The sequence below is a fragment of the Haematobia irritans genome, chromosome 1 (genome assembly GCF_050003625.1).
Source record: "Haematobia irritans isolate KBUSLIRL chromosome 1, ASM5000362v1, whole genome shotgun sequence".
Classification (NCBI taxonomy): Eukaryota; Metazoa; Arthropoda; class Insecta; order Diptera; family Muscidae; genus Haematobia; species Haematobia irritans.
The window spans coordinates 41,384,248-41,444,243 of NC_134397.1; the positions used below are offsets into that span (position 1 = coordinate 41,384,248).

The window sequence follows — 59,996 nt, forward strand, 5'->3', positions numbered from 1 at the left end:
AAATAATACAAAATTTATAACCCCCTCTCACTGTATATTATGTTTCATTTCGTTACCATAAATCCGAACTTAAATGGACTTTGGAAAAACAAAAACAAAAAAAGCATTGGTTGATATAAATATTTCCTCTGATATCCCCTCAATTTTTCCCCATTTTTCAGATAATTTTAACTTTGTATAAAAGACAATGGATTTAATTACGATTTTCGAAGGAAACAAATCGATTTAACATTACAAATATCAAATTTGTGTTTTCTTTATTTCTGCGTGAATCGGATTGTAGGTTCATTTTGAAACAATCTGTACAAAATATGTACTTTTTACTGTTCACTAACTGCTCTCGTTAATCAGATGATTCTTTGTGTTATAATTGGAAAGTTAAAAAAATAAGAATTCTATGTGTATTTCTATTAATTAGAAATTGAATGCTTTAAGCAACAATTTTCCTTTTTTTGTTGTTATATGCTTTATATGCAGCAGTTCGTTGGTGTGTGGCGTTTGTCGGTTTATGTGTAGTAAGGACGACTTTTCGTCCATTGATCAACTTGAGGGCAAATTGATTAACTTGTCAATAACGCAATATTTATTTCCTTAACCATTTTTACACGGTGCAACATTTTTTGCAAAGATTCTTGACTTAAAGGTTGTGTTGAATACCAAACCGGTGAATCGGGCACACAAGAACGTTCGGGTTGCAAATAGAAGACATCATTACGTGTTTTAACACTTTCAGGACTGGAGATGAGAAGAAATAGATTAATTTCAAACTTTAGTTTATTTGTAACTTATTGAATTTACCATTTAGAAAGATAGAACTCGTACAAACGAACTGGGCAACGTAGAGGATTTTCTTCGTTTTCTTGTTGTTCGTATACCTTTTTCTTGCGGGGATTGGCTTCTAAAAATAGAACACAATAAATTTTATTAGTTACTTTGTCGGCATCTCCATTATTGTATAAACCTATGGGTTTATACTTAATATATTTGAACTCAATTTGTAACGTTTTTTTTTTTTTTAATTAGGTTAACGTCAATTCTACAGTTTGAAAATTATTATTATTATCGTTAAGTTTGACAACGAATGTCATCAAAATGAATTTTTATGTACTAAAAGATAAAATATAAATCATTAGTTTTCTTGGTAGGTAGTGACCTACACTTTATCACTTTTGTATCAACCTTACACGAAACTGCATTTTATACTGGTGAGGAACATCAACCCTAATAAATCTGCTACCTTGAACTGACTTCACTTGGTTTTATTTTATCTCTTCTCTATCTCCTCCACTCGGGTAAACATACTTGTGTGGATTGAACTCCCTGAGAGATTCTATCCCACAAGTAACTCTTCTCATCTCCTCTTGCCCAGGAACTCCTTGCTCGGGTGAGATTAGCCGATCTCTGTAACAGTCCACAACAACAACAGGCAATCGGTCATATCGCTCCACTCGCCCAACTCCACCAGTGCGTTAGAGTGCCCCTTTTACCTGCAGGAGCCCCCTTGCCTACAGCAAACCCCCAAAAATATTCAATTATAATAGCCTTCTCAACTCGTCTAAGAAGAATACCAAAATATAATATTTTCTATGAAAAGTCTCCGGTCTATAAAACAATCGACTAAAATTACTTCTCAGCGATTATTCTTTTGATATGAGAGTGTTCTTAGAAATATGTGTTGAATAAAATTGGAAAAAAGGATAAATAGCAACAACCTCCAACATGTGTCACGCTTTCGAAAATTAGGTCAATATTGTTCACAGTTAAGAACTACTCCAGTATCGCTATGTAGTATTGTTGTTGTTGTATCAGTGTAGTAGTTTTCGTCCATTTAAATGTTGCGCTAGTGGTTCGTGACGCGTGTCATGTGGCCCTTGTTTATAAACGGGAAACACGTCAGCTACGCTGCTTTCACTACCGAAATATATCTAATGCCAAAAACTTTTATTTTTCTTCTGTTTTTACTTGTACTAACAGCATGTAGGGCCAACCTCAATTACTTCAAGAGCTATATGATCGAAGTGTGAGAGAAAATACAAAAAAAGGTCCATTTACTAAAGACATATAGTAGAAAAAATGTCCCAAAATTTCGTATTTTTCGTTTATTGCTAAAGAAGTTTATAAAAATGCATTTTAGTGCTCACCAATATCGAAAATATTTATAGCTTATTTAAAATAAGCTATTAGTATATTATTTTACTTTAAAATAATATCGGGAAATAACTCGAAACTAAGTGGGGAAATAGAGTTTGTGTCGTTTTCGAATGTCCTCCTAAGTGGACATCGGTAGCCAAAGGGTTAAGATAGATAGATCAGATAACGTTTGTAGCTTCTCACCGCTTCAGCCACATTATGCTCACGAAACCTCTTCAGATATGTCAGGTAAGCTGCGTAATCTGGTTAAAGATCGACCCAGACATGTCTGGGAGGTGGTTGCCTATTGGAGCTCGACCGAAGCAATATTCGTCCGAAAAAAATCAGGTTTTTGAAATGTCTAAGTTTCGGAGCATCCCTTTAGTTTTAATGTATTTTATTGGACCAAAACTTGCTTTGTTGTGGTTGATTTAGTAAATAATCTTTTCTTATTTTGTCTTCTTTTAATTATATTGGGAACCTAAAATGTTTTGTCATATTTCATATTATTAATTTATTTTTATACTATTTTATATACATATTTATATTTATTAATTAATTTATTTTTATACTATTTTATACATATTTATTATATGTTCTCACATTGTCATAACTTGATTTGTACTTTATTCATAGTTAGTAGTCCGTTGTAATTTATATAAATTGGCCGCTATGTGGCTTCAAATTACATGATGAAAATAAATAAAAAAAAATAAATAAATAAAACGAAAAAAAAAAATGAAATTAATACTTTATACTGCAATTGCGGGATTTGAAGATATTCTACATTCAAAATCCCATACAACATCATAATGGGAGCTATATTTATAGTATAGCTCCCATAAAGAAAAAATCTTAATTATTCATTTCTACCAATAAAATCGAAAGAAAGCGATGACAGAAGAATTTTACCTATGGTGATGCATCAAAGTTTTTACCTATTGCGATACCCCTTTTTGGCATAAATAGTTCTCTCTTGCACTCTATTTGTTAAATGTCTGAAATTCATATTTCATTTTTAGGGTGTCAGCCCGAAAATTATATTGTCTGCGTACTTCTGCTTTCCATGTAGTGAATAGCGTGGGTGGCGCTATTCCTCAAAGATTACCATTAGGGATATCGCAGCTATGTAATAGTTGCTGTTGGTGGTCCTTAATTTTCAAGGTGATAGTGAAAGTTATTCCATGCGAAAGCACCTGAACAATATGCTACTTTTTTAAAGCTATACTTTATCAAAACTAATTTCGATTTTTATCGATTTTTATCAATTTTTATCAATTTTTATCATTTTTTTTTTCACAATATCAAAATTTGCTTCATTCGAAATATTAATGACATTTTGAGACTAGTCATGCGTCTTTTGGATGTTAGGGTCAAGTGACCATCATATGAAGTTAGTTATATTATGCGTGGAATTTTTCTCTGGGACTTTTTAATTGAAACATGATCCATATAAAGACTATTGGTAAATATTTCTTATAAAATCAGTAATGGATACTTACCAAGACCAGCTTGCGGAGGATAGAACCGTAATAATACATTACGTGAACCTGGTGTTTTGGCTGTTTGACCTGTACGTTTCCAATGTTTCATTATATGGGAAAATGATAGTTGCATGTGTTCCTCGACGGTCTATTTATGAAGAAATATATTTCCAATAAAATGTGTAAATAAAATTATTATATTTTTATGTAACTAACCGTTAAATTGAAATGTTTCGTGTTGAAAAACATTAAAGTACTCAATAGTACATGCGGCGAATGTGCTCCTAATTGTTTACATTCCCACAGGTGTTCCTCCTCAACACGTGTTACAATATATTCTGAAATTTTACAAGTCAAAATGCAATAGTAGATCGGAACAATTTAGAATGTAATATAAAACTTACGCGAATCATTATAAAGAACTGAAAATTTGCGAGCCACTTCATCCAAGCAGTCAGTGAAACGTTCATAATAAGTATCTGTGAATATGTTGTCAATGCGTCCATTTTCATACAAGTATTGTTGTATGCCTATTTGAAAATATATCAAAGAAAATCAATCATAGACTTTTTTTCTATCACGAAATATAATTTATACGTACCTAGTACTAAATAATATATGGTATCTGGAGCATACTCCGTTCCATTAGGCTTTCGCACTTCCTTCACAAATAAACATAAGGAATAGTTCAATTCATCTGCTGTCATCTGTAGAAGTTCTGTTTTGAATGGACGCCGTCTCATCGAACTTTTCTCGATGTCGGCATTCTTTGTCATAACCCACTGTTTCCAAGCATTAACACCAAAAGTGAATTTTAGACACATATTTGCGTCGGGCTTTTCGACAGGTTGCATTGGTTGAGGGGGTGGTTGTGGTGATTCCATTTCTTCAATTCTTTGACGTTTCACAGGCGAACGACTATTTCGCGGCGATGCTAGTGATGCAACAGCTCCTCGTTTGCGACCACGGCCTCCCCTGCAATATAGAAAAAAATTGTAAATCGAATTTCTAATGGAAAATAGCAATTACTAATCACCTCTGTGAGTCCATCATATGATGTGGTTGCTGCATATGGTGTCCACTCATATGACTCATTGAATCATCATGTTGCACCATTCCGGGAGGAGGATTAGTTATCGTATTGGCTGTTACGGCCGATTCCAAATCAATTGTACTTGTGGGTTGATCGTATTCCCCAGTTGCCATTTTAAGAGCCATCTGCAGAACATCTTCCCCGTATGAATTATTGGCCACATCAACTTGCTGTACACTGTTATTGTATTGCAGTGATACAACAGCAGGATCTGGTTTAACTTCATCTTCAGAATCGGAGTCAGATTCACGTTTCTCCTCCGCTACCATTTCTGCCATCATCAAAAGTTCCGCTTCAAATGGATCAGCTGGCATTTTGTCTTGGATCTTTTTAATCTCCTTCATAATGCCCTGAGCTGAGTTACGAGTAGTTGGTATGAATATTGGTACAGGAATGGGAAGGGGAATAGGAACTGGAACAGGAAATGGAGCAGAGTACATGTACATCGGCTGAGGCAGATATACCGGGACAGGTACTGGAATCAATACCTTGTTGGAATAATCTTTGTCGGTTTGTGTGCCCACGGTATTTGTTTTTGGTTCACATTGAAACCCAACGGTAACCGTTTGTGGCTTGCAACTAGTTTGAACATTGCGAACTGCTGGAGGCAATGGAGGAACAGCCACGATTTTTGTTTCTGTTTGAACTGAGACTTTTTCTACAACTTTGTCAGCGAGATTATTAGAGACCGCTGCCACAGAACTTGCTGCACTAACTCCGCGCTTGCCAACCGCTGATAGTCTAGGAGGTGACGGTGTTAATGATCTATCAATAACCGGCGCTTTACGTTGTCTTCGTCCAAGCGATGCGGAAGGCCCATTGTTAACAGATGGAGCAGGTGGAGGTGTTGGAGTTTGAATGCGCGGAGGTGGTGGTGAGTCTGCTTTACGTCCTCTTATGCGCGTACGTCTCACAGTTACATTACCGATCATGGTTTCAGTTTCACCACTGGCTAATGATGAAACTGTAGATATTACCGGCATTGTGGGTTGTTTTTGTTTTGCCGCTGAATTTTTATTGGGCAATTTTATCTGTTTTACAAATGGCATAGCGGAAAATAAACAAATGCTATTTTTTAATTCAAAAATCAAAGCAATCTGAAAATTATTTGAATTTTCTTTTTCGTTTGCATTTCGGTTGTGAGAGGGAGATGGCATGAACTAACATTTAATCTGTTACATTTTTAGAGTAGGGTAGCCATCACATTTTTTTTATATATTATTTTATCAACGTTTTTATCAAAGCAACATTTCGTGGTATGAAAGAGAATGGCAGCACTCATGTATATATGAATGTGAATGCTTTAAAACAAAGAACATATAAAATACTATGTATGATGTGTGTGGCGACCCAAAAAAACTCTTCCCAAAAGAAAAATTGGGATGCAATTAGGTAAATATGTAAGGCATATGAATCGAAAAAAAGAAAATCTGAAACAGATTTTCTGAGCATTTTGGGAATATCTGGATAGCATTTTTTTTCATGATGTTATATATACGATATGGGCTAAAAATGTTGGTTGGCTTGACTCAAAATTTGCCCAGTGTGACCGCACCATTACTCCGTTAAATTATGTTGATAAAAGTTATTTTAGGGTCTTTGGTCACGACTTAAGATGGGTAGTACGTTCGGTTGAGCACCGAGAAATTGATTACTTTCACGCTTACTTTTTTAAATCAATTAATATCAAGACATAGTTTTAAATGCGTTGAACCTTTTCCAATCAAATATTTTATAAAAACATGCATATTTTTGCACTTTTAGTTTAACGTTCTGCTGGAAAACCCCAAAATAGTACCAATCTTTACGAGTATATGCCAAACTTTAATAACATGGTATGTAACATCTCAGGGTTTCATTTATCATAATAGTAAAGGATTTATTTGGAACCACAATGACATTCCAATATTCTACCGTCTTTATAAAATTATTTACCGTTTAAGGCTTGATTGTAAGAGAAAGAAATGGAAATAAATAAATAATTTCAAAAAATGATATAGGGTTCGACATAAGAATATCACATGAGATGTATGTGCACCAAGAACAATCAATTTAAACTAATATTGACAGATTAAATTAAATAAATTTAAGATACGTTTATGGCTCACATGCGCGTGATAACTACGACTTCTACTCTTTTCAGTTTTTGGGTTGTTCATTTGACAACTTTTTAAACTTGAGAAGCTTGTATTTTTTCTTTTGTGTGGTGAAATTTGGTTCACCACTGTATTTGATGGAGTCAATAACGTTTTTGAATACGACTAGAAATACACAGGTGCTATTGGATCATTTTCACCATCTTGTCTTTGAGAGATCGTTTTCTGTACGTGTAGCCAGGTTATGGAACTCGCTACCTCACCACCTTAAAAATTTCTCTATTACTCCTTTTACATTTAAAAGGAATTTGTTAAATTATTTATCTACTCTATAATGCAAATATTTATCATCTCACTGACAATTTCAAACTCAATACGTTTTAATTTCTTGTTTGGTATGTATAAAGGGTTGTGCGTTAGGATTTTAATTTTAAGTTTTTTTTTTTAGTTTCGTTTTAATTCTAAGGTTAAGTTTTTATTTGGAATACTAGAGCTCTATTGATTGAATTTCTATCAACATGTTGTCCAGAAGGGCGTTGGTTGATTAAATAAATAAATAAATTATCTGAGAATTTATCCGAAATTCTCAATCACATAAAAAAATCTAAATTTTCAAATTTCGTGATAAAATATATGCATGTTACAAAAATTTACAATGAATATGAAAGATGTTATTCAAAAAGTTTCCAATGATAATCTCTATTAAATTTGCACATATATTGTTAAAATATAGTATTCTGTTAGAGCCCGTAATAAATATGATTATATGTAATAATACTATTCTATGTAAGGTTTCCCGTTACTACATCCAATTGGAAAATAGTTACCATAAAATAAAGTTGTTCGTATTATTATCGTAACCAGACATTACGTGCCTACTTGTGGCAATACCGACTTAATATATTGATTTGATGCCATTTTTATTTGTTATTTTGTACATGAGATTGTGGTTTTCACTAGTGAAACATGAACTTAGAACCACCCTTAAGACGTTTCCGCCTTCCGAATCCTAACTTATCCAGTTTTAAGTTGAGTTCAAATATTTACACTGTATTCTTAGAAAGTAAGAGATTTTTTTGTTAATTTGGCTTTAATATCCCTAATTTATGAAATCTTGAGCAGAACTTTAACACGAGGTCAATACCAATCAATTTATACGACGAGTCGTCGTACAAGACAAGCGATAAAATTTATATATACCCTACGAATAAAATGCCGAACGAAAAGAACATTGGGAGAATGTTTGTGAAATCTGGATTCAAACTGTGATAAAAAATAATTACATTTAACACTTACATGAACTCCAGTTTGTTTCTGCTGTTGATTTCCCTTCAATTTCACACGCTTCGGCAAACCAGTAGGGAATGGGGCGCCTTGCTTTCCTGATGATTTTGGATGTGAACTGCCGATACTATGACTTGTGGCCGTACTATTCGCATTAGAGGTAGCATTACTGTCACTTTCCAAAGTAAGTGGGGCACGAGCGAATTGGCTTTGAAATTGCATAACACACTGGTATGTGCAAAAGTTTCGCATCGAAGCATCTGACATTGTCAAATGGTACTGTGGGGTCGTCATTGTGGTACAATTGTCACATTTAGTTACGGTTCGTGAGAATGCACTAATCGAGACCCCATAGAGCGTAAGACAATTTAAAGAGCACATCTGAATTTCCTGGTTATCCTGTTGTTTAAGAATCATGTCAAAATTGTATTTCTTAACCTTGCACCACTGGCACGAAACAATACGTCGATTTACAACAATAAAAATGTTTAAACAAACACGTGTGCAAAATACTTTAGCCCGTTTCTCAGAGTATATGGTAAAGGATTCGGTAGCTTTGCGTTCAAAATACTTGCTGCACATGCCACATTGATCGGCTACAATATTGCTGACAAACTTAAATGCCGAAAAACAAGGATTTGAACAGAAATTATGTTCCTTGTCATCCAGGATAATTTCCACACGCACTGGTTTATCATTATTGCACACAGCACATATATCATTCCGAAGCTTCTTCTTAGGATTTGCTATATTGTCGTAGCGTCGCATGCAAGCCTGTGAACAGAAGTCTTTAAATTGTTCTTTGTCGCCTACAGGAGCCAAGAATCCTTCATTGCCAGATGATATGTCTTTTTGACAACAGGAACATGTCTTCAGCCCTTTCTTGAATTCATTCAGACAGGCTGCACAGCAAAACTGTCTTATGTCGAAACCAAAACGTACACAATATTTTCCCAATGCAGGATGGGGTACATCTCCATGGCAAGTTTGACAATTTGCGCCAATAGTACGCTGATATTTGCCCAAACATATTTCATTACAGAAATCCATAGTTTCCCATATGAGGTTTTTATCGCCCAATTGAATTTCCGAAAAACAATCGGCACATCTTCGCACAAAACTAGCTGCTCTTTCTAAACGTGCTGCTTCTGCCTCAGCCCCAGTACGAGCTATAACTCTTGATTCCGAATTTCCGGATTTCTTGGTACTATCATTAGATATAGTTGTTGCACCAATATTACGTACACGGATTGAATGACGTTTTAGTTTAAATTTGTCTGGTTCCTCGGCATTTAAGAGGTTAAAACAATCGTCACTGCATATATAGAAACTCTCTTCGTCCTGCTTAAAGAAATATTTACAGACTGTCTTATCTTGACACTGCAAACAAGGATGTTTGTCGGTGCTATTCGAAGACGTTCCCCCATTATTGTCACCTGTTGCGGGCACCTCTTCTACTAAAAACTTTTTGCGTCTTATAAAATATTTGCCTGTGTGGGCATCCATGAATGCAGTGCAACAATTTTGATCGCACAGAAATTCCAAATCACAAGTTTCGGGACTCTTAAAACGAAAACCACACAGTTTTTGTTCATTACATTGGCAACATATTTTTTTGTTTCGTACAATCCATGATATTATAGTTTTTGCTCCGCTACCAGTTTCTGTTGTACTATGTAATTCCTCGAGCAAGGGTTCCTCTGCTTCAGCAGCGTTGATTTCTGAAAATGGGATTCTACATTATTACAGTTATTTAAAATTAAATATTTTTTTACATTCTGGAATAGTCGGACTACTAAAACATTACATGATTTTCATCATAAAAATATTTGTAAATTGGAACTGGTATTCATTTTCAAACTTCATTGCAGTTTAAGTAAAAAATAAATTTCACTGTGTTTTATAGCTGTGCGAAAGAGTACCCAGTACTGATTTTGAACATTTACCTAAAAATTGTCCTGTTTATGAATACCCAAGCTGTTGTACCATTTATATTAATTATGACGTGCGTTCCGATTTCTTCGCTAAATATTTTTTCGATCCAAATTCTAAATTCTTATGAATTTTGTAGAACAATTTTAGTACCGAATTCATGATAGTTTCGTATGTACTCCACAAAAGTTTTCCGACAGTCTTTTTCGTTTGTAAAAAATTTTACAACTTAATTTTGTCTTTGATGTCCAAATTATTTATGTGTGAATCTTATTCAAATTTTGTTTATCTGATTTAAATTGTACAATCATGTTTATCTTAATATTTAATTTAAACATAATTTACCTTGTGTATCTTCATTAACCCCTTGATTTTCTTCATTAGCATTCACTTCAGCTCCAGCTTGTTTACTAGCTTGAGCTTTGGCAAAAGACAAAAGATATACAAAATTGAACAAATTAAATACATGCATGCTACAAACGCTACCTACTACAAATATATCAAGTTAATCGATTTTCTTATAGCTTACCATTATTTTCTGAAGCGACTGTATCAATTTCTTTACTAGAATCTTCCTTGTCACCACTATCAGTTTCCTCGACTTCTGTCGTATCTTTTTCAGCATTTTCCCGAGCTAATATTGCCTGTTCTTTTTCTGCATCAGTTACTGTTGATTCTGTATCGTCAGGAATAAGACAAACATCTGATTCTTCAGGCTCTTGAACGTTTTCAACTGCAGACACGTAAGTTTAGTGAGTTCACAACTGTATATACAAATAATAATATTAGTTCAATTCTTACCATCATCTTCATCATTCCCTTCAGCATTTGTATCCTTTCCCTTCGGTTTACTGCGTTTTTGTTCTTTTTTATCATTTTCGGTTTTCTCATCTTCATCACACTCCTGCTGCAGAGATTCCATGAAATCATCTTGATCATTATCATTGTCGGGTTTGTCATCATCATTTGCAGACTGATCAACATCCATCGGATTATCTTCCTCCCCATCCCCATCATTCCCCTCTTTTTGAGGTAGTGTATTGTCAGCTTCACCCAACATATCAGATTCGTCATGTGCAACATCGTCTGCAACATTTGGATCAAATTGCTCAAAATTTTGTGAGGCAGTATTTTCACCAGAACCTTCATTTTCATCGGGAGGCGGGCCCACAGATGTCGTCCTAGAATTTTCATCAACTTCAAAGGTTCCTTCAGATATTTGGTCAAAATCCTCATTTGTCGCACCACCACCCCCTCCTGAAGCGTCTTTCATGGATTTAGATTCCATTTCTTTGCCGGATTGTAGTGTCGTTTCTGACTCTGGTCTTATTGATGAATTCGCTTCGTCCGTTTGAAATGAATCTAAACTTGATATTTCTTCCATTGAACTAATATGTTATACGGCAAAATGATGTAGTATCGGGAATATATATACATGAACTGTAATGAAAAGAAACGAAAACAAAAATTTGTTAAAATTCATTACGGGACAAAATCTATCAAATGGAAATCAAGCTGAAAAACTGTGCAAATTCTATTCTAGGATAATGAATCAATTATTAAAGATAGGGCATCAAAGATTGGCGATTTTTCAAAAAAGGCATATATCTAGGATAATAAGACTATCATTAGAAAGAAGTCAACCAAGATTAGTGAATTTTCCAAAAATAGGATAACTCTATGAAATCACAGAAGTTTGTCCCGATATCATTATGTGAATATTGTATACGCCTTGAAACGAACGATGACCTTTATACTTCTTAATATTACAACTGGTCACACGTTTTCTAAATTCTAGTCAAAAAATTCTTCATCACACGAACTGCGAAGAATATGTATACATCCTTCTCTTTGTCTCGTAACAAAATGCATAAAACATAAATATCCCATATAATTGCATATGTACTACTTATATTATTCATACGAAGTCACCTCCCATCTCTTTATGTTTAACTGCTTTTTGCCCTTTTTATAATCCAGCCACCTTAAATCAACAAATTGCATATGGTCACCTTAAAAATATTTTTCCCGCCGTTGCGATGCGCAAAGAAGAAACACTATAGCTACAAAAACAACAACGTATACATATATACAACTGAGCCACAACGACTCGCATTCACGATAATGAGACAACCAACGTCGTTGCATGAAAAATACACAAAAAGTAGTGTACATATGGCCCACAAATTATCAAACACTCACATAACCCATGAAAAATAATACCGATAGTAGGGTGATAGAAAGCAAAATTAAAACAAAAAACAAAGTTGTAGAAAAAAGCGGCGAGCAATTGACAAAATTGAGAGATTTATATTTACCTTTCAATATGAAAAAATATTTCCAAATCAATTCAGGTGCAAGGAATGAATGAGTCCAGGAACAAACCTTTTCGATTGCGAATGATGTAGATGTAGTAAGAAGTACAGCACGCACACACAGTGGAACCCAGCAATTGGAGTGGCTAACAATTTATGCCCCCTCTGTATATACAATTCATGAGCCGACAATATTTAAGAGTTAAAAACTTTATCTTGTAGTCTTAATTTTGCAAAGTTTTATACTTTTATACATTAAATCCAATCGTCTGTGTTCTTCTTCTTTCGATGAGAGAACGAAATGCGAAAGGCAAAAAATGCTGCCTTCTGATAGTGTAGTTGGTGTAGGATTTCTGCTTTTCTATCTTTTTTCATCCACTTAAAACGTTTTAATTCACATTATTTATTGTTAATAGCACTTAAAAACCATAATGCATTCATTTGCGGAATAAATTATAAAATTTTAACCATAAAATGTGTAAAAAGACCCGGATTTCAAGAACAATCAATCTAATTCCGTGGCGTTCTTCTTCTATTGGCGGCGTTCTATTACCGAAGGAGGCGTTCTTTCCTTGCTGACGACGTTAAAATTTTTCTTGACGGCGTATTCTCTTTGGCAAAACACCTAAATGGAATAGTTGGGCGTAAAGCGTTTGTCAAATTATTTCCTTCCATAGCAATTCGTTGTAGCGTAAATAGAACGGCGTCAATTTTTATGATGCGGTCCTGATATATGTCCTGTGATCAATCTGTGATTGACATGCATTAATCCTACATTTCGAATTTAGGGTGACCTTGTTTGTAATAGAATAAAGACGATTTGGTGAAAAATGCCATTACGAAATATATGGTGGATAGCGTATGACAATAGACTCCAAAGGTCATCTAGCAAAAAATTGGATTGAATGATCAATAAGTTTCAATAAATCAATTGTGGTATTACCTTTTCACCCTTATCGTTAGAATATAACGTGACCATAATTCACAATAATGGGAAGTGACAAGATATAATATCATCAGCGTTGTCAGATAAGTATCTCGATATTTTTTCATGACAAACATAACTACCACTCTAAAGATTAGGTATCTGTTTCAAAGGCTTTTGATAATTTGATCAAGGAGTCTTAAACCAAATTTTACTTCCTAGCCAATTTTTAAAAGGATAATTTTTTTATGTTGCCAGGTTGATTAGGCTTGTGTATATGTGTATGTATCTATTTTGTGAACTTTAAATGTGAAGACCATTCACAATGATTGTTATTTTGTCGAAATTCAATACAATACAATTTTGAAAAGAAAAACAAGAGATTTCCCTAATTCATTTCTCCAATTGGCTATAATTACTCAGATCTAAATATAAATAAAGTTTAGAAAACCAGTCAGTAGTGCAAGTAATTCCAGCAACTAATAAAGCATGCTCATTCATTGCTCATGTATTCATTACTGACTAGCTCATGATACAAATGTAAGGGTATACAAAGAATTTACTTAACCCTCTAATGGCCCAATTTTTTTTGCCAGCTGATAAAATATTCAATGTTAACGATACAAGAGCAAGAAAACGAAACAAGAAAAATTTATGCGGTAAAATTCAGTATATGATGCAAAGCCTCTTGAACAGATTTTACTAAGTTTTCTTTTTATTTTACCCATTTTTGTTGTCTTAAGGTGTGTTTTACTAAAATCTTACTGATTTTACGAAGCCCGCCTAAAGGCGGGATTGGGCATTAGAGGGTTAATTCCATTTATAAGCTTATTAGTGCCGTACCTCGTAGGGGCCCCTAACTCGTTACAATACAATATCCCCATATTGCCTACTAAAGAATCATGAACTAACTATTTATTGAACAATTATCGTAGATTCGTATAAATAAAATATACAAATTTTGAGAATTCATACAGGTAAAACAAATATTTTGTATATACAACAAATCGATAGTCACAAAATACAATATAACAAGCTAATAAAAATACAAAACTTGTGTAAATGATTTCTTTATTTAGGTATAGGTATGTACATATATGTATCTTACTCACATATATTTACAACGAAATATAGTTATCCATAAAAGTCCTCTCTGCATTCCTTGAATCGTTTAAATTGTTACAGGCTTTCTGCTGTAGAAATATGAGTCTTAAAAATATAGAAATATTACTGCTATAGTTTAACAACTACTATTACAAGCGAGAAACTAAAAAATCAAATATGGGAAGATCTATGTAAAAATTCAACAAACCATTGATGGATAAGAAGAGAAATTATAAAATTATTAACAAAAAATAGTATGGCCGCGTTATGAACTGGACCCTCTCCTTGTACCAATTAATATGAATAATTAAAATAAAATTCACTCCTTATCATTCTTCTTGCTATTGTCCTTTGTTGTATTCGTAAAAGCTTTTCGATATGCTACATTGAACTTTGTTACTGCCAGCGTTCGTAATTGCAATATGCATGAATACAACTTAACAGCTGGTCCCAGTTTAATATTTAATTTTTCTGTAAGATCACATTGTTGTAAAAGCAAAAACGCTTCGCCATCAATATCTTCTTGCGCGAATTGGGCCGCCGTTTGAGAGCAGTTCAAATAAAGATCTACAAATACGCCAACTTCAGAAACTGACCATAACATTGGATTTCTTTTAATTTTTCCAGTATCCAAAGTGAAATTCTTTTGCCACAGCGTATAAGCCTGTTGCAAACGTGGTCCATAGTCACACAAAAAGTGTTTTGCAATTTCAATATTTACATCTAAGCCTTGTTCGTCAGAAATGCTCGATGTGGCCGGTGCGTTATATTTAGTTTCTTTAGATTCTTCTTTTTTTACTTTCGCCATGGAAATGCCTAATAAATCTTTGGAGTTGACTACATTACGAGTTTTTATATTATCCAGCAATTGTAGACGTTCCAAAATTTGTTGATTTTGGTTTTGTTGATTATTAAGTTTGTGTTGCCTCGGCAAAGATCGTACAATATCATCGTAGCTTACCCTAGGAGGTTTTTCAACGACAGTTCGCCAATTTTCTGGAACATAAGGGCAACAATCACGTGTGGCATGAAAAGTCATAAAACATTTCTTTGCATTTCCTATGCCACGACAACCAGGGGTTGGGCAAGGCATTTTCTGTGTCTCCAATTGAAATCCAGGCGGAGGTTCTAAATCATGACCTGTAGCATCGCACCATCCTATGGGGTGCAAGTCAGGACTATCATCTTCTAACCAAAAGCAGTAATCGTTAGGCCATCCATCCAAGTGTAATTTTACGCGATGTCCCTTGTGTGATACTACAGTGGCAGGTCTGATCAGAGAAGAATTTCGTGGATCAACTACTTCCAGTTTCATATTAGGTTTGAAGTGTATGGGTTCACGAGGTATAAATAATTCTTCACTAGCGACTATTCCTTTTCCCTGTTTGCGTATATAATTTTCCCAATTAAATGCCAAATTCTCACAATCTGGAGGTACAACCAGTTGATGACGACCCTCATGCCAACCACAAGGGTGTATGTAGGGTGAATTTATGTCAACAATAATGTCATAACAGTCATCCCAACCATCGAAGTGTATACGTATACGATCATCCAAAACATCAGCTACGGAAGCCACGCAAAGTTTTCCACTATCGTTGAGGTCTTCTGCTTCTAAATGCATACCAATCTGCAAGAATGTATGTAGAAAATATTAAGTTAGATTTGTTTACCCTCTTCCTGGTATTGAATTGTGTCTTAAATATATTAAATACAGACTGATATACCAAATGCAAATATTTTGCTATTTAAAGTATAAATATTTTATTATGTGTATTATTCTCAAACTTATTGAAATCATTTGCACCTTTTATAGTGATTTTAAGTAAACATATTAGGTCAATAACATTTTATATATTTAATAATAAATAATATTTCTCAAACGGTGTACATTACTTTTTAGGTTGGTAAGCTAATATCGAATGTATATATTTTTCCAAAAAATTAACTTCGAGATAGATTAGGTATAGAAAGAATTGAGTCAATTACCTGGAAGGGATTCCTTGGCGATAAAGATGAGGAGTTCAAATGAGTAAATAGATGTCGAGGAGCGGACGTTCCCTTTTCTCTATTTAAATATGCACCCCAATTGAACTTAGATGCACTGATTCCCTTTGGTGGTTGCAATATACGATTAGTTTTTGCGCACCATCCCGGTGGGAATATATCCATAGAGTCTGCATTTAACCAAAAATCATATGAACTGTCGTACCCATCGAAGCTCAGCTTCAATCGGTAACCATTGATATCTACTACAGTACACACACAAAACAAAGCACAATTTTCTGGATCTATGGCTTCAAGCTTCATACCAATTTTAAAGTTATTTGGACCCGTAGGGAATGGGTTCAAAAACAACGATATGGGGGCTGCCATTGAAGTATAGTTAGCTTTTAAGTAATTTGACCAACGAAACTTTGGTTGAGCTATGTATGTCAAAGGAGGTGGATTGTTGTTGTTGACGAGATAGCGATGTTTTTTGCGTATAATATTGGCTTGGTCTTCACGTTGTCGTTTGCGGCAATCACGCTTTAAACAATAGATGGAACAGAACTCTGTAAGTAGAAATTATAACATGCATATGATGACCATATGAATTATGATATTCAAATCTTACCGGGTGCTAGAAAATCTAGAGCTGGGGCTCGAACTTTGCATCTTCTGCACATGTATTGAATTTGCGGCTCCCCGGATTTGGACCTAATTTGCAGATCATCCCTTTCATATATGGGCTTTTCATACGCAGTGTATGACTTTTTACGCGCCGAAACCTTTTCGTGCAATTGGACCAAATTAAATTCATTTAATTGGAACTTCATGTTGGTACCTTTAATTGTACCCAAACGTTCTCTCCAATTCAACATATTGAAATTTGAAAGCATGTCTAGAACTGCGGCGTTTGATTTGCTAGAGGGTTCTTCTTTAACCAGTGGCGGCTGTTTGCGATCAATTAAAGAATTTTTAAGGCTAGGGGCATTGGCCATTCCTGCTTGAGGTGATTTTTTCAAAAGAGAATTCGAAATTGATTGATCAGCAGATTGATTTGATATCGAAGACGAAGAACTTATGAGTATTTGTTCATCACAAAGCAAAGAATCATTAAGTTTCTCTTTATCATTTGTTGATAGTCGGGCCGTATCCTTGGACTTTTTTTGTAATTCGTTTTCCTCTTCGTCGTCGTCATCTATTTCAATAGGTTCTACTAATGAGTCGTCAATGGGTAAAATAGTGACATCATCGTCTGAATCAGATTCAATTCCTTCCACCTTCCCTTCAGTTTGATCGCCACTGCTTTTTACTTGTTCGACATCTTGAACTGAACTTACATCTGCAATATGCAGTTGAAGTTTGTCTTCATTTCCTAAGACGAGATTTTCGTTTGCTGTGTTGGTAGACAGGTTATCCTTTGTGCTACTTTCGTTGGTAGATTCTTCAGGAAGTATTGTTTTTAAATCAGATAGTGTTTTATGGCAACTAGCATCGTACTTTCCCCCAGAATTTTCAAGCTGTTCCTCATTTCGATTTCTATGGGTGTCCGAATCTTTACTTAAGCCCGAAATAGGGGTCTCTGTTTTATTCGATTCGACTGACATTGTGCTCGCAGTTGGTTTTTCCAGTTTAGGGGGTTCTGAATGTCTGCGCTCATTTGCATTAGTGGGAGGAATTGGAGAATCATTTTGCGATTTTAAACCAGAGTTACACGATTTAGATCGTTGATTACGAGGACTAATAACCGTAGGGCTATTTACAGTATTATTACTTTTGGTTTTAAGTAACGATTCTTGCTTATCAATAACCGAAATTTCGGCGAGGGTGGTTTGTTGTTGAATTAAACCTGTTTTCATTTTATCCTTTTTTCTATTCACATCGATTATTGGCTTCAACAGAGAATTTGTTTCCACATTTACAATACTATTTGCAATTGCGTTTTCTGTAATCAAGTTCGCCTTTTTAATTAAAGAAACCTCAGCACTCAAATTTCCCACACGGATTTCATAAGGATTTTTAAGAACTTTAGACTTCTCATTAATTATATCTGGTGTGGTGGTGGTATTCCCAACGTTCGTATTAATTCCGGGAATAGGAAGCGGTGGTCCATTGCCAATAATGCCTGGCGTTTGTTTGCTTTTTGAATTTTGCAATAAGCTGACTTGTGGTAATTTCTTTACAGCTTGAGTTGCTGAAGTTTGTGGGATGTCCATGCCACTACTGTTCAGAGAGGTGGAAGCCATATTTGGCACAATTGATTTGTTTTGCAGGAGGGATGATTTGAGCAATGTTGTTCCAGTGTTAACATGCTTCAATGTTTCCGAATTTAACAGTTGTGTTGTGTTAAATGATTGATTATGAATTTGTTGTGGCTGTGGAAGCTGTTGTTTAACTTGTGTTGATGATGTATTACGTATGATGAATGGTGCTGCAACATGACCTATATTGTAACGTAAGAAAAAGGAGAATTGACAAAAGCATAAGTTTTACAGAATTAATAAAGTGTAACGTATTGCAAGTTTAGACAATCAAAAATTGCTTTTAATCTCAATCGTTTTTAAAGATTGATAAAAAATTTAAATTTCCTTAAATATGAAAAATTTTCTCTCCAAACAACAGCTGAGAATAAAAAATATATATAGGATATGTATTTTTTATAATTGTGGTAACACATGAAATTGTACGGATATAAGTTGAATGAAAGTATGCAAGACTTGTTCATGAGCACCATTAAGTACATTCTGCAAAAGCTTGATGTGTAAGTCATACAGCCATATCAAAAACTAATTAAACAAGTAAGGAAAGTCTAAAGTCGGGCGGCGCCGACTATATTATACCCTGCACCACTTTGTAGATCTAAATTTTCGATACCATATCACATCCGTCAAATGTGTTGGGGGGCTATATATAAAGGTTTGTCTCAAATACATACATTTAAATATCGCTCGATCTGGACAGAATTTGATAGACTTCTACAAAATCTATAGACTCAAAATTTAAGTCGGCTAATGCACTAGGGTGGAACACATTGTTAGTAAAAAAATATGGGAAACATTTAAATCTGAAGCAATTTTAAGGAAACTTCGGAAAAGTTTATTTATGATTTATCGCACGCATAGCTACAATGCTAATTCTACTCCCTGTGCAAAATTTCAACTAAATCGGAGTTAAAAATTGGCCTCTGTGGTCATATGAGTGTAAATCGGGCGAAAGCTATATATGGGAGCTATATCTAAATCTGAACCGATTTCAACCAAATTTGGCACGCATAGCTATAATGCTAATTCTACTCCCTGTGCAAAATTTCAACTAAATCGGAGTTAAAAATTGGCCTCTGTGGTCATATGAGTGTAAATCGGGCGAAAGCTATATATGGGAGATATATCTAAATCTGAACCGATTTCAATAAAATTTGGCACACTTGACTATAGTACTAGTTGTTCTTCTTGTGCAAAATGTTAAGCAATAGGGTAAAACTCTGGCTTCTGGGCCATATACGTCCATATCGGGCGAAATATATATATGGGATCTATATCTAAATCTGAACCGATTTCTTCCCAAATCAATAGGATTCTATTCTGAGCCAAAACACATACTTGTGCCAAATTTGAAGTCGATTGGACTAAAACTGCGACCTAGACTTTGATTACAAAAATGTGTTCACGGACAGACGGACATGGCTATATCAACTCAGGAGCCCATCCTGAGCATTTTTGCCAAAGACACAATGTGTCTATCTCGTCTCCTTCTGGGTGTTGCAAACATATGCACTAATAATACCCTGTTCCACAGTGTGGCGCAGGGTATAAAAATTATGCGAATTATATTATTGAAATTTAGTCATTATACACATGCCTTAGTTATCAATAAATTTATATTTACATATATACATATATATCTTAATTTCGTGAACGACATGATCAGAAAAATTGATTTGAAATATCTGTTTGTTCGTTTAAACCATTTCAGATTTTCCGACCTCTGGACACCCTTAAAACTTTACAATAAAAAAAATAATATAATAAAAATAAAAATATAACTCCCCACATTCGTATTTATCGGACCGACACCATAACCTGTAATGAAATACATACATTGTTTTTGTTTTTTTTTTTTGAATCGATGCTTCATGTATACATTGTATACGAACGTCATTATCATGATGGGAGGAGGCTAGAAATCTAGCATAAGATGTTAACAAATGGCATACTTCAAAAACATAATCAAGGATATATTCTTCGTATTTAGATTCTACGTTGACAAGTAAATAACAATATGTTTCTTTTGTTTTCATAAAAAAAGATAAATAAATAAAAAGTACAATGAAACATTGGAAATTACATAACTATAATTTGTTTAAACACTTATATACATAATTGGATTCCAATTTAATAGAATTGATAAAACTAACCAAGTCATGCTCAAATTCATTTGTCTTCCGTATATGGATGAAAATTAGCAGTGGGCTACTTACCAGATGCTGCTATGGCTGTCGATGTGGGTGTAGTCAATAAAACACTAACTGTTCCGTTTTGTCCTGACAGAACCGGCCCAAAATTTTGGGTTTGCGGAGAAGTCACCACATATGTAACATTGCTACCGGGATTGGACGATATCAATGGTATATTTGCTGTGGCTACAACAGATGAATTTGTCACATTTATTATTGCGGGTGGTATATTTTGGGCTGACGGCTGCTGTTGCTGCATAGGTTCAATTTTTGTTAATAAAGTTTGATTGGATAAAAACTGAACTGGAACATAACTGGTTGTCACATAGTTATTGGCATCCATAAAATGATTTGTTTGATTATTATTTAAGGAAGAATTAGTTGTCGCAGTTGTTGGCATAAGCGTCTGTGGTAATGTAGATGATGTTGTCGTTAAATGTTGATCAGATGAGGAAGCCACTGATGGCATTCCTGTGGCTATAAAGTATTGGGTTTGTGGTTGTTGCTGTGTATTCAAAGGATTCATTGTGTCCTTAAATTGTTGCGCCAATATACTCGAAATTTCTCGTTTCCAGGACACACTTGGATTCGGTTTTTACACTTTCTTCACTTTCAGACAACAATCAATACAAAGGCATCTTAAAACCTTGTAACCAATCAATGTTAGTCGAAGATAATAGTGATTATATGGCGTATTCTTCTTTTTTTTATAAGTGTGGCTGGAGAGATTGTTCGACTGTTTATTTCTGGTTGTTTTGCTAATTGTGAATGAAAATGAGAAAAGACGACTAGCAACGACTGACCTTACCGAACGTCAAACGATTATGTCGTGAATGAATAACGACGTTTCTGTAAATGTATGTAAGTTTAAAATTTACTGAATACAATAATTAACGATGTTAAAATATTATATATCTTATTTATTATTTTAACGCCAAAGCAATTTATTTCGAATTTTATGATAACTTATTACAAACAACTTTAATTCTGACTTCATTTTTTGCTATGGCAGTGTTGTATTTTTGGGCATTATGCTCATAACACAAACATATGTGTTACAATAATTTTGCATTTATTAATGAATATATTAAACTTCTACGGCAATCTTGGTGTATACTTATATAGTTCCGCTTCTATTTATTATAATTATTTACTATCTGCTTTATTTAATGGTCCAACACATCTATTCATACTATGTAGATACTGATGGTGATATGTATATAAAGGGTGATTCTTTTGAGGTTAGGATTTTCATGCATTAGTATTTGACAGATCACGTGGGATTTCAGACATGGTGTCAAAGAGAAAGATGCTCAGTATGCTTTGACATTTCATCATGAATAGACTTACGATCTGCCACAACGTCGAATTTTCAGTGAATGGGCCCTAGAAAAGTTGGCAGAAAATCCGCTTTTTTATCGACAAATTTTGTTCAGCGATGAGGCTCATTTCTGGTTGAATGGCTACGTAAATAAGCAAAATTGCCGCATTTGGAGTGAAGAGCAACCAGAAGCCGTTCAAGAACTGCCCATGCATCCCGAAAAATGCACTGTTTGGTGTGGTTTGTACGCTGGTGGAATCATTGGACCGTATTTTTTCAAAGATGCTGTTGGACGCAACGTTACGGTGAATGGCGATCGCTATCGTTCGATGCTAACAAACTTTTTGTTGCCAAAAATGGAAGAACTGAACTTGGTTGACATGTGGTTTCAACAAGATGGCGCTACATGCCACACAGCTCGCGATTCTATGGCCATTTTGAGGGAAAACTTCGGAGAACAATTCATCTCAAGAAATGGACCGGTAAGTTGGCCACCAAGATCATGCGATTTGACGCCTTTAGACTATTTTTTGTGGGGCTACGTCAAGTCTAAAGTCTACAGAAATAAGCCAGCAACTATTCCAGCTTTGGAAGACAACATTTCCGAAGAAATTCGGGCTATTCCGGCCGAAATGCTCGAAAAAGTTGCCCAAAATTGGACTTTCCGAATGGACCACCTAAGACGCAGCCGCGGTCAACATTTAAATGAAATTATCTTCAAAAAGTAAATGTCATGGACCAATCTAAAGTTTCAAATAAAGAACCGATGAGATTTTGCAAATTTTATGCGTTTTTTTTTTTAAAAAAGTTATCAAGCTCTTAACAAATCACCCTTTATTTCTTGTGTGAGTATGTTTGTATGTAGGAATTTCATTGGTAGTTTTTGTTGTTTGTGAATTTGAATAATATGATAGATAATAGCACAAAAATCAATCTTTTATTTTGGTCTATGAATTGAGTGGAATGACTGCGCTCTGCAAATAAACAAAACCATGGTGAATTCACTTGAGATGTCTATACATTCCTTGGTCTATGGATTTACATATTGGTTTGAATATTGCATTAATTTATTCTAAAAAAAATTAACTTCATTCAAAATGGTTATTGTGAATTTCAATTACTCATACATTGGGGTGGGCCGATTTCAATAAAAAGTGCTTCTGTTGTATATGCACCGAAACTAGTTTCCCTGCCAACATTTTTTGAATTTGGGGGCGCTTCTGAGAATCCCCAGTACGTCGAAAACAATCATATACGATATCAAAAACTCGTCGGAAAAGCGCCGTCACTATTGAGAAGTTGTACCACGCCAAGTTACTACAAAAAGGTTTCGCATGAGTGCAATTATTAGGTGCCTTTATAGATCAATTTAGAACGACGCCAATAAGAGACCCTCCAAACAATCAGAAAAAGTACATTTTAAGATAGTGGTAAAAGAATCATTGTGGTCGAGTAAAACACGTTTGTTTAGATATTTATTAATTTGATTAATCATTTACAAATTCTTAAAAATATAACATTTATACCACTATCACATCACATTTAACATAATTTTTTGCATTAATGATGATGTAGAGTTACAAGTAGCGAGTTACATGTTGCAGCGTCTATCAGCCAGTGTTTTTATTCGATGGAGGCAGCGTGTCTATAAAATATTTGAAAAACAATCACTTTATTCCATTTGGAAAATCAAAAATTGTTCACCAATATACCTTTCACAATTTTAAGCGTAAAAACTATGTTTTCAGAACTTTATTTTCGTTTTTATTTAAATAAAATGTAACAAACTGGTTGCGCTTGGCGTATCACAAAAAATAAAATGGCTTTTGTAAAAGTAGTGATGGCAAAATACATGTATGAAGTACATTTTGTACTTTATGATATGCTGCCCCCCATCACAGTAGGATGGTTGTAGTGACATTTACGAGTCTGTGGTAGCGATGAAGATGAAATGGAACTTTGAAATGCTGGCAGGGTTACTATACTTCGATTTCCCGATATTAAATCTCGACTATATAAATATAGTGCTCCTTAAATACGTCAATAAGTCACAATCGAATTAAAGCAAATTTTGTTGAGAGAATAGATTTTTTATTAATAGTATTGTTAATACCTTATAATATTCATTGTACTCATACATATATTCTTACTTGAATTTATTTTAACTTATTGATTTAAAATGCAATAATTGTTGATATAATTTGCTTGGATTAGTTATGTAAACTTCTCTAAAGTTTTGCCTATTTATTTGCATAAAAAGATGTTCGGTTTCCTCACCGAAAATCATATTTTTCACGGCTTCTTTTCTTGAATTAACTAATTTCATAAAACAAAATGTTACGGAATCAATGCTTTAAAGCATTTCTATTTGATAAAAATATCACCCTCTTCATGTATACATTTTTTTACTTATAATTTTGTGTTTTGGTGGAAAAATCGAACAAAGTACCCACCGCGTAATTCAGACTATAAGTTTATCTGGACGTAATGTCTTGGTTTGTAAAGGATCTTACCGTGTGGCCAAACGCTACTAATTGTTGAAAAAATACAAATATAATACATAACAAAAAATAATATAACAAAAATATAAATAAATGTATGTTCCTCCAATTTCGTCGGGATAAACTTGTAGCATGAAAGACGATGTATAAAAATCTAAAAGTAATATTTTTATGAAATATTTATACATTTGAAAAGTCCTTATTGACGCACAATAAATGTTTTCTAAGAACTATTAAATTCAGTAAACTGAGAGTGCTACAACTTCTCACGTTTGCGGTTGGTATTTAAATATTGTCTAGGAGTGTTTTCAACTTATGATGAGACCTTTAAACGTCCCCAAATCTAAAAATCTCAGTATCTATTTTCGAACTTCGAGATGTTGCCATGGTAGAGAATTTACTGCCTGTTCATGAAACACAAAATTGGGGAGCCACCGTGGTGCAATGGTTAGCATGCCCTCGTTGCATACACAAGGTCATGGGTTCGATTCCTGCTTCGACCGAACACCAAAAAGTTTTTCAGCGGTGGATTATCCCACCTCAGTAAAGCTGGTGACATTTCTGAGGGTTTCAAAGCTTCTCTAAGCGGTTTCACTGCAATGTGGAACGCCGTTTGGACTCGGCTATAAAAAGGAGGTCCCTTATCGTTGAGCTTAACATGGAATCGGGCAGCACTCAGTGATAAGAGAGAAGTTCACCAATGTGGTATCACAATGGACTGAATAGTCTAAGTGAGCCCGATACATCGGGCTGCCACCTAACCTAACCTAACACAAAATGGATTCGAGACGAATCGTTCGTCTAGATTGAAACTAAAATAACTTTTAATATATTTTCTAGAAAATCCTGAATTTTGCCATGAACTCATTATTTATGATTCATTATCGAAAACCGACACAATTGGGATTTCACCTACTCTGTGATTTTTGACAAATCGTTCGTCTCGAGGTGAACGAAAATTCCACGAACAGGCAGTTAATTATTTTTTCTCGGTATTTTTTCTGCTACGCGAACAAAGCTATTGTACTCGTACGTATTGTTGTTAACGTAGTTATTGTGAATTGCCACATTGTGTAGCTGTAGCTGTCAAAGTGAAAAAAAAAAAACAATTGTGATATTACCAAGAGCTGCTGGATTAACTATTCGTTTTTTAGCAAAGATAATTAAAACGGCAATAAAATTATTGTTTCGGACAAATTTATCTGTTGGATTCTAGAAGGAACGAAAATGTCATTAATCGATAAGTTGCAAGAACAGGAGCCAATTCCTTTGGCTGATGACGATCCGCAAGGTATGTTACATTTTATTTCCATTAACTAGGTCGTTAATAATATTATTATAGTAATCATAAATGACGATGACAATCAAACTGCAAACGTTATTGGACATTCCATGGATTCATTACGGTCATCATTCACAAACCGTAGTTCCACCCCCGATTCTCATAATTCCTTAGAGCCTGAGATAAACCCGGACGAGAAGGAGGAAAAGGCTCGCCTTATAACACAAGTGTTAGAACTACAAAATACTTTGGATGACTTGTCGCAAAGAGTCGATTCGGTTAAAGAAGAAAATCTCAAGTTACGATCTGAGAATCAAGTTTTGGGGCAATATATAGAAAATCTGATGTCGGCATCATCTGTATTCCAATCAACAAGCCCCAACGCTAAAAAGAAGTAAATCCTCATTCCATTCATACCCGGAATTAGCTGTAATTCATATACTTGAAGAATAGACATATTTGTTGATTCTTTGCACTAAAAACCCATACGATATTATTTATTTGCGTACTCATATGTTTGGATTTTATTTTCTATGTAGTTAGGCTTTTACATCTATGCAGCAATCAATTTTTTTAACAATACATATAAATATTATGCTTTAAACGTTTTAATAAAAAAAATGACACAGCTTGCAAACAGCCAATAAGTATAAAACTATAAATTGTAAATGTAGTTCTTTATTTTATTTTCCAAGAATGAGATTTAAAAGACGTCATGACGTCACTTTCATCGATTTGTTTTCCACAGGGCAATTTCCGACAGTGTTGCCAGGACTAGTAGAGAGTATTAGCTTTACGTAATTTTGTGGATTGGCTTATTTAATCATTTAAAAAAAAACATCAATTTTTTTTTCGGTAGAACAGTGCAATGTCCTTCCACTGTGACTTGACACGTATTTTGTCTGCCTAAACGTTTACGACAACGGGACGGAACGATGTCAACATTATTTCAGGTATAATCACATCAGCTTCTCCAAGCTGATACGACCACAACCGTGAACCTTGTGCCCCAAACTGCGTGACTCCGTTGTGACTCAGTCCATTGTAATACCACAGTCCATAAACATTTACTTTTCACATACGCCGTTTATGACTCATCTAAGAAGCGTGTTCCCTTTTAAACAAATAAAATGCCATATACACGGCATCATACATAATTAGGGGTATTTGATTAATCTCTCTATTTAAATTCTGTAATAAAATGTTCATTAGTTTCTTTACGATAACCCATACATTTCTATTTTGCTGCAAGTACTGTTCCATTTCATAAACTCATTAGTGCAAAATTCGCAAATATAACAACCTTCTACAAAATATTTTGTTTAACAGCCCAATTTCATGAAATATTTGCATTCAATACGCTTTCTAACATTATTCTTTATAAACGTTTAAAACTGTTCTAAGCTCAACAGCGCAAAATTCGCATACATAGCTCGTCATGCACTTTGAAATAAGTAATATTTTTAATAGAACAGCCCAACACGATGAAATATTTGAATTCAGTATGTTTTCAAACATTACTCATTACTCCTTTAAACGTGGTAAATTCAAAATTTTACTTTTGAGCAGCAATTGAAAAACTGAAAAAAAAGAAAGTTAGCGTAAAAAATGCTTTTATACTTTGTTCGCCCTCTTTTCATACAAAAGAAGTACATATTTCAAGATTTCTCAATGTGAAAATTAAATATAGTACAAGTCTTTACATCGTTACTACACGTTAAGACTAACTAGGCTTGACCATATGATAACTACAAAAACAAAAATAAATAAACAGTGAGCACATGGTACATTTGGATTAGAATATTTTTATACAAATTGTAAAAAATGCCTAAAGTTAAAACAGAAAAGAAATCTCGAATACACAATGAAGTTCAAAAACAAGGCAAGTTAATCAGTGCATATTTAATTTTATATATACTAAGGCAAATTCCTTGTATGAACATATGATATACGCAGGTATTGTTTTCAACAAGGATTTCGGTCAGCACATACTGAAAAACCCATTGGTTATAACAAGTATGCTGGAAAAGGCCGCCTTACGATCTACAGATACTGTTTTGGAAATTGGTCCTGGTACGGGTAACATGACAGTACGTATGTTGGAACGATGTAAAAAAGTGGTAGCTTGCGAAATAGATACTCGTTTAGCTGCTGAATTACAAAAACGTGTCCAGGGAACTCCTATGCAGCCGAAACTTCAAATGCTTATCGGCGATTTTCTGAAAGCTGAGCTACCATTTTTCGATTTGTGTATAGCAAACGTTCCCTATCAAATCAGCTCTCCGCTTATATTTAAACTTTTGTTGCATCGGCCACTATTTCGTTGTGCAGTTTTAATGTTTCAAAGAGAATTTGCTCAGCGTTTAGTGGCTAAACCAGGCGATAAATTATATTGCCGCTTGAGTATTAATACACAACTATTGGCTCGGGTTGATATGCTTATGAAGGTGGGGAAAAACAATTTCAAACCACCTCCAAAAGTGGAATCCAGTGTAGTTCGTTTGGAGCCCAAGAACCCGCCACCGCCAGTGAATTTCACCGAATGGGATGGTTTAACCCGCATTGCATTTCTACGCAAAAACAAGACTTTAGCAGCGGCTTTTAAAACAAATTCCGTTATGGAGATGTTGGAGAAGAACTATAAACTACATTTATCCTTGAGGAACATGGTAAGTTTATGAAAATCAATGAAGTAACGTATTGTAAATTTGTTCTATAAATACATTTCTAGGCCATAGACGAAAACTTCAATATGCAAGATAAAGTGATTGGTATACTACAGCGTTTAGAAATGGAAAATTCACGCGCTCGCTCAATGGATTTAGACGATTTTATGCGCCTTTTATTGGCTTTCAATTCCGAAGGAATTCACTTCAATTAAGACTTTTTTATTTTTAATTTCATCAAATATATTAATGTAAATATATATAAGAGGCATCGGACTATGATACTTTAAGGCCGGTATTATATCCGATCTTTTTTAATAATTTAAAAAAAAAAATAATTAAAACAAAAATATTTCTGTTAAACTCTTCAGAAGTGGTGTACCCCAAGGATCTGTCCTGGGACCACTTTTGTTTATACTGTTTATAGATGATTTATTCAATGAAATTGATTATTTTTGTTTGCCTTTTTCTTATGCGGATGATATCCAACTGCTTTTCACTGGAGAAGTGCAACATATTGATGTCCTTCAGGCTAAAATTAACTTTGTCATGAAATCCCTATTCGATTGGATGAATTCTAATCATTTTTCCATAAACGCTACAAAAACGAAAGCCCTATTTTTTCCTGCGAACTCCTGCCAGGAGATTAATTTGAATTATAATGGTGTACTTTAATAATAAAAAAAAATTAATGAAAACAAAAATATTTCTGTTAAATCTCTTCAAAACCTGGATTGAGAATCTAATTTATTTAAAAATATTAGCTGTGAAAGTATGAACTCAACCATATTTATCCGTCTATTCGATAAGTACTTACTCTTATCACCTGATGCTAGGGTAATACAAATCGTGTAGTACTTCCTCGTAAATGACTTCCATCTAAATTTAAGCCCGATAGAATACACATTTGTGTTTCTACTGCATGTAGAAACTAAAGTGTACGTGGAAATGGGAATAAGATTAAAAGTTACATCCTGCACGATATTTTAATTAATAGTTTCGTTCAGGTCACTATCAGGATCTGATCGAAAACAAGAATCAATTTCTGAGTCTTTCAAAGCTTCTCTAAATGTTTCACCGCAATAAGAAACGCCTTTCGAACTTGGCTATAGAAGGGAATCCCTTGTCATTGAGTGAAACATAGCATTGATAGGATAGAAGTTCACCACTTGTGGTACTATAATGGACTGAGTAGTCTAAGTGATCCTAATATAACGGGCTATCGCTATACCTAACCCAATCTGCATTGATTAGGAAAAATGATTATTTCTTTAACTTTTGCGGTACTTTTTTATTCCATCTATAATTGTTCAAAATACTCATATAGTACACGCATGCTCTAAGTAGACGTCTTTATAGTCTCAACGTTATATTACCTGAAAATGAAGTTCTTTCAAATGTTGAATGATCTGTGTTGGACAGAGCTTCCCAACCCAATTTGCTTCGCGCCCCCCAAAAAATGTATCTATTTCGTTGCGCCCCCCAACCTAAAACAAATTTTGTTTACCCAAACAAGCAGAAATAAATATTAACAAAAGCTATATGATTAACAATAATTAATTAAATAATTAAAAATAAAAATGTTAATGAATATTAATATAAAAGAGATTATCAAATGTGGGAAATTTGGCTATTGTTCCTTTCATTAGCTAGATTTTTAATATTTGGTACTATTACTGAAAAAGTACGCCTTAAATCAGTTTCAACATGAAGGCAAGACAGATATTTTGATTTTATGTCTAAAAGTGACGAAAATGGTTTCAAAATTTTTAAAATGTGTGAATACAAAATTGGGTACTGGTTGATATTTTAGCAAGAAATTTAGCCGTTGCAAATAAAGTGAACGACTAATAATGGAAAACCTATAACAAATTATAGAGTTGCATGTAACTTCTTTTCTCACTGTGGTTATAAATGAACATTTCGAAATGTACGAATGGTATGCTCTTTTGTTGTATATTATTGATGTTTTGTTGAACTTAACAATTAGCGTTGTTTTAACAAATTTAATGATACAAAACCTGCTCAACCAAAAATGACGCTGCGCCCCCCTGGAACCTCGTGGTGCCCCCCTAGGGGGCGCGCTCCCCATTTGGGAAGCTCTGGTGTAGGACCTTCATACTGATAATTTTTCTTGCTATTACTGCACCAGTTTAATGTAAATTAAACTTAAAATTAAATTAGAATTATAATAAATAGTTTTAAGAGAATTTCCATGAATTTTACTAAACATTGCCCTTAAGGGCGTTAGTTGATGAAATAAACGAATAAATAACTTAATTTTATAAAATTGTTAAAGGGAGTGTACTTGGCACCCTTTACTATTCATTCATTTCATTTATTCAATTAATAATCGCTATGCCACACAAATTTGTTTCAATAATCAAATTGTTATACACTTATTCATAAATCTGTCTTTTAAAGGTCATATTTTGTTCGTGTAGCCAAATGTAGGAATACCTTGCCTGCTGAACTGCATATTTTTTTAGTTTAGCATTAAAATATTCGGACATTCGTAGTGTTGTTTGTACACGATTGCTAATGGCATTTACTTTAATTTTTTTATGTTTATTTTTATTAAATATGGCTGGAAAGCAAAATAATACAACATATCCTTTAAAACTGTGACATATTAATTTTATTAATTTTATGTATAACATCACATATTTTTTAAAAACTGCCATCTAGATGTTTAACTATTTATTGACCTTTATGCTCAAATACATTTTTCCTTGAATGGTCTGCTTAACAGGATTGATTTTCTTTAGAATTTGTGTCATAGTCTCCACCAAACGGTCGCTGGAAACTCCAGTCTTTTTATTCTTGAATTTAGTTAGCAATTCTGTGGCAGTCATTGGCTTACGCATAAGATAACGGCGAACTGCCTCTTCGGTTATACCATAATCACTGTAATAAAAAAAAAAAACATATATATATAAATGTATCACCGGGTACATCGTAACACTTGGAAACCCATACTCTTTGTTATTTGTATTGACGACTCCAGCAAATGTGGATGGCAACGATGGTGTTATTGATTCGGTCTTAGGCCTCTTAGATGGCGTGCTAAGGGGACTATTGCTATTCTCCGAAGCTGTAAGATCACCCGGCATGCTATTCAATTTGCGTTTGTTAACATCATTATTAAATGTGGGAGTGGCAGATCTAGAATTTTGTTTGCTTGGAGGCTTAGAGCTACTTTTTTTCTTGGGTTTACTGTCTATATCCGAATCACTGCTATCCGAACTAAAGTCACTTGACGAATCTAAAAAAAGTTTAATGAGAAGTGGTTTGGTTTGTTAAACATCGGTTATACCTTTCTTTGAGTCTTTTGTTTTTGTTTTATTTTTCTTTTTCTCTTTGCCTTCGTCTTTGGATTTGTCCTTTTTCTTCTTTTCCTTTTCGTCATCGTCTTTGTCAGATCCTTCCGACTTATTCTCTTCGTCTTCATCTTCATCTGAAGTTAGAAGCTTGCGTAAAGCGTCTTCCTCTGCTACAGATTTCATATCTTTGTCTAGCTTTGCTTCAGGATCAGGTTCGCTGTAAAAAAATGTATTAGGTGCTGCACAAATGTATACATCACAAATCACATCTTACTCTTCGCTTGATTCTGTGTCATAATCCATTTCACGGCCCTCTTCATCACCATCATCAGATTCCTCAAAAGCTTCATCGTCAACATCTCTTTTCTTCTTTTTCTTTTCTCCATCTTTTCCCTTTTTACCTTTCTTTTTGTTGCTTTCGTCATCACTATCGGCATCTTTTTTCTGCTTTTCTTCTTCGCTATCCGAAAGTGATTCGTCTTCGGAATCAATCCATTCATCCATTTCGCTGATTTTCAATTCTTTGGATTTTTTTGATCCAGCACCTTTCACTTTCACCTCGTCCGGATCTTTTTCTTCGTCTTCATCGCCCTTCAAACGTTTCCTTAACATGAGTGAGAAGAAGTTCATAACTTTTTTACGTCGACCAAACTCTTGCTCAGCTTCTTCAGCAGAGAGAGACTTATAGCGTTGAATTGGCTGGAAGTTGTACCATTCGTTAAGGGGATATGCTTCTATTGCACCATCTGGAGCATGAGTAAAGACATAAAATGCTGCGTTTTCACTAACGCCTCCTTCGCGGATGCCCTTAAACTTTTTACCGTTTTTCCCACCAACCTTTAGAATCCACGGCTGAGCTTCGGGTCTGTATTTTTTGGCAATAATACCGAACTTTTTCCGCCTAACTTCCTCCCGCAAATCACGATTATACTCTGACCCAGCACCAAATTTTGGCATATCTTCTTCGGCTCCTTTAAATTCTCTCATATTGTTTTCACGCTCTAGTTTTACCGATCTCCATTGGGCAAAATCAACATTAAGAGTTGCATTAAATCTCATTACATGGTGTTTCTTGCGAAGACTTTTCGGGACACGGATTTTAAATTCTTGGACATTTGCTGGTGGAGTTGACGTAGAAGGGGAAGGACCAGTATTTGCTGAAGTCTACGGTATTTCTTATTTGTATTAATTAATTTTTAACCGACTCCGCTACTTACCGATGGCTTTACTGAACTGGAGCCGGACATTTTGACAAGGTTGTTTTCACGAACCTTCTCAATCAAACAGAATTATTTTCTTGTGTAGCAACAGTATTTATTTCTAAAATGTATTTTGTTGAAATAGGCAAGCAACTGGAAATATGAAATATGGGTTGCAAAACGTTTTGTGGCATTAGTGTTGTAAAGTATGGGTGACCTTACAATGTTGCCATTTCTTATTTAAAGTGATTTTTTTGCGTGTGACCAAATAATGGATATATCTGCCCTTGAATATTTTATTTATTGCAACTAGGGCTGTCATTCGGGATCGATTTTTATAAGTCCCGGTATCCCGGGATTTTCCGGGATTTTCAATTTGTCGGGTATAAAATCTATGGGCCGTTTGCACTTAATGCACAATTTATTAATAAATAATGCTATAAAGTTACAAATTAACAAATTTGAATTATTTTTTTCGGGATCCCGACAAGTCCTGGGATTAGTGATTAGGTTAGGTTGCAGCCCGATGTATCAGGTTCACTTAGACTATTCAGTCCATTGTGATACCACATTGGTGAACTTCTCTCTTATCACTGAGTGCTGCCCGATTCCATGTTAAGCTCAACGATAAGGGACCTCCTTTTTATAGCCGAGTCCAAACGGCGTTCCACATTGCAGTGAAACCACTTAGAGAAGCTTTGAAACCCTCAGAAATGTCACCAGCTTTACTGAGGTGGAATAATCCACCGCTGAAAAACTTTTTGGTGTTCGGTCGAAGCAGGAATCGAACCCACGACCTTGTGTATGCAAGGCGGGCATGCTAACCATTGCACCACGGTGGCTCCCCCGTCCCGAAAATCCCGGCATTTCAGGACGGTATTTATCCCGGGTGAGAGCCCTAATTGCAAATCAAGTTAGTGCTATGTTCAAATTATATTCGAAATCTTCTATTTGGATGTCGACTGAAATAGAAACAAAAGCTGAATTTACTATAATAAATATCGTTGTTTCTATGTATTTCACTCGATCAATAGAGCTCGTTCGACAAACATAAACAGATTGTTAAAATCTCTCTTTTGTATGCATTTGCAAATATCTAAAAGCATAGCATGAATATGCTACAGTAATAAAATGGCATTGTTCGAACAATTGATTGGAATTTTTGAAAAAAAAGTTCATTTTACCATAGTTTATTAAAACATTTATCAGGATAGAAGAATATATCTTAAATAGAATATGTAAAATTTTGTAAGAAAATCTTAGTTTTCGAGATATTGATTCATAACTAGGACTGTCATTCGGGATCGATTTTTATAAATCCCTGAATTTCAAAATATAGAATCCCTGGATTTTTTTCGGGATTCTTTAAATATTTTATGTAATAACAATCTACAGCGCCAAAAATTGTTGTACATTAAATCAATTTAGTTTAATCCAATTCTATTTCGGTTTTCTCTATTGGGACACGAACTTAATACGCCCAATAAACACAGGATGAGCGTTTTTCAAATGCAACACCTCTTCAGTTTGAGGGTAAATATCATTTTCAAAATAAATTCAACTTGACTTGAAAAAGCTCATCTTCAATTCATCTTCAAATTGTTTGCGAATTACAACCAATTTGGCAAAATGTTGACGAAAACTTTGAAAATGTGTTGAAGATAATTGGAGAAAACTTTGACAAAACACTACCCTGAAATGCAACGAAAAAACCACATGGTTTTCAATACTACTTTGGACAACAAAGTTCATGGAAGAAATACAAAAATGTGGACATTTTTTAATAATCAATTGAAATTGCTTATAATAATTGGTAAGTAAAACTAAAACACGAAATTAAAACTTTAAGGAAGTCACTAAACTCAAATCTCTTTGCAGACAACTAAAATATTTGGATGCTGATTCTTGGACACATTAAGAGGCTGGCCGATGAAAAATGGTAGTGGTTTATCGAGAAGAGAAAGTTTCCATAAATCAAAGTGCAACCAAAAAAACTTGGTATTTATGCTTTTCCATATCAACAACTACTGGATGATAATTCGCAATTCACAAAATAACAAATTAAACCGATGATGCGATATAAATTAAACTATCGATGTGATATAGTTTAATTTATATCGCATCATCGGTTTAATTTGTTATTTTGTGAATTGAAATTGCTGGAAATTTATTCCAATTATCTGGACATCAAGTTCCTGAAAATTGCCAGTATTTTAATAACAACAATTTTGTAACACCAACGTTCTTGAGGAAATCACGAAGTACGTGGTCAGTTGGAAGAAATACAAATTGGTAAGTCAAAATAAAAAGTGAAATGAAAACATAATGGAAATCACAAAACTCGATTGTTTTGCAGAAAACTAAAATCATTGGATGGTATATTCTTGGAAGATGTTGGCCGATGAAAAACCGATGAAGGGAACAACAAAGAAAAGTTTTCAGAAAACTTACATAGTGCAATCAATTAAACCAAAGTGCAACAATTCCTAAATCAAGAACTTCTGGATGAAAATGTGCATTACATCAATTTACATCCCGTCATCAGTTTGATATTTTGTGATTTCCTCTTGCTGGAATCTATTCTAACGCACAAGCCAGCAAGTTCCTCGATAGTAATTATTTCAAATGCCAGCATATTAATGACACCAACATTATGGAGGAAATGGAATTATACATGTAAAAATGTTTAAGATATTTAAAGTTGTATTCATAGTTTTATTTATTAATACGTTTAATAAGATAATTACATTTTGATTGGTATTATATTATTATTTTTATATATTATTAATGTTATTTTTAAGATTATTATATTTGTTAACGAAAAAAATAATAAAATTTACAAAATCCCTAGAAATTTAGTATTGACTTTCAGTTAGAACTAGGATTGACTTTCATACAAATTGTGGTTTGAATGTATTCGCAACAATGGTAATTTTTTATTTTTCTCACATTGAAAACTGTTTGAGAAATTATTGAGTAGCGATGCATTTCAATTTGAGGATTACAATTGAGAAATTATTGCTATTGTGTTGAATTTTACAGTTGAGGGTAATGTCTGTTTTTTGTTGAGAACGCGATTTTCTCAACAATTTCTCAACTTGAATATTACCCTAATCCTTTGAAAAAATGTTTGAAAAATTATTGAATTTTAGTATTTTTCAAACATTTGTGTTTATTGGGACCGGTATTGTTTATAATGAATCCCCAAAAAGTTTTCCAACAAAATATGAGTGATTGAACAGTTAAAAAAATTGAAAGAATGATGCATTAGCGGGATATTGGTAACACTGCATGGTTAAAGTCTGGCAACTCTATTGCTGTCATTCATTTTAAGCCCTAAATTTGTTGTTTTCTTCTAGCTGTCAACTTCAATAAAATTTTGTCTCAACTAATTGAAAAGAAAACCCTATATTTTCTTAACAATATTCTAATGAGCACTTACGGTTTGTATTCCATATAGAATATTCATTTTCATATATACCACTTACGTTTGCGCCCCCCACGAAATGCTAAAAAACGTATATGCACAAAATAGCTCAGCCATCAACGCTGCTATAATAGCCCCAATTTCCTCATTTATATATCGACCTTTCCAAGGGACAAATTCATCTTTTATAATTTTTCCTCATTGATGTGTAAATAGCGTGGATTTGTTTTAACCTTCGTTTATTTTTTTTAGTTTTTGTGTTACAAAGTGTAAATCTAAAAAAACAATCTAGTAGTTTGCAAAAATACCAAAGAAATTAACACTACACTACTAAAAGGAAGCATCATACCCGATATTCCTAAAACACAAGATAAGCTCATTATTACCAAAAACCTTAACAAGTTAAAGACAAACAAAAACACGATATTAATAATAAATAATTGCCAAGGAGCACTTAAAAACAACAACCAAACTGAAAGCGCGAAAGCAAGCCCTTCCATTTCCATGCAATATGGCCAAAATGTATGGAAAGGGTAAGAGTAAGTATACGAATTTTCAACACATTCAAATTATAACATAAAAAAATTACAAAAAATGCTTAATGTAGATTACAATAGAAATGAATTTGAATTTCGTCTTAATGTTATCATTTGGAAACAAACATAAAGCTTTACACAAAATTTTTAATATATATCCATCCCACCTTTGGCCAGCTTTCTTTTATTTTGCTATTAAAATTTCGTTTTTCAAATTCAGTTGTATTATATACATATGTATATACATCTATCGATTATTACACAATATTTCTACTCCGTTGAACATTTCTATAGCTGAAATATATCACTCTTATTCTTAATCTTAGCCGCAATAGAATCTGAAGAACAGCAAAAATTACGATGGCAAGTGGAATTGGAGTTTGTGCAATGCCTAGCGAATCCTAATTACTTAAACTGTAAGTATCGATTTAGGAAATGCATATTTTGACATCGACCCTATTTGTACATATGAGGGAATACTTTATTGAACTTTATTATTATATACCATGAAGCTAGTCATAAATATTGCTAAATAAATAAAAAGTGAGCATTAGGAGAACTTATTGCCTGTTCATGGAAATCAGTGATTTCTACCTGTTTGTTGGTATTAATCTAGCTTCCGAATTAATAGATATAATAGGAAGTTTAAATTTTAATTTTCGTCTGATCCGAATTTTTTTCCTCAAATATCAGATATATCCTCTTTGGATGTGGCAAGAGAAGTTAGTTTCGAGAATTCCATCCTTTAAATGGTCCACTGTTTTGTGGGCCATTTGTGTTGTGTTGCGAACTATCTACTATGTACTATGTATATAAATAACTTGATATACGGTTGCAACATAATTTTAAATAGAAAATGAGAATTCGCCTGTGACAAATATTGTGGAAACGACAAATATTAGCTCTCTATTTCGGGGATATAAAACCGACATGCCCTTATATAAATAAATAGTGTTAGGCATTATAGTTCAGCATACTGATCGCTTACTTCAGCTCTTTTCCGATCAATTAAGTTAGTTAGTCCATTTTCGCTCAGTGATCGGTTCCTTTCATGTTATTTTATTGCTTTCTTCAGTTTATCATAGATGACAAATATTAACTTTGCGTTGATTTATTCATCCCAAAAAAAAACATGCGAAAATAATCCCGAACAGCTTATATGCAAAAATGTTCCCATTGTCAAAGAAAGCCGAAATAATTGAGCGAACAAACTGATACAATGTGCCTAGTTAGCTAAACTGACATTCTGAACGGAAAAGAACGATAGATGTCAACTAGTTCAGCTCGCTCATGACCCGTTTAGTTTGTTCGCGTTCTACCGAACTCTATAAATAAAATTTCGCCAAATTAATATAATTTAAACTCTAGAACAGGAAGAAAAAATGTATCCCAATTTATGTTGGGATAAAGTTGATTATAAAGTAATATTTTTTTTATGGTCCAATTTAAATATTAAAATATAAACAAATATATTGATTTTCAAAAATAGGTATTTTTAATTTTTTAGCCTGAGATTTCATTAAAATGTTTTTACTTTTTTCTTGAGACATATTGTTTACGTTCAATTCCTACTCGCCACCGTGGTGCAATGGTTAGCATGCCCGCCTTGCATACACAAGGTCGTGGGTTCGATTCCTGCTTCGACCGAACTCCAAAAAAGTTTTTCAGCGGTGGATTACCCCACCTCAGTAAAGCTGGTGACATTTCTGAGGGTTTCAAAGCTTCTCTAAGTGGTTTCACTGCAATGTGGAACGCCGTTTGGACTCGGCTATAAAAAGGAGGTCCCTTATCGTTGAGCTTAACATGGAATCGGGCAGCACTCAGTGATAAGAGAGAAGTTCACCAATGTGGTATCATAATGGACTGAATAGTCTAAGTGAGCCTGATACATCGGGCTGCCACCTAACCTAACCTACTCGGCACCAAAATATGAAGTGTCTGGCCTTTCGAAATAATACGAATGAAAGCTTATGAGATAGGGAAATAAGGCATAAATTATTTCTTCACGACAGTTTGTGTAATAGGTACTCTTCTTAAATAGTAATATCCTATAGTAATATTATATTTATCATATATTTCAGTTCTTGCTCAACGTGGATATTTCAAGGATCAGGCCTTCATTAATTATCTAAAATATTTACAATACTGGAAAGAGCCGGAATATGCAAAATACCTCATGTACCCAATGTGCTTATATTTTCTGGATCTCCTGCAATACGAGCATTTTCGACGAGAAATTGTAAATTCACAATGCTGTAAATTTATTGATGACCAAGCTATATTGCAGTGGCAGCATTATACGCGTAAACGAATTCGAATGTTAAATGCTGTCAATGGTAATGCTACTAGCCAAATGAACTCAACTACAGAATCCAATATGGATGGAACAGTGGAGCAACAACCACAACAGCAACAAGGAGGGCAAACACCGCTAAACAATTTGGTAGGAAATATGCAAAATGGCACAGTATCATCTAATAATACTCAACAGAGTCAAATTGGCCAACAACAGCAAGGGCAGCAACAACTGAATGGTAATTCCTCTAATTCTTCCATTATTCCAAATCAAAGCAACGCTGGCGGTCCCTTGATGCAGAAGATATAATATTACAAATTGTTTCCTTTTTTTTAATTAGTACCACCATTCATTTAAACATCTTTTGTATTCGTAAGTTAGGATTAGTGTAAGGTATCTTTATTTTGAATATATTGTATAATGTAAGTGATATGTACAAGTTAAACTAATTTATTATAGAAATACACATAAACATATTTTGTAAATGAAATATGAGGTTTTACTTTTGTTTTGGCGCTTAATTATAGCATGGTTATAAATTAATTTGAAACTCATACTACTTCGTAATGTTAAAATTGTATTTATTTGCAGATTTCAGTGTATCATGACAAATAATTCTGTTGGTAATTTGAAATCACGTTTTTATGGCGTTTATCTATTATGTAGTCATAGTCCTGAAAAGAGGTATAATGGTAAATGCTATGTAGGATTTACTGTTAATCCCAACCGAAGAATAAATCAACATAATAAAGGAAAAGATTTTGGGGGAGCTAAAAAGACCAGTCAAAAAGGACCATGGAAGATGGTAATGATTATACATGGATTTCCCAACAATATAGCCGCTCTACAGGTTGGTTAATTCTATAAAAAAAATGAATAAAAAATTGAGTTTTTCCCATTTGATCTGCAAATGTAGTTTGAATGGGCCTGGCAGCAACCTTCGTTATCATCACGCCTAAAATTGTTTCCTGAATTGAAAAGAAAATTGCCCAAAGAATCATATTTTCAATACAATTTTCGCATTTTAAGTCGAATGCTAAATGTGGGACCATGGAATCGTTTACCACTCATAGTTCAATGGTTAGAAAGTGATTATGAATGTGATTTTAATGTGAGTATTAAACGATTTATCAAGTAAATGTGCACAAGCGTTCTCTTGTTTCTTTAATTCAAATAGATCACTAGTTTACCGCCAAAACATATGAGAATTGTAAGCGGTAAAATTGCATTAGAGAAGACCCGGATAACGAAAAACCATATAGAGTCATTGCCTAAAGCAATTTGGGCTCCCGAGTGTCATTTATGTATGGAACCTATACACAACCCGGATCAATCGCGTATAGGATGTTTAAACAATTTTTGTAAGCTAACTTGTCATATCATCTGCTTGGCCAATCATATGCTAGCTTCGGATGCAACACAAAGTGGACACTATATTCCAATTACCGGCGAATGTCCATTGTGTGAGAGTTCTCTGCTGTGGATAGAATTATTGCAAAGAAAACGAAAAATGCAAGGAATTGCTGAAGAGAATGACTATGAGAGCTATGAGGGAGATGATAGCAGTGGTAGTGATGTAGAGGAGATATTTCTCGATGATGACTGATATAAGTCGACTATAGTAGATTTTGTATAAATAAATATTTCTTTTGCAATCTTCCTTAAGATGTAATGTTTATTATTTATCTAAGGAATATTGTTCGGTCTTTTTGTCCTAGCTCTGGAGTCATGTTGAGAGATATCCTGCCATCAATCCATGTCAAGAGACCGTATTTCATCAGCCCTTGCTGCGTCGTCATAGGTAAGAGACATCCATTCATCTCTACCCCTGGACCTCGACGCAGTTAACCAATAACGGATTAAGGACATGAAATATTAGTTCAACCACACACATGAATTGACGCGTATTCCGTCAATATTATATCGTATGTTACTCTAATAAGCACATTGAGGGGATAGTATAGTTAGTATTGAAGAAGTTTTTGATATGCAGTCTAAGAACACGAGCAAACCGAATGATATATATGACATATTGCGTGCTAGGCGATTTTCATCCAAATCTTTTCTAATCGCACATAGATTTTTATGATATATAGTGGAGGTATCTATACAGTTGTTTTGGCTCTGCTTAGGCAACTCTCGATTAGAACACGGACTGGTGGACGGCACAGAGCACTTATTATGACGCTTGACAGAAATAAGTTCAATCCAAAACTTAAATAAATTTTCAGTGGTTTGTAAATTTTCATTGTACAACGTCTAAATCTACACATCAAGAGAACTGCTAGTAACAGACCTTTATAAGCATTAGCATAGCTAGACAATTTTCCTAGGGGGGGTTAGAAAGTGATTATGAATGTGATTTTAATGTGAGTATTAAACGATTTATCAAGTAAATGTGCACAAGCGTTCTCTTGTTTCTTTAATTCAAATAGATCACTAGTTTACCGCCAAAACATATGAGAATTGTAAGCGGTAAAATTGCATTAGAGAAGACCCGGATAACGAAAAACCATATAGAGTCATTGCCTAAAGCAATTTGGGCTCCCGAGTGTCATTTATGTATGGAACCTATACACAACCCGGATCAATCGCGTATAGGATGTTTAAACAATTTTTGTAAGCTAACTTGTCATATCATCTGCTTGGCCAATCATATGCTAGCTTCGGATGCAACACAAAGTGGACACTATATTCCAATTACCGGCGAATGTCCATTGTGTGAGAGTTCTCTGCTGTGGATAGAATTATTGCAAAGAAAACGAAAAATGCAAGGAATTGCTGAAGAGAATGACTATGAGAGCTATGAGGGAGATGATAGCAGTGGTAGTGATGTAGAGGAGATATATCTCGATGATGACTGATATAAGTCGACTATAGTAGATTTTGTATAAATAAATATTTCTTTTGCAATCTTCCTTAAGATGTAATGTTTATTATTTATCTAAGGAATATTGTTCGGTCTTTTTGTCCTAGCTCTGGAGTCATATTGAGAGATATCCTGCCATCAATCCATGTCAAGAGACCGTATTTCATCAGCCCTTGCTGCGTCGTCATAGGTAAGAGACATCCATTCATCTCTACCCCTGGACCTCGACGCAGTTAACCAATAACGGATTAAGGACATGAAATATTAGTTCAACCACACACATGAATTGACGCGTATTCCGTGAATATTATATCGTATGTTACTCTAATAAGCACATTGAGGGGATAGTATAGTTAGTATTGAAGAAGTTTTTGATATGCAGTCTAAGAACACGAGCAAACCGAATGATATATATGACATATTGCGTGCTAGGCGATTTTCATCCAAATCTTTTCTAATCGCACATAGATTTTTATGATATATAGTGGAGCACAAGGTACATCCCCCCTTCAAAGGTATTTATATTAGGCAAAAGGTATCTATACAGTTGTTTTGGCTCTGCTTAGGCAACTCTCGATTAGAACACGGACTGGTGGACGGCACAGAGCACTTATTATGACGCTTGACAGAAATAAGTTCAATCCAAAACTTAAATATATTTTCAGTGGTTTGTAAATTTTCATTGTACAACGTCTAAATCTACACATCAATAGAACTGCTAGTAACAGACCTTTATAAGCATTAGCATAGCTAGACAATTTTCCTAGGGGGGGGGGGGGGGGGAGGGGGCTATAGCCCCCCTAGATAAATATTTATAGACTGAACTTATAAGTTCAATTAAAGTTTTATTTCATAAAATTGAATAAAAAAGTAGGCATCAAAATAACTCGACAATTAATTTATAATAAAGCAAATAAAAGTAGTTCCACACTTTTCCCAGCAAAAAAGTTGTGAGTTGTTCTAAAGGCACAACTTTAAAAGTACTTCCAAAAATGTCAATTATTTTAACTACACAGGAAGTTTTTTTACTTCATTTTTTCATATTTTAATGTGTAATTTTTTGTTTTCTTTTTTTTCAAATAGTTTAAAAAAAGAGTAAGAATAAATAAATTGGTACAAATTATTTAAAATGTGTACCAATTTACCACAAAACTGCTAAATCCATTATAGAAAAATCGATAATTTTATTATTAGAGAAAAAACGTTTCAAACAAGCGTCAGAATGCATTAAAAATCATAAAAACAGTATAAAAATTATTTGTTTGGGAAAATATCACAAAATTTTTTAATTCACATTCAAAACACTGAATTCGGATCTCACCTTAAGAAGTGATGCAAATTCATTGCAACGGCTGTTGAAACGGTGGACATTACAAGCTCATATTCATTGCTTCTCCGCCAATTTTGCACCACTTCTAGACACAAAAAGAACATTTTCACTACTTTTTCGGTGACGCTTTTTCGCAGCGTTATTAAGATATTAATTTATGAAAGAATTGATAATAATATCAATTACTATTTTTTTAATTAAATTGACTAAACTAAATCAATCATAAGTTCAACCACAGCTTTATTTCATAAATATTTGACTTCAAACATTCGATTGTTCATGAAAGTCTTTAGCGGAACTTTGTGCGATTGTATATACTTGTTTAATTTTATAAAAATTAAAAAAAAACTATTGATAATAAAAACTTATTGATAAATGTAAAATCATAAATAGAGTTTCAAATTCTGGGGGGGGGGGCAAAATTTTTCTGGGGGGTCTTAGCCCCCTCCCCAGAGGGCTTCCTACGCTTATGTTTATAAGAGAGAATCGTTCCCTTTCTATTTGAGAATTGATGAATGATAAAAGTATATAAAATGAAAATTTACACCTTTTTATCCTTTATTGTTTACATACTTATCAAAATGGCATTAACTAGTGCATAATAGTATTGATGTAAGTACAAAACAACTCATAAGGAATCTAACTGACCCTTAATATTTTGTATTACATTTTCCATTCTTTTGATCTTTTCCAATAATTCCATTTTTTCTTTAACATAATAGTCTTTTGGCATTTGTACATATTCCTCTCCCTTGAATATAAATGTAGTTACTTGGTCCGGTTCAATAACAGATTCTGAATTTATCTCGCTTATTTCATACACTTCGCTTAAAGGACTTAAATCGTTGTCTGGAATGCTAAATTTTTTTGAGTTTTGGGCATTACTAAATGACTTAGCGTTATTAGTTTCCGGAGCATATTCTGTAGTATTGGTTATTGTTACAGATATTTCATTCTTGGGAGATTTCGGCTTCGACAAAGATGTACACTTCAGTATTTTTATACTGTTAGTTGATGGAGATGTGTCATTGGACAATTTTCGTTTGTAGGGAATTCCTTTTTGGTTTTTAATTCCGTCATGTTTCATTGAAAACAATATATCTTGTTCTTCACTTTCGCCCTCATCTTGGCAAAGTCTACTGTTTATGTATCCGATAAAATCGTCATTTTCCGTTGTGGTTGATTCCACTAATAAATTCGACTCTTGTGAAACTTCTGATGGCCCTGGAGTAATATCGTCTCCTTTCATATGATATAGATACAAATCCTCATCCTCCACAGCAAACATTTCTTCCTTCTCCTTGGGCTCATTCTTATCAATACAAGGATAAGGAACTGATTCCCCGACAAGTATAGTTCGTCTCGCTCCAACGTTTAAAAAGCGTTTATCGAAATGTTCAGAGCAATAATAGTAATAATTTGCCGGCAAATTTGGAGGAGCCTTTCCCAATTCCATCCATTTTTGTCTTCTCTTTGGATTTTTTGGAAATTGAAACAAAGTTATATTTGGTTTGTTGCTGCAATTTCTATCCAAAGCGTTTGTAAAATTCTGACAATTTCTATAAACACAAGTTTTAAGAGCCATTATTGCAATGTTTTCATGCAATTAAAAAACGATAGCGTGTTGCATTCTGTGTAAACAACTTAGGGGTGCCGATCAAAGACTATTAATAAAGAAGATGTGAATTGATTGTGTTGGTAATAGAAAACGGGGATTAATCTCATACTTGTTGGAAAAGCGCTCCGAACTTACTGGTTTGATGCAGACAATTTTTATTTAGCTATTTTCTCCAAAATTTCGAGCAAATTTCTGTGTTGGTTGCACTAAATTATCAATAAAATGTTTCACGAAGTGTTTTTGTTCGTTTAAGAGTTAAAAAAATTGCTAAAACAAGTGAATTAAGTTTTGTTACGAATGCAAAATGAAATGAGAAACCGAAAAAAAGTTACAATGTCTCATGGAACATGTATGATATTAATCTCTGTTTTTTCAAGAAAAAGAGGAAGAACAAGCTGATCTCATCTTCAATGAAATTAATAGTCTTTGGTGCCGATTGATTAGTAGTATACATTAGGCTTGTTTTCTTTTAGTACTGGATACCAAGCCGTGCCAGACTACTCGTTTAAGGTAGGTACTATGTTCGGTTTCCGCAGCGAAATCCCATACAAAACCAAAAATGCGAAAACCTACCGAAATATTTTTTCGTTTGTGGTACTTTGTTTTTTTTCGAGTTGAAAAACTGACATAAAGCGAAAAGTCCCTAAATAGCTCGTGTTAAATCCTTCCATATGTTGAGATTAGTTAGTTTCAAAACATGGCGCCATTTGCAATGTGAATTAAGAAATAATTTATTTATTCAAATGATTTGTGTGAAATTACAATGCAAATGTGGTTCGCATTGTTATTTAAAAATGCAATAAGATCGATTGACAAAATAAAAATAACTTTTTCGTAATAAAGCCACCATCTAGCGGCTCCCTACTACATGATAGAATAGAAATAATGTACATAACATGAAATTTATAGAAAAGTGTTAACAAAATAAAAATCTATTTAGTGAATTTCACTTTACAATCGTTTCTTTTTACTGGGTATAGGGATAATAAACACAAATGCTGGCCGTGCATCGTAATTATAAAGAAGGCAGTGCGATTGATGTTGCAGTACTATGGTAGCTACGAGTGGAATCCCAGGAATAAATTGTTATGTTCCAAAAATAAAATGCAAAAATTAATTATGCATATATCTTGCATTTTATCGATTCAAAACCCTGGTTGAATTTTATAACGTGACTGAAATAGTTATAAAAATATACATTGGGAGAGTATAAAAAGAAACATTCTTCAGTAAACCAGCCACTTTGCATCTCAATGTATTAATTTCAGTCAACGAAGTGTTCCTGGTATAGAACACTAACATCCCTTTGTGACGAATTATCTTGCGAAATATAAGTCGGGAACAGTGACTTTTGCTTAGGAACTACCCTTGAACGTGAGTTATAGGCTTATGTTGATTGAACAAAAAGTTTCACTTTGACCATAGCTATTGTATGGTGTACGTGTTTTAACTGGTCACCCTATGATGTTGTTCCCCCCGAGGTAACAACATTGGCAAATGAAATGGCGTTATTATCCTTTGTGGTGACCACTGGATTTGAAATTGCTAGTGAGGCGGCAACAGCATGGGCATAAGTACACTCTTGTCCGCTGGTATTGCAATGCGATTGTGTAGATATTGTGGACACCAACGAATTAAGTTTGTTGATGAATGAGTCCATTGCTGCGCATGATGTAAAAGTTAGCATAACACCGGAATTATATGTTTGTTAGATGGGCGTTACAAATTGACGGTATCCATTTGGAAAAGCTGAAGAAGACGACAATGTACCACATGTCGTTAAAGCTGTTGCCGAATGTGGTAAGACTCCAGGAGTAGAGCGGCTGGCGTTTTATTCTTAACAATTATTAGTGTCCAGTGCTGTGTGAGGTTTGGTTGCAAAACAATTTAAAAACTGGTAGAAAAAACTTTTCAAAACAATTATCATGAATGCGTGTGTGTAAACAATCTAATCAGCTGCTGCGTATACATATGTAATAATTTTATGACGTTTGGCGATGTTGTCAATAAAATTTCGGAGAAATAAACGCGAAATATTTCCAAAATGGCTGTTTTCTTCCTTCGAAATCTATTGTCAACACTCTCATTTTTCAACGCGAAAGAATGATTTAGGGACTTTTTTTCGTGCCAATAAACATAGTACCTACCTTTATTCAGGACATGTCCAAAAGTGCGCAACACTGGCATCACCAGTTAAAAAATAATCCGGGGAAATCTTACATTTTTATGTATGTAATGCTCAAATAGTAATAAATATTTATTGCTGAGATTATCAAGGGATCTCAAGCATACTGGCGAGGGTGACCTTGTGGAATTCCTCGAGTAGCGGGAGTAGCTCGCTGAGAACCACCTCGACAGAATATACGAGGGGCTAAGGCCGGATCATCCGCACTATATTCGGAGGAACGATTTCCATACGCTGGATGAGCTGATCGGACTAACCGATGATTTTGAGCTGTTGAAGAGAGACGAATTACGCCAGTCGCAACCCCATACGACGCATATGATGGTAGAACCTCCACAGGTGCAGGTCTGAGACCTGTACGATGGGGCCTCCTCAAGCTATATCTCGGTCGCTCTGAGGGATTTTCTGGCAAAACGGGGCATTCAGCTGAATGAATGTGACGGGATGTCCCACTGGCCGACAGTCGCCTAACTACTTCCACTGAGTTATATACGATCGGTGTATTATACAATGGGAAATGTACCCCTTTAAGGATAGCGGCACTCCAACTTTGGCGGAGACTCTCACACTGGAAAATAGATTTCTTCTGCCATCGAAATATTATTCTCCATTTTGACGATAAATTCATACGCCTCCCTGTCACTCAGCTTTCTGTGCCGATGCAGTTTCTTTCAACGCTCAGTTTATGCGATTTCCTCTGAGAAGATCAAAATATCTCGTTGGCCCGATTTCTACAAGCTCGTTTTGAAGGGATTACTGGGCTGTGTAACAAAGCCGAGCATAATATAACCCTACTCTCCGACAAACTATTTAAACAAAAGTATACGTTGATGCAGATCATCAATGAGGAAGTTGACAAGGTCTTAGCTCGAGCGGCGCATCGAGCCCTCCAATAGCCCCTACAGCCCGCCAGTCGTCCTGGCCAGTAGGATCGGAGACTGGCGAATGTGTATTGATTATCGTCAGTTGAACGCCATGAGCGAACTTGATGCCTTCCCCCTCCCAAAAATTAACGCCATTTTGGATCAGTTGAGCGGCGGAATTCATCTCATCACTACTTCCGATAGCACCACTCGATTCAACCTAACGTGATTACGCAGTTTGCATACGCGTTTCGTCCGCATACGCGATTTGTTCGCATACGCAGTTCGTCTGCATACGCGATTCGTTCGCTTACGCAGTTCGTCTGCATATGCGGTTCAACCACATACGCGATTCGTTCGCATCACCCATGTGTGAGTATAGCCGATTCCCCTCTTTTCCCACTTCTATTCACAGAAGTCAAACAGGCACGAGGACGAAGGGAGACTACTCGGCACTAAACCATCACCATCCCCGTTCCCCGAGCACCAGTCGGCACGACACCATCGCCATCCCCACCACCACCCAGCATCACACCGTGGATTTGTACTCACGCACGAAAATCTTTTAAATGTCGTGACTCACGAAAAATGTCGTGACTCACGAAAAGTTCGTGAATCACGAATAATTTTATAAGTGATTTACCTTTAGAACCTGACTGAAAACATGAGTATGGTTAAAATCGTTTGCGTTATAAAAATCTTACCACGTAGGATGTCACTAAAATTATAAATGAATTCAAATCGTAAGCATTTTATGTTCGTCAGCGGATTATTTTCGTGAGCGTGTTTTTTCGTGATTCACGAAAATTTTCGTGAGTCACGACAATTTCGTGTCACGTGCACACCTCTTGTACACATAATAAGAATTATAAATAAAAAGCTTAGTAAAGGAATTCAAAAGTGTAACAACACACACTTTTAAGGTATTAAGTTCGCATTATCGCGAGTTTGAAGAGGCTCTTATTGGCCACGTTCTAAATTTATCTAAAGAGCCACCCAATAATAGCACTCATGCGATGCTTTTATATTATTGTACCCGGAACCAACCATTTAAGGTCAATTTTTAGCTTTCAATGTCTAGGCACATTCCCCTTTTGTCTTGATTGGCTATATTGAGAAAACTCATCGCAATAATTGTTAGTTAGTTGACTTGACTTGACTTCAGTGTCACTACTTTATGTCTAAAGAAATAATGTTTAAATTTTGTGAAAAAAAAAAAACTAAACAATATCTTCGGGCAAGCTCGCCAGTTGGTAATCATTAATAAACAAAAAACTTTAAATCAATTCAATCAAACGTTGTAGAATATATGATGACATCAATGTTTCCAAATTATGATTACAAAATCAGGAAATCTGTCAAAGTGGGGACTATATTACTATAGTAATATGTTTTTTTCTGTAATTATTTGTTCATAATCATTCCATTTGTAACACATCGAAATATCAGTCTCAGACTCATAAAAAATATATAAAGATATAAATTGTGCATCCTGGTGAAGTCCTGAATTGATCTAGCCGTTAACATTCAAATATTATTGGCAATTTTAGGAACACCCCTAATATAAAACAAGCAAATTTAATCCGATCCCGTTGAAATTTGGTAAACATAAAAAATTTTTCTTCTGATTCAATCACGAAAGTAATTGATCCAATTAATTTTTTAATTGAAATGAAAGGAGACGATATAGACAACATGGTGTCTTTGGCAAAAATGCTTCCATATAGCCATGAACACATTTTGTCGCAGTTTTAGCCCAATCAACTTCAAATTTGGCACAAGTATGTGTTTCGAGTCAGAATATAACTCTATTGATTTTAGAAGAAATCGGTTGATTTTAGAAGATATCGGTATATAGTGAGAAATATAGTACATACTGAGAAATGCTGTCTTCTCTTAAACTTGTTGATAGTTTCACGCTTCACATTTGTTTAAACCTCATATTCGTATTTGCCTAGTCATTTTATAGCTTAATTTTTTAACCCACAGGCCAATATAAACTGACCTACGAAAACATGAAAACATTCAATCAAATACGATATTAATTTTACCTTTTCTTATGACGGAAGCTTTCAACGTAACTTTATACAAATTAATCAAATAATAATCACTTCTTCATTATATTTATGATATGCATAAAAGATGCTGTTATGGAGAAATGTTTAATAATTTCTTTGTTTAAGTTTTTTTTAATATATTATGAGTATACATGACCATTTGTTTGATGTTTGTATTTCATCGATGGCATTATTTTATGAGCGTTACAACATTTAATAAAAAGTATGACCTTTACAGCTAAGCCCTATTACTATTACACATAATTATATTTATCGACCTGAAATAAATCGAGCTGCCATAATAACCTAACCTATACCGAAAAATTGTATTCAGCTGTTTAATTGAAAATACCTCGATTGAAGACGTCATAGTACAAAGCTAACGTAAAGTACCGTACATAACAATACGTTTTGGAAAATTAAAATCAGATGTTTTTCTCCCACGAATCGTGTTTTATTGAGACTGATTTCACTTTCTACTTATCACAACAACAAAAATTAAATATTTGCAAGGATTCAAAGCAAAATAGCAGCAATTTCATTCGAGCACAACCTCAAACATAAATTCCGAAAATTATGAATAGTCTAGGATGGGCGTTAATAATAAAACGTGGATGTTTCTGCTCAAAGGAAACATTGACGATAAATGGGACCAAATATACAATAAAAGACAGGCTAGCGCAAGGGTAAGCAAAAGATATATATCTTATCACATAGAACATCTTAGATATGAAGATAAAACTGACATTTATTTTATAGGGGTTTCAGTTTGATCGACCTTGCTGAAAATAACATAACTAGGAAGTTGTATGCAGTGAAAAGAATTACATGTCACAGCATCGATGATCAGAACATTGCCTTGAGAGAGATTGAAAATTGCCGTCGTATTGATTCCGATAATGTAATAAAAGTTATTGACTTTGAACTAAAAGGTTCAGCAGATATTGTGATAAATACAACGAGTTCATTATATATAGTATTACCTTATTATAAGAATGGTTCATTACATGACCACTTACAAATGCGAGCTAAAAGGCAAGACCATATGCCAGAATCCCAGATAATGCAAATATTCCTCGGAATATGTGAAGGCCTAAGGGCAATACACGATGCAAAACCAGTGCCTTTGGCCCACCGTGATCTAAAGACAGCAAATATATGCTTGTCAGATTCCTTTGAACCGATTATTGTGGACCTTGGTTCAATGACGCAGGCTCGTTTGCAAATATCAGGCCAAAATGAGGCCCAACGCCTACAGGATGAGGCTGAAGAACGTAGTTCTATAGTTTATCGGGCTCCAGAATTATTTTCTGTTAAATCATATTGTACAGTGGACGAGAGAACAGATATATGGGTATGTAATAAGTATGAAATGAGTAGTCTTTAACTGGAAAATTATTCTTCTTTTTTTGGTTTCAGAGTCTGGGATGTGTTTTGTATGCCATGTGTTTTTTCCATTGTCCATTTGATCCCATTTATGAAAAAGGCGATAGTGTAGCGTTGGCAGTGCTAAGTGGAAACACAAACATTCCGGAAAGTTCAATATATTCCCAGGTAGGTGAATATCAATAGATATCTCTATAAATAACTAGGTATAGAAGGATACTATTTAGAGATCTAGAACAAAAATCAGAATTTAGACCGATGTTTGGATTTAAATTCAAACTTTTATTTAATCATGAGATATTTTCAGTGAATCATGTTTCTTTTTAAAAGTGATCAAACTTGCTGGAAGAAAGAAATTGCATTCCATAATCTGGATAATCGAATTATGAATGATTTTTCTAAACCAAGGTTTGGTATATATAAAAGTGATCAAACTTGCTGGAAGAAAGGAATTGCATTCCATAATCTGGATAATCGAATTATGAATGATTTTTCTAAACCAAGGTTTGGTATAGACTATCAGAATTTGAGTAATGCGAGCAGAGTTTAGGAAATTCAGATCGCGTAAAGTATATATTCTTCCGAATATATGCAAATGAGAGTTATCCACATCCGAAACTGAAAACGCCATTACCTTACCAGTCGACTATTGCCTTTAACGCGTTTTTGGACGGATTCATTGTATATATAAATTTAAACTAGCGATTTGAAGCTTTTGGAATATGATATGAATATGAATTTAATTTTAATAGTGCTATCTATGTTTCGTTGAGTAATCATAACAAAGTGATTATTCATGGGTTCATTGATTGCTGAAGTGATGATTTCTAAAAAGTTTAAAAGTCAACTTTTGAAATAAAAATCTTATAAAAGCGATTCTTCGGATAGAAACAAATCGAAGAGTCGTGTTTTTGATTCCCTATTTTAAAATAATTAAATATTTTTTATTTTTTTTTATCACAGGATATGCATGAATTAATTAACTATATGTTGCGAATGGATCCAATGGAGAGGCCGTTTATTTATAGTGTGATAGAGAAATGCCACGATCTAATACAAAAGTTAGAAGGCCGTGTTTAGCACATTCCTGAGAAAACGATTTTAATTTTTTCTGGTTACTTTCCATATTTTACTTCTGCTTTTATTTTAGCTATTATTTAACTATATAACAGCTTAGTTAAATTAATGATATTACAGCTGTAAATTGTCATAATTGTTTCATTTTTTATGGGAATATATCCTACTTACATTATACAATAATAGATAACAAATAATATATTTATTTATATGACCAATACTGCATAATCTCATTGTAATAGAATTCATGATAGAAAATCTGTTATCATCTGATCTAAATACATATATACAAATCCAGAAAGATTACATTTGGCAAAATACATGATGACCAATGACCACTTGGATACAGGGCGGACACGCTCTATTGAAATTCGTGAATAACTCGAAAAAATTACTTTACTTGCAAAACGGGACCATTAAATTTTGACAAATACAATTTTCCAATTTAATTTTGAAATGTGTTAAACGAAGGCTGTTAAAATGTGGAGGCCAAAGGTCAATTTTTCCACTGTTAACCCTCTAAAGCCCAATCCCGTCTTTAGGCGGGCTTCATTAAATCAGGAAGCTTTTAGTAAAACACACCTTAAGACAACAAAACTGGGTAAAATAAAAAGAAAACTTAGTTAAAACTGTTCAAGAGGCTTTGCAGCTTATACTGAATTTTACCGTATACATTTTTCTTGTTTAGTTTTCTTGCTTTTGTGTTGTTAACATAGAATATTTAATCAGCTGGCAAAAAAATTGGGGCATTAGAGGGTTCAGATGGGTTTTCCTTCATAATGCTAACTTAAAAGTATACATGAATGAAATTACATTTTTTATAAAATCTTATCAAAATCGGATGGAAAAATGTCAACTCATCGATTGTTTAACGTTAAATTATTTGATTAAAAATAACCGTGGAAGCAATACATACTACTCACTGAGTTCTGCGATCTGGATGCATGTTAAAAGACTAACAAATGACCGAAAAAACGGCATTCGGCCAAACATGGTAATCGATCTTCGGCGTCAAGATGCTGATTACTCTAAGTCGAAGTTGTTCAATCATTTTACTATCTAGGATTTTTTATAAGCTTGCTTTTTAACCTGACGACATTAGTAACGAATTTTTCTCAATCAATTCGTAAGGAATTCAAAAGTGAGAAAAAACATCATTACACAATGAAATTGATTCATATACATACTTCGGAGACTACTCTGCTATCTAACAGTAACATTATTTATTCAGTCTACTGTGATACCAAGGAAGTGAACTTCTATCTTAACCCTGAGTGCTATTTAAGATATTGTGTAATGGAACGTCTTTTTTCTTAAAGATGAGTTTGCAGGAGAATATGTATAAAGACTTCTTTTGTCATTATAATAAAAATATTTTGAAGTGTAAAAACTAAAAAGCCTAAAAGTTCTGAAAGGATTTTAAACGATTTTGCTTAAATAGCCTTTTTTGTGTTCTTTTTAGCTGTTGCAAAAATATGCTAATCTTATAGGTATTAACTATAGGTTTTAAGAAATTATGTAGCTTTGCTTGTTTTTGGGTAGCTTTTCTTTTTTCCGACTGAAAATCTTCAATACTTAGTGGAAATTCTCTGATGGGGTTTTACCGACTAATTATATTTGTCTTGCCAGACATGCCTACGGGTGCTGTTTGGAAAACTTTTGCTTTACCATACGAATATTATCTGTGAACTATTTTTATACTTAATTGATCAGTGATCATCTTTTCCTGTACCCGGACAGTTTTTCGAAAGATCGTCTAAACTTTCGTAATGTATTCCACACCAAAAGCAGTAATTATAAGAGGTGCGAATATAGTTTGTTAACATATCCAACTTTTCAGAAATGCTGAACTCATCTTCTTCAGGTGAGTTTGTATCATCTTCATCATTGGATTCTTCGGTAGGTTCATTGATTTTCTCTGGCCAAAACCATATCATAGTGGGTTCGGACACATCTGCATCTAAATCCAAATTTTGGCAAACTTTCTGACATCGACTACAAAAAAGAATAACGATAATACAAATGATTGTCATAAAATCATATTCCAAATACCAAAGTGAATTTGCTATAAATCTTTCTTCGTTTTTCTGCGTTGTCCTTCGACGGAATTCTTCTATGGACGATTCGGCGCCAGCTTGTTTTTGGAGACGTTGCCGACGTATTTCTATTTGTCTCTGTTTTAGTTCTTTCAAAGCAGTCTCTCTTCCCAATCCTTGACGATCTGATTTAATAGTAATACCAATTGGTTCGACCAGTCTACCTTGACAAGTGTCCGTTGCCTTTTCTCCATCGTCCGCTGCTTTTCCCAGAGCTTGTCCAGGTTTGTAACCCATTTTAGCTAATAACTTAAATCCTTTGTTATCCGGTTCCAAAGGCTTACTTAAAGCTTTTTGTAATTTCTCATTATTTGTTGCTGGAGAATTCATTTGCATCCTCTGTTTTTTAGCATGTTCCTTTTGTTTTGATTCAACCATTAATTCGCGCTTTTTAGCACGATTCTTAATCAAACTAGACGGGTCTGAAAGACTTTAAACAAAATATTTGCATTTCTTGCCACACGTTCTGTAAATTTCAACTAGTTTACCCGTTTAGGAATTTATCAGACATATAATCATCCTCCTCATCAGACATTTTGGCGATTATAAATGTTAACTGAATTTAATTAAATAATTTTGGAATGTCAAAGATTCGGGCTAAAAAGACTAATTAGTTGCAAAAGTAAAGTAGCGTGACATATTTCAAGTTGGACCAAAATTTGTGAGAAGGGCAACTTTAAGGTTCTTTACAAACACCGACATTCCGTCCAGAATAAAGCGCATTTGTTGCATGCCAATAAAGCAGTTTTGCCGTGTATTTCTTTTGGGGGCAAAATGTAAACAACCGATAATGAAGCTTCATTGATTTTTCTTTGACAAACTCGTTCTTTTCCTACATGTTACTCTTGAAAGAAACACATAGAAGAACTATGTTATCGTCATGTGGTATGAACCTGGTCGATAAGAGTTGTGTTTCTTCGAGAGAAAAAAATGAACAATCGATAACAGTTACGTGATTTTTGCATGGATATCTGTTCATGTGCTACGTCTACGCTAGTCTAACTAATCAACTAAATGGCCTGTGTTGTTTGCCGGCAATAGTTTGTTTTGATAATTTTAGCAAGCAACTATTTTTTGCTATAGTAATGAGCATGGATTATAGTAGTCAATTAAATTCGACCGATGAACCAGGTAAGAGTTGAATAAATTACGAATATAAATTCCCTATTTAAATTTACATTTTTACCAGCCTCCCTTTCCATGCTTTCTGCTGCCGAAGAATCATCTTTGTTTAATAACAATGTTAAGTTGAGCAATTTGGATATAAGTTTACCCACAGAGGAGGAGACGCTAGTAGAAGACAGTGTTACGAATTTAAGTCCAAAATTAAGCGTAACAATGGATCAAGAAGAACGGGAGTTACTGGCAAAAAAGAAAGGGAGGAATATTCGAAGTGATGATACGGTTCTCAAAACACTTGTTGACCGAAAGACCAGATCATCAACGAAAAGAGATCAGTCTTTGAATGGAAGTAAAATCGAAAGCCGTCACTCAGATAAAAGTTGTACTGAAGATTCCAAAGCTGTCGATGAAGATGGAACGGATGACGATGATAGTGTTATACCTGTGGAAGACGAAATCACAGACGAAAGTACTTTGCAGACATCTTTTAACGATCAGACTTCCAATGCTGGAGGAGACATGTTTTCACATTTACAACCAACATCACAACAGCAACAAGATTTACGTGCTATTGATGAGGGTGCAGGGCTAAACGAAGAGTCTTGTATTGAGGAAGACCAGTCGCAGATATTGGTAGAAGAAAATAATTTGTTTAAGCATTCTTTCATAGAATTGGGTAGAAGATTATGGAAATCGACGGATCAAATGCAGTGCTACACAAAGGGTTGCTTGTGGTCTCCAGATGGGACATGTTTATTGGTACCAGTTCATATGGATGGTAAGATAATGTTTGTTATACAGTGACGATATAACACTCCAATGTTGAAAAATGTTTGTTTAGGAATGCACGTAATGGAATTGCCCACAGATTTATACACAACTCAGGAACTGGACACTAAACGTGAATTAAGTTCTCTAAATACAGCGGTCCATGTAAAGGAGGGTGGAATGGTTTACGATTACTCGTGGTATCCATTTATGAACAGTACTGATCCGGCCACATGTTGGTGCGTTTTTCTTTTGTATACATGTAAGACATATATTCAAAGAAAAAATTCTCGTTATAGTTGGTTAGCTACCAGACAGCATGAACCCATACACATGTGGGATGCATTTACCGGAGAATTACGTTGCTCTTACAGGGGTTATGATGAGGTGGACGAAGTGGAATCTGCGATTTCCGTAGCTTTTAGTAACGATGGACAAAAGTTGGTGGGTGGCTACAAGAAAAGCATAAAGATATTTGATACTAACATGTAAGTATTCCCGCATTTGCCCATATTCAAATCACATATTTAATAACAAACTATTATGATTCAAAGACCTGGACGAGATTACGTATCAGTACCGGTAAAGCAAACTGTTTCCTGTTTTGCTTTTACCAATGAAAATGATAACTGTGTTACGACAGGGTCTTGGAATAACCATATTTACCATTACGATTTAAGAGCTCCAAAACTAGGGCCACTATTTACATTAGGCGAGCATACAGGAGGTGTAACATGGCTAAAATATTCATGCTACAATACAGATAATTGGTTTTTGTTCAGCGGAGCTAGAAGAGATGATAGGATATTAAAATGGGACATGCGAAACTACCAGCATCCTGTGAAGGTCTATAATAGAACAGTGTCAACAAATCAAAGAATATACTTCGATTTTAGTCCTTTGCAAAAATGGCTTATAAGTGGCGATACTAAGGGTTTGCTACGAATATGGGATACCGATGATATTGCGGAACAAATACAGGTTAAAATATTCAAGTCTTTGAAATTTTGCGAAAACGTCTTATATGTTGATTTTCTTTATTTTAGATACCTTTGCATGATGATTGTTGTAATGGTGTTAGTTTTCATCCATCTTTGCCAATTATATCTACAAGTTCCGGTCAATATCATTTCACAAACATGGATGAGGAATCTGAAAAGCCTAGCAATGCTGATATCGAAAAGAAAATAAGTTATGAGAATTCCGTTGTGTTTCTATGGTTTGGTCCTTCGACGTCAATATGAACATTTGATTTTCTATTGTTTTTTTACCATGCTAAATTATATTTTAAAAATCTAGTTTTAAATAACAATTCAAAGAATTGAAAAATTAATAAGACAATTTGTATGCATTATTTTTTAAAGTTATTGTTGTCCTTGTAACACAATCATTTAAGAAGCGCATGCTGACCATCTAGTATTATAGAAAACATGGGAAAAAAGTAATTCAACTTTAAAATGGACATCGAATGCGAAAAACTGTTCCCAAGAATTTGTTGGTACACTTTTAGCAATCTTCAAAAGTTGATGTTATCTTAAGAACCACCAATAGGGTGGATTTCGGTAGTTTGCTTTTCCTTTATATACTTTTGGTATTTCAGCAATGTTAAATGTTCGTCATTCTCTTTTTCAATCGTCCAGTGTAAGAAAAATAAAAGGACTTCCCGAAGAATACCTACCAAAATATAACACAATTTAAAATTTTCTTTTTTTTTGTAATATTTTTCGGTTATACAATTTATTTTTCGCCTTAAATTATTATCAAAAGAAATAATTTTAAAAATCGGCTTGTAGTATTACTATTACGGAAATAATAAAAAATGCTACTTAAAAAAGGAAAACATAAAAACCCATTATGAATGCATGAGTTTGTGGAAATACTTATGTTGCTCTCCAAAACTTATCCTCCTGTATGTATGTACGGACGGGTAAGATTGGTTTACTTATATACAATAGATGCTGATTCAAAATCGTTTCAAAAATTCTTCTGCACAAGTACGAGCTCTAGCATTTACGGCCAGTTTCATTTCACTAATCTCTTTGTCGATTTCTTCCATGAAACTAATGACAAAGTCGACCAACTTATGTTTATACATTTGTTCGGTATGGAAATTGGTTATCAGGAAGCTAATATCGTATCCATCAATAGGTTTACGTCTTAAAATGATGAAAGACTCTGCACGTCTCATCATAAACCTGGTGAATTTGTGGCAAAGGATTTTCTCAATTTCATCTGCCTGCTTGACGGCAATACTAACACGGACCGAATTAATGGAAGGTTCAATGAAAACTCGCTCTCGTTCATTGCGGGATATTACAATGTGAGTTAAAACCAATTCCTTGCTGGAACATACCTCCACTTCAGGCTTATTATGACGTTCAACCACTTGAGATGGAAAGTCTTGAAGACACATTGCTGCCGTTAGGGAGTGGCGTACAGCGGTAAGGTAAGGTTTCAAAGTTGCCGCCATTATAATTGATATATTCTATTTTACAGCAATTTAATATTTTTATGAAAAAAATGAATCACTTAATAGAAGTTTACGAATATCAGCTCAGCAGTGATGGAACGAGTAAAAGCAGGGATGTTTAAACAAAAATAGGAAAATGAAAATGGTACAAACTTATTGTTGGCAACGCGATTAGAATAAAAGTTTTGTACAGCTATTAATAATAGTTGTTTTCCTTCATAGTTTTTCCATTTTACTGCAAGTGAATGAGGGAAATGTCAAAAATTTTCTCGGGGTAGAAGATTTATTAAAATATCATGTAATTGAATAAGATTAAAAATGTTAAACGATATTAGATACCCTAAGCCGTGAAGGACTAAAAGAAAACAGAGTACTCGCTTATCCAGAACATCTCCAAAAATATGCAACACTGTCATCAGCTGTTTAAAAACAATCACAGAAAAGAAGTTAAATCTTGCATTTTTAATATATGAAATGCTCCAATTTGTAATAAATATTTACTGCTGCGATTATTTATGACACTCTACCACTTTGAATTACATGTTTTTGATAAATTAGTCACAATAAGTTGCTATTGTGAATCACTTTATCAAAATACAATCCGGCAACATCGGCGCGACTTGCACTGATGAGTTGTTCTGGATAGAACACCAGTGCAACGATGTTCTGGATAGCCCATACAAATGTTGCATCCAATGCTAAAAGAAAACAGCCCTATTAATATTTATATTTAATGAGATTAAAAATGTTAGACGATATTGATATTTATCAACACAGTTACCTATTAATGTGAAGTATAATC

General features: G+C 34.3%; 11 protein-coding genes and 2 long non-coding RNA genes across 17 annotated transcripts; 6 read left to right on the forward strand and 7 right to left on the reverse strand.

Annotated features, from left to right (window-relative positions):
• Positions 1-224: 224 nt before the first annotated feature.
• woc (zinc finger protein without children) lies at positions 225-12,869 on the reverse strand. Of its 3 annotated transcripts, XM_075290013.1 has the most exons (13): positions 12,581-12,869; positions 12,338-12,499; positions 10,821-11,459; positions 10,549-10,752; positions 10,365-10,439; positions 8,100-9,808; positions 4,651-5,738; positions 4,216-4,589; positions 4,019-4,144; positions 3,831-3,952; positions 3,633-3,762; positions 799-898; positions 225-735 (listed from the first exon to the last, which is right to left on the reverse strand). In XM_075290013.1, the coding sequence occupies exons 3-13, from the start codon at positions 11,401-11,403 to the stop codon at positions 561-563; spliced, it is 4,686 nt and encodes a 1,561-aa protein (XP_075146128.1). In that variant the 5' UTR covers positions 11,404-11,459; positions 12,338-12,499; positions 12,581-12,869; the 3' UTR covers positions 225-560. The 3 variants fall into 3 exon arrangements, with proteins under 3 accessions (XP_075146128.1, XP_075146127.1, XP_075146129.1); XM_075290012.1 differs by having other exon boundaries at positions 12,338-12,869; XM_075290014.1 differs by lacking the exon at positions 10,365-10,439 and having other exon boundaries at positions 12,338-12,869.
• A 1,444-nt stretch (positions 12,870-14,313) lies between these two features.
• Positions 14,314-21,592, reverse strand: l(3)mbt (lethal (3) malignant brain tumor). The gene is made up of 4 exons (XM_075289993.1): positions 20,827-21,592; positions 16,981-18,792; positions 16,353-16,918; positions 14,314-15,993 (listed from the first exon to the last, which is right to left on the reverse strand). Exons 1-4 carry the CDS (start codon positions 21,326-21,328, stop codon positions 14,683-14,685), a joined length of 4,191 nt encoding a protein of 1,396 aa, XP_075146108.1. The 5' UTR covers positions 21,329-21,592; the 3' UTR covers positions 14,314-14,682.
• Positions 21,593-23,565: 1,973 nt separating this feature from the next.
• On the reverse strand, positions 23,566-24,093 carry LOC142238337 (uncharacterized). The gene is made up of 2 exons (XR_012722703.1): positions 23,836-24,093; positions 23,566-23,768 (listed from the first exon to the last, which is right to left on the reverse strand). It is a non-coding gene; the product is annotated as an uncharacterized LOC142238337 (long non-coding RNA).
• A 1,612-nt stretch (positions 24,094-25,705) lies between these two features.
• Positions 25,706-26,568, forward strand: LOC142220721 (short coiled-coil protein B). Its single transcript, XM_075289997.1, has 2 exons — positions 25,706-25,915; positions 25,967-26,568. The coding sequence occupies exons 1-2, from the start codon at positions 25,852-25,854 to the stop codon at positions 26,302-26,304; spliced, it is 402 nt and encodes a 133-aa protein (XP_075146112.1). The 5' UTR covers positions 25,706-25,851; the 3' UTR covers positions 26,305-26,568.
• Positions 26,569-27,638: 1,070 nt separating this feature from the next.
• LOC142220720 (putative dimethyladenosine transferase) lies at positions 27,639-29,276 on the forward strand. Its single transcript, XM_075289995.1, has 3 exons — positions 27,639-27,788; positions 27,863-28,575; positions 28,638-29,276. The coding sequence occupies exons 1-3, from the start codon at positions 27,731-27,733 to the stop codon at positions 28,785-28,787; spliced, it is 921 nt and encodes a 306-aa protein (XP_075146110.1). The 5' UTR covers positions 27,639-27,730; the 3' UTR covers positions 28,788-29,276.
• A 1,911-nt stretch (positions 29,277-31,187) lies between these two features.
• TfIIFalpha (transcription factor IIFalpha) lies at positions 31,188-33,298 on the reverse strand. Its single transcript, XM_075289994.1, has 5 exons — positions 33,113-33,298; positions 32,170-33,059; positions 31,889-32,112; positions 31,552-31,837; positions 31,188-31,479 (listed from the first exon to the last, which is right to left on the reverse strand). The coding sequence occupies exons 1-5, from the start codon at positions 33,140-33,142 to the stop codon at positions 31,269-31,271; spliced, it is 1,641 nt and encodes a 546-aa protein (XP_075146109.1). The 5' UTR covers positions 33,143-33,298; the 3' UTR covers positions 31,188-31,268.
• A 1,276-nt stretch (positions 33,299-34,574) lies between these two features.
• Positions 34,575-35,948, forward strand: LOC142238345 (uncharacterized). The gene is made up of 3 exons (XR_012722705.1): positions 34,575-34,907; positions 34,973-35,386; positions 35,451-35,948. It is a non-coding gene; the product is annotated as an uncharacterized LOC142238345 (long non-coding RNA).
• Positions 35,949-36,403: 455 nt separating this feature from the next.
• MED31 (mediator complex subunit 31) lies at positions 36,404-41,018 on the forward strand. Of its 3 annotated transcripts, none has more exons than XM_075289998.1 (4): positions 36,404-36,537; positions 39,945-40,203; positions 40,270-40,464; positions 40,531-41,018. In XM_075289998.1, exons 2-4 carry the CDS (start codon positions 39,958-39,960, stop codon positions 40,957-40,959), a joined length of 870 nt encoding a protein of 289 aa, XP_075146113.1. In that variant the 5' UTR covers positions 36,404-36,537; positions 39,945-39,957; the 3' UTR covers positions 40,960-41,018. The 3 variants fall into 3 exon arrangements, with proteins under 3 accessions (XP_075146113.1, XP_075146114.1, XP_075146115.1); XM_075289999.1 differs by lacking the exons at positions 39,945-40,203; positions 40,270-40,464; positions 40,531-41,018 and adding exons at positions 36,774-37,060; positions 37,384-37,473; positions 39,139-39,843 and having other exon boundaries at positions 36,408-36,537; XM_075290000.1 differs by lacking the exons at positions 39,945-40,203; positions 40,270-40,464; positions 40,531-41,018 and adding exons at positions 37,384-37,473; positions 39,139-39,843 and having other exon boundaries at positions 36,424-36,537.
• A 3,068-nt stretch (positions 41,019-44,086) lies between these two features.
• Dlip2 (Dorsal interacting protein 2) lies at positions 44,087-45,223 on the reverse strand. The gene has a single exon (XM_075290001.1). The coding sequence runs from the start codon at positions 45,135-45,137 to the stop codon at positions 44,181-44,183; it is 957 nt and encodes a 318-aa protein (XP_075146116.1). The 5' UTR covers positions 45,138-45,223; the 3' UTR covers positions 44,087-44,180.
• A 5,468-nt stretch (positions 45,224-50,691) lies between these two features.
• Positions 50,692-52,966, forward strand: LOC142220725 (serine/threonine-protein kinase 16). Its single transcript, XM_075290003.1, has 4 exons — positions 50,692-50,961; positions 51,035-51,629; positions 51,695-51,829; positions 52,625-52,966. Exons 1-4 carry the CDS (start codon positions 50,852-50,854, stop codon positions 52,739-52,741), a joined length of 957 nt encoding a protein of 318 aa, XP_075146118.1. The 5' UTR covers positions 50,692-50,851; the 3' UTR covers positions 52,742-52,966.
• On the reverse strand, positions 52,761-55,460 carry LOC142220726 (G patch domain-containing protein 11). The gene is made up of 3 exons (XM_075290004.1): positions 55,323-55,460; positions 54,791-55,264; positions 52,761-54,733 (listed from the first exon to the last, which is right to left on the reverse strand). Exons 1-3 carry the CDS (start codon positions 55,367-55,369, stop codon positions 54,448-54,450), a joined length of 807 nt encoding a protein of 268 aa, XP_075146119.1. The 5' UTR covers positions 55,370-55,460; the 3' UTR covers positions 52,761-54,447.
• A 211-nt stretch (positions 55,461-55,671) lies between these two features.
• Positions 55,672-58,065, forward strand: WDR79 (Telomerase Cajal body protein 1 homolog). The gene is made up of 6 exons (XM_075290002.1): positions 55,672-55,965; positions 56,024-56,734; positions 56,798-56,963; positions 57,024-57,212; positions 57,279-57,705; positions 57,771-58,065. The coding sequence occupies exons 1-6, from the start codon at positions 55,812-55,814 to the stop codon at positions 57,966-57,968; spliced, it is 1,845 nt and encodes a 614-aa protein (XP_075146117.1). The 5' UTR covers positions 55,672-55,811; the 3' UTR covers positions 57,969-58,065.
• A 359-nt stretch (positions 58,066-58,424) lies between these two features.
• Arpc4 (Actin-related protein 2/3 complex, subunit 4) lies at positions 58,425-59,305 on the reverse strand. Its single transcript, XM_075290005.1, has one exon. It carries the CDS (start codon positions 59,192-59,194, stop codon positions 58,688-58,690), a length of 507 nt encoding a protein of 168 aa, XP_075146120.1. The 5' UTR covers positions 59,195-59,305; the 3' UTR covers positions 58,425-58,687.
• Between the last annotated feature and the right edge of the window lie 691 nt (positions 59,306-59,996).

Excerpts from the sequence above, each read along its gene's own strand:
- woc (XM_075290013.1), bottom strand. The coding sequence starts at position 11,403 with ATGGAAGAAATATCAAGTTTAGATTCATTTCAAACGGACGAAGCGAAT. Across the intron at positions 4,590-4,650 it reads CATATGATGGACTCACAGAG|GGGAGGCCGTGGTCGCAAAC; the intron begins GTGATTAGTAAT and ends TCTATATTGCAG. Across the intron at positions 3,953-4,018 it reads AGTTCTTTATAATGATTCGC|AATATATTGTAACACGTGTT; the intron begins GTAAGTTTTATA and ends GTAAAATTTCAG.
- LOC142220721 (XM_075289997.1), top strand. The coding sequence starts at position 25,852 with ATGTCATTAATCGATAAGTTGCAAGAACAGGAGCCAATTCCTTTGGCT. Across the intron at positions 25,916-25,966 it reads GGCTGATGACGATCCGCAAG|TAATCATAAATGACGATGAC; the intron begins GTATGTTACATT and ends ATATTATTATAG.
- LOC142220720 (XM_075289995.1), top strand. The coding sequence starts at position 27,731 with ATGCCTAAAGTTAAAACAGAAAAGAAATCTCGAATACACAATGAAGTT. Across the intron at positions 27,789-27,862 it reads CAATGAAGTTCAAAAACAAG|GTATTGTTTTCAACAAGGAT; the intron begins GCAAGTTAATCA and ends TGATATACGCAG. Across the intron at positions 28,576-28,637 it reads ATTTATCCTTGAGGAACATG|GCCATAGACGAAAACTTCAA; the intron begins GTAAGTTTATGA and ends ATACATTTCTAG.
- TfIIFalpha (XM_075289994.1), bottom strand. The coding sequence starts at position 33,142 with ATGTCCGGCTCCAGTTCAGTAAAGCCATCG. Across the intron at positions 31,838-31,888 it reads AACAAAAGACTCAAAGAAAG|ATTCGTCAAGTGACTTTAGT; the intron begins GTATAACCGATG and ends AACTTTTTTTAG. Across the intron at positions 31,480-31,551 it reads GTCAATACAAATAACAAAGA|TGATTATGGTATAACCGAAG; the intron begins GTATGGGTTTCC and ends TTTTTATTACAG.
- MED31 (XM_075289998.1), top strand. The coding sequence starts at position 39,958 with ATGACAAATAATTCTGTTGGTAATTTGAAATCACGTTTTTATGGCGTT. Across the intron at positions 40,204-40,269 it reads ACAATATAGCCGCTCTACAG|TTTGAATGGGCCTGGCAGCA; the intron begins GTTGGTTAATTC and ends CTGCAAATGTAG. Across the intron at positions 40,465-40,530 it reads ATTATGAATGTGATTTTAAT|ATCACTAGTTTACCGCCAAA; the intron begins GTGAGTATTAAA and ends TAATTCAAATAG.
- Dlip2 (XM_075290001.1), bottom strand. The coding sequence starts at position 45,137 with ATGGCTCTTAAAACTTGTGTTTATAGAAATTGTCAGAATTTTACAAAC.
- LOC142220725 (XM_075290003.1), top strand. The coding sequence starts at position 50,852 with ATGAATAGTCTAGGATGGGCGTTAATAATAAAACGTGGATGTTTCTGC. Across the intron at positions 50,962-51,034 it reads AAAGACAGGCTAGCGCAAGG|GGGTTTCAGTTTGATCGACC; the intron begins GTAAGCAAAAGA and ends TTTATTTTATAG. Across the intron at positions 51,830-52,624 it reads AAAGTTCAATATATTCCCAG|GATATGCATGAATTAATTAA; the intron begins GTAGGTGAATAT and ends TTTTTATCACAG.
- LOC142220726 (XM_075290004.1), bottom strand. The coding sequence starts at position 55,369 with ATGTCTGATGAGGAGGATGATTATATGTCTGATAAATTCCTAAACGG. Across the intron at positions 55,265-55,322 it reads TCTGATAAATTCCTAAACGG|TCTTTCAGACCCGTCTAGTT; the intron begins GTAAACTAGTTG and ends TTTTGTTTAAAG. Across the intron at positions 54,734-54,790 it reads TTTATAGCAAATTCACTTTG|TCGATGTCAGAAAGTTTGCC; the intron begins GTATTTGGAATA and ends TCTTTTTTGTAG.
- WDR79 (XM_075290002.1), top strand. The coding sequence starts at position 55,812 with ATGTGCTACGTCTACGCTAGTCTAACTAATCAACTAAATGGCCTGTGT. Across the intron at positions 56,735-56,797 it reads GGTACCAGTTCATATGGATG|GAATGCACGTAATGGAATTG; the intron begins GTAAGATAATGT and ends ATGTTTGTTTAG. Across the intron at positions 57,213-57,278 it reads AAGATATTTGATACTAACAT|ACCTGGACGAGATTACGTAT; the intron begins GTAAGTATTCCC and ends TATGATTCAAAG.
- Arpc4 (XM_075290005.1), bottom strand. The coding sequence starts at position 59,194 with ATGGCGGCAACTTTGAAACCTTACCTTACCGCTGTACGCCACTCCCTA.